The sequence below is a fragment of the Humulus lupulus genome, chromosome 4, assembly GCF_963169125.1.
Source record: "Humulus lupulus chromosome 4, drHumLupu1.1, whole genome shotgun sequence".
Lineage (NCBI taxonomy): Eukaryota > Viridiplantae > Streptophyta > Magnoliopsida > Rosales > Cannabaceae > Humulus > Humulus lupulus.
The window spans coordinates 13,050,621-13,122,709 of NC_084796.1; the positions used below are offsets into that span (position 1 = coordinate 13,050,621).

Here is a 72,089-nt window from a genome sequence, read left to right on the forward strand (position 1 = left end):
GAGCCCTTCCGACTCAATGCATCAGCTACTACATTAGCCTTCCCAAGATGGTAAAGGATATCACAATCATAATCCTTAACCAACTCCAGCCACCGCCTCTGGCGCATATTCAAGTCCTTTTGGGTAAAGAAATACTTTAGGTTCTTATGGTCGGTGTATATCTCGCACTTCTCACCTTAAAGATAATGCCTCAAAATCTTAAGTGCAAACACCACCCCTGCCAACTCCAGGTCATGCGTTGCTCATATTCTTTCAACTGTCTCGATGCATAGGCTATCACCTTGCAGCTTGCATCAACACACACCCCAAACCCTGCCTGGATGCATCACAGTACCAAAACGTCCCCGAGGGCAAAATGGTAAATTTCCCAGATATTCCCGCCTAGACATTCTATCCTCGAATATATCTCCAAATATTTATTTTCATGTCCCGATAACCCCATAACTCATCTAATACCCAAATTACCCCTCGACTCGCCCCGAGTCCGAATCTCTACCCCATTGTGACACTCTGGCTAACCGCTCCCCAGGGCTGTCTCGGATCGTGCTGTACAGACATATCATATATATACAACATTTATCTCATTTATCACACTTATGCCCCTAATTTCCAGACGTGGCCCACATGCACATTTAACTCAATTAAACATGCATCATAATCATATATTCACATAAATCCACATATAAGCATATTAAATCACTTATTGCCCTCCAGGCACACTAATCAAGGCCCTAAGCTTGATTAGTGAATTCGGGTCGTTACAGACGTGGTGGATTATGTGGCCAAGTGCTTAACTTGTCAGCATATAAAGACTGAACATCAGAGGCCATCAGGGTTATTGCAGCCTCCAGGGATTCCAGGGTGGAAGTGGGAGGATATCACCGTGGACTTCGTGGTTGGTTTGCCAAAGATCGTGGGACAGCATGACTTAGTGTCGGTGATTGTAGATAGGTATACCAAGTCCGCCCACTTTCTACCTGTCAAGACGACTTATACTGTAGAGCAGTATGTCGAGTTGTATGTGAAGGAAATTGTTCGACTTCATGGGGCTCTGAGGTCGATAGTATCTGACAGGGATCCCACCTTCACCTCCAAGTTTTGGGAGAGTCTACAGAAGGTTATAGGCACGCAGTTGCGGTCTAGTACCACTTATCATCCTCGGACAGATAGACAGTCTGAGAGGACGATTCAGATACTAGAAGATATGCTACGAGCCCGTGTGCTAGATTTTAGGGGTTCTTGGAGTAAGTATCTCCCTTAGATTGAGTTTTCGTATAATAACAGTTATCAGGCGACTATCGGAGTGGCTCTGTATGAGATGCTATATGGGAGGAAGTGCAGATCACCTATTCATTGGGATGAGACAGGTGAGAGGAGGTACTTAGGTCCTGAGATGGTTCAGAGGACCAATGAGGCGATTGAAAATATTAGAGCTCGGATGCTCGCCTCCCAGAGTCGCCAAATGAGTTACTCGTACTTGAAACGCAGGAGCGTAGAGTTTCAAGTCGGTGACCATGTGTTCCTTAAGGTTTCACCTTTGAGAGTAGTGAAACGGTTTGGTGTTCGAGGCAAGTTGAGCCCTAGGTTTGTTGGCCCCTTTGAGATTCTGGAACGGGTTGGAAAGGTAGCTTATAGGTTGGTGATGCTTCAAGCTTTATCAGGGGTTCATGACGTTTTTCACGTGTCCATGCTCCAGAAGCATGTATCAGATTCTACGCATGTACTGAATTATGAGAGCTTGGAGCTAGACCATGATTTATCGTATGAGGAGAAGCCGGTTCAGATTCTCGACCGGAAGGATAAGGTCTTGCAGAGCAAGACCATCGCCTTGGTGAAAGTGCTATGGAGGAATAACAAGGTTGATGAGGCGACGTGGGAACTTGAATCAGATATGCAGGAGCGGTATCCCAAGTTGTTCAGGTAATTTCGAGGACGAATTCTCTGTAAGGAAGGGATAGTTGTAGCGTTCCAAATTTGCTAATAAGGCTTTGGACCTTGATTAGCATGTTTGGAGGGCAATAAGTGGTTTATTATGTTAATGTGTGAATTTGATGAGTTTGTAATTAGAGATGCATGTTTAGGTAAATTAAATATGCATGTGGGCCCCATTTGGTTGTTAGGGGCATGTTTGTAATTTTATCTCATTGAGGGCATAAATGTAATATATGTGAATATTGTAATATATTTGTGTTGCACGATTCGAGATAGTCCTAGGAGCAGTTTGGCCAGAAAGTCACATTAGGGTTGAATACTCGACTCGGGGCGAGTTGAGAGGTATCTCGAGCATTAGACATTTTACTGGGTTATCGAGTTATGAAAATAAATATTTGGAGATATATTTGAAGTTAGAACGTTTAGGAGGGACTATCGGGGAAATTTACCATTTTTCCATCGGGGACGTTTTTGGTACCCTGAGCCTTGGAGGTAACCTAAGAGACTTAAGTTAAGTGAGACAAAACTAAGGAAACCCTTAGAACTTGGTAAATCGACCCAAACCCCTTTTCATCGACCCAAACCCCTTTTCTCTCTCTCTCTCTCTCTTATTCTCTTCAAACCTTACCAAGAGAAACATTGAAGATTAAGCAAGGAGTTGGGCTCTAAATTTGGGGATTAGCTCAGTTTCAACTTGTGGATTCAAGCAGAGGCTAAGGTAAGCTTTAAACTGTGATTCTAACCATTAAATTATGTAAGTTATTGGCTGGGTTTTAGTTTTATTAAAGTCTTTGAGGTGGAAGGTTGAGTTTGGGATTTGATGAAGTTTTAAGCTAGCTTCTTGTTAGGTTTTGTTGCTGAGATTATAGTAGAACTTTTGTGATGATTAAATTGGGTTGTTAGATTGATTTTGGGGTAAATTGGCTTGGTTTTGGTTGTGAAAATGGTGGATTTTTCTGGGTTCGAGGGGTCGGGCCGCGGCATTGTTCTTGTTGAGCCGCGACCCTCTAGAATAGTTAGGAGGCCAGGAAGAGGGGCGGGCTACGGTGCGCATAGGCTGAAATAGGGAGGTTGTTTTCTGGTTGAGGCGGGCCGCGACATGGGACCATGGGGCCGCGACGCTTAGTGGGTTTTTGAACCCAAAGAAGATTTTAGTCTCGGGAATCCAAAAGTTAAGGCTTGGGATGGATTTTATCACCCGGATTGATAGAATTCAAAGTCCTGAAGACTAAAATTATAACCCAAAGTTATTTAATGGATTAGAACTTGATGGATGGATGTTGTTGATATATTGTGACTAGGTTTTCAGCGAGACTCAGACTAGGGGACTGTGCTCGGGACATCAGTGCTCGGAAAGCTCAGGACACAGGTAAGGAAACTGTTGTACCTATAGAGCAGGGTATGGCCCTATAGTTTGTATTGCAAGGCACAACCCTATGTGATTATGGTGCATGCGCGTAGCCCTATGTTGTATGCTTGTATTTGTTTAAATGTTTGTTAAGTTTATGCTATGTGTTACATATCTGTAAATGTATGGTGAGGGCCAGGCACGGCGAAGGGTGAAAAACTGCAAAGACCGAGAACGGCGAGGGCCGGGAATTGTGAAGGCCGAGAACGGCAAGGCCAAGTACGGCAAGGGGCCGGGAGCAGCGTTAAGCACGCGGAGTGGGAGTTGCCAGGGTGAGACCCCTATTGGATACCTGGGATATCCTCATGGTGTAGACAACGAAACCAGGGCTTGGTAAGCGCCTCGGACGGCATGACCATTATGTGTTTAGCCTGTTGGCGGTTTTATTATATGCTGATTGATCGATATGCATATGTTGATTGCTTGTGTGGAGTTTTCTTGCTGGGCTTCGACTCACGGGTGCTCTATGGTGCAGGTAGGGGCAAGGGGAAGGTCTACCAACCATGAGTACGGAGAGCGTGAAACGACGTGTACATGTTTGACCTGCCTGGCTGCCACGACCAGGGGTATTTTTGGAAGATGTTTTGTATTAGTCTGAATTTTGTCGTTTAGTCGACTTTAATCATATATTTGAGTTGTAAATATTTCCAAACAGTATTTTGGGATCCCAAATGTTTAACGCTTTATAATTTTCAGTGAATGATTAGATTTTTAAATTATATGATTTTTATTATAGTTTAGCTACATTTTGAACCTAAAACATCGGTTAGCGAGTTAATTGCACGTTTAAAACTCACTGAATAACGACTCAAAGGCAATAGGGCGTTACAATTATTTATAAATTGGGTATGGTGTAATTATTTCTCTACTAGTAATTTTTGTAATTATTTCTTATATCATGTAGGCTTATATACTTTTTTTTTAATATATAATCAAATTATATATGAGGTAGTTTTTTTCAATCACAACTTTTTAAAAGTGAAATAATGCGATGTGTACATTTTGAATGTTAATAAAATTGTATTCTAACCATTACTCAAAATAAATATATGAATTGGAGAAAAAACAGTGTAGTTATCATGATGTTTTTTAAAGAAAAATGAAAATATAAAAATAAAAATATATATACACTAGTGGAAAGCAATATGCAACGAAAGCAAATTTAGAAAATATATTAATTTAATTTTATTATATTTTTTTAGTTGTTATATATATTTTAAATATACTAAGTGCAAACAACATACAATTTACGTTTGTTTAGTTTTATTTAAAAAATTCACTAATAATTTTGATTAAGTATTATAATTTTCATATAAATTTTCAATAAATAAAAATATTATAAGAGAATGACATAAACATATTAAAAGAAAAATTAAACAAAAACATTGTTTATGATTTTTTTTAAATAATACGATAACATTTTAGATGACAAACTACCCTATTTAAGGTCAAAATATTTATGATATTATTCAAATCACACATCAATGATTGGAGAAGAAACTTGTTTATTATTGATAGAAAATAAATAATATTCTAATTTTCTTATTTAGTTACACAGTCATGCTATTTGTACACATAAGACACATATATAATGTATTTACTATGTATTATAAATTATTGTAATAATAATATTTTTATAACATGTGCATTTCTATTAATTTAATTGTTAAATATCTAGTTTTGTATTAAATATTATTATAATAATGATATTTTATAATATTTAAATTTATATTAATATAATTATTAAATATCTAATCTTGAATTATATATTATTATAATAATAATATTGTATTTATATTAATATAATTAATAAATATCTAGTCTTGTATTACATATTATTATAATAATGATATTTTATAACATTTGAATTTATATTAATATAATTAATATATATCTAGTTATAATAATGATATTTTATAATATATGAATTTATATTAATATAATTAATAAATATTTATTTTTAATTTATTTTAAAAATATATTTTATTAAATATTTAGAATATTCTCTTAAAATTAACAAAAAAAAAGTTAAAACTAAGAATTTATTTTATCTACACATTTTTTATATATAGAGATAAACAACCTTATATATTACAAAAAAATATTATATATAATGTATGACACGAGCATGTTAAAAAAAAACATTTAAATAAAAACAATGTCTATAATTTTTTTAAAAAAATTGTACATTTATTAATCAATTTGTTAAGTTAGAACCAAAATTTTGTGAAAAAAAAATTAAAATTCTATTAAATATCTAATTTTTATTTGTTAAAATAAGTAAGATATTTTTAATTTTAAATTGTATATTTTGTCTTATATTAAAATGTCCCTAGAAATTTTAATGAAATAAATATTCAAAATATATGAAGTTATAAACTTAATATTTTGAGTAAACTTCATTTTAATTATTTATGTCAAGACATTTTAATTCTAATAAAAAATATACATAGCTATATAGTCAATAATAAAAATAATAAAATAAAGAATTTAATGTAGATATTTTATATAAATAAATTTTGTAAATTTAGTTGATTGTTGAAATGATATTAGTTTTAATAGAAAAATACAAAATTTGTTAAACCAACAAAATTTCATTTTCTATAAACAAAAACAGGTACATGTATATACATACTTATCTATCAACAATAATATGAGTCGCCCACTAAGTGACCTCTTACAGCTAATATTGTCTTGGTCCTTAATGGGTTTTGGTTGTTCGACATTTTAGGTTCATAAAAAAGTAAATTATTTGTATTTTGCAATTATTAATTAATTTCTCAAATTAAAGAACCATACTAGATGTAAATTCGCCTAAAAGTTTGAGGTTTGACCATTATAAATTAATAGGAAAATTATATAAAATACTAATTTTTATTAAAAAATGACGTCTTTTCATTCAATTTTTTTTTTAAAATTTTACAGTTTAATTTTTTTTTTTTACATTTTATGGTTTTGTCATATTTATTTATTTTTTATGTTGATTTCAAATTGTTTTTAGATTTATTTTTGTGTTTTCATGTTGTTTTTTATTTTTTCTGGATTGATGTTTAGTGAATCTAATAAATTGTTTTAAAGTTATTTTTTAGTTATTTTTAAAAAAAATTGTATTTCCGTAATTATGAAATTTTCAAAATAATATTTTTGAAAATTTGATTACATATTTAAAAAAAAAAATACTAAAAGAAATAAAAATAAATATATATTTAATTGAATAAAAAAAGAGAGTGCATTTCTTAGGCTTTAGACTCTTTCGGCCATGTTCCCTTATGAGGCCCATAACTGAACACAACCAAGTAAGCCCATTTATTATTGGGCTAGATTTAAAGCTTGATGGGCTAGATCTAATTAAATGGGCCTTGTAATAAATCTCTCTGGCGAAGTTTTGTACAGTTTGCGGGAAAAAAAAACTTCGTTTTCCTTCTGAGAAAAAAAAAAATACATTCGTCTTCGTTAGTCAGATCCAGACTGAAAATTATTGAGGCATAGTGTTCTTCTGCAAAACCAAATCTACTCGTAACTTGATGAAAAAGCTTCTGTGATCGCAAATCAATTGATCTTACATCTTACCAAATGAGGCTTTTGCAGTTGGCTTTCGTACTTTCTTTAGCTTCTGGATTTGCAGTCCTCTTCATCTACATCACTGGAGTCTCTACCCTTCGTATGTCATATAGATATATCAAGTGTTTATTTATGTGTTTTCTGGATAATGTTTCTATGTTCTAATGGAATTGATTGTAAATAGATGAGAGACTCTCGCTTTCGGATGACGATTTGGAGGCTTTGCAATCTTTGCAGAGCGGTTTCCAGAAGTGTGTGGTGAGTTTTTTTTGGTCTGCGTCATTGACAACTTATTTGTTTCTAGTTCAACCTGAGCTTACTTTGAATTTGAGGGCTGGATTTTTGTGTGATTTATTTTGAAATCTGATTGCGTTAATATAAATTTGAGCTGGTTAACTGTTCAAGGTCAAGTTTGCAGTGTAGGTATTGCTACACGAAGCAGGATTGATCTGTTTAGTGATGAGTTTCTGTGGATATTATATGTCTTGAGTCTAGGATTTTATTCTTGATATTAGTTTTAATTCTGAGTTGTATTAGCTATGTTAAGCTGCTTCTGCTTTCAGTTTTGTCCAGTAATGTTGTGTTCATGTAATTGTTTGTTTTGATAATGATGCAGAGTGCAAATGGATTGGGCTTACAGGCTGTGAGTGGCAAAGATTATTGCCAAGTCAAAATGACATTTCCCAGTGATACCATTCCAAAATGGGTAAATTTCTCTTGAATTTACTATATTTTTGTATACAAACACATTTCTGTATTGATTAACACTGGTTTATGAAGTATTTTAGGAGTGTTTACATCAAATATTACTTATTTACATGCTTGGTTATGTTATGATTCTGTACTGAGATTTAAGTTATTGTTTTTCGCCTGACATAATTTTTGTTCAAAATTGTTGCTGAGACAGAAAGATCCTAAAACTGGTGAACTTGAAGGTGTATCATATGACTTCAATATTTGTGAAGCTGTGGCTACATGGGAACAGGTGGGTTTCTTCTTTTATTTCTTGTCATGTATATAAGATACGCTGTGTCCTATTGCATGATTGGGCACTTGAATTTTCTTTAATGACATAAATGTGAAGGAGCAACAAAATGTAAAATTCTTGTTTAAGATTTTGTTTTATGATTTACAATTGATTTGTTATTCAGTGAGTTGATTCATTAGGTTCGGAATAGTACCACAATACTGACCAGGGAGTTCATTGATGCTTTACCAAATGGTTGGGAGGACTATGCATGGCGCAGGATTAACAAAGGAATAAATCTGTAGGCACTCTTACTCTCCATGACAGCGGTTGAGAATTTAATATATTGGAAGGTTATGTATGACACTACTGCAGTTTTATTCGATGCTTTTGTTTTAATGCAGTAATCACTGTGAGAATAAAAGGTTATGCGTGGAAAAACTTTCATTGGTACTCCCTGAAACACCTCCATATATTCCACGGCAGTTTGCCCGATGCGCTGTTATTGGAAACTCCGGTGATCTTTTGAAAACAAAATTTGGGAAGGAAATAGATACTTATGACGCTGTATTTAGAGAAAATGGTGCACCAATCCAGGTGAAGCTAATGTCTAACTCATGGTGGCAAGTTTTGGTGCTTTGTTTACTTTAAGCAGCTCATTTACCCTTCATTATTTTTCATTGTTCTATTTGTATATGCAGAACTATACTGATCATGTGGGTAGAAAAAGTACATTTCGTCTTCTTAACAGAGGATCTGCCAAAGCCCTTGATAAAGTTGTAGAATTAGACGGTATAGAAATTAGGCACTTGTCATAACTAAAGCCTGATGGCTTACTTTCCAAAGAAACTGATTAACTGAATTCTGCAGAAGCAAGGAAGGAGGCATTGATCGTCAAAACAACTATTCATGACATTATGAACAAGATGATTCGGGTGTGTAAAGAGTTTTTCTATTTTCTGTATAAGAAATCACAGTTATATTCTTCATTGTAGGATACAGAATATGTTTCATGTATTTTTAATTCGTTTGCTTTTTGAAATGATATTAGGAGAAGAGAACCTTTCTAGTTTGGAAGGATCACAAAATATATATATACATATATATATTGATATATTATGCACACACATTTAGGTCTACCTATAGAGGATTTCTGCTTCCTAAGTTAAAATATCTGAATTTTTGAATGGTTAAAATATAATAAGGGCAGTAACAAGATTCCAAATAATTTGTCCCATTTGGCTGTAAAACATGTAAACATTTTTTTAGCATAAATCTAGATAGTTGTTTTTCCCTGATATACTTTTGAAATATGAATTCTATGTGATGTGGAATATTTTACCCTTTTACAACTTCTTAGTTTCATATTATGCAGGAAATTCCAATAAAAAATCCGGTGTATCTTATGCTGGGTGCTTCTTTTGGCTCTGCGGCAAAAGGAACCGGGCTCAAGGCACTTGAGTTTGCTCTCTCTATATGTGACTCTGTAGATATGTATGGTTTCACCGTGGACCCAGGCTATAAAGAATGGTGATAATTTCCCCCTTTGTACCAACTATTAAAGATCAAAGTTCGTCTTACAACTTTGAGTAATACTTTCCTCTTAAGGAGCTCATTCCTATTTTTTCAGGACTAGATACTTCTCAGAATCTCGACAAGGTCATACTCCTTTGCACGGCAGGGCATACTACCAAATGATGGAATGTTTGGGTGTAAGACTTCAATAGCTGCTGCATGGTTTTTTGTAATGTTTAATGGAACCTATACATGCATATACCTTTGTAGAAGTCCCTCTATACATAAATATTTCAGAACTTATATTTCAAGATTGATATTTTCCTAATCAGTACTATATTTTTTACTTGTGTATACAGCTTATCAAAATTCATTCTCCAATGCGAGCCAATCCAAACCGTGTTGTAAAATGGGTACCGGACAAGGATACAGTTAGAGCTGCTAGAATTGCAGCAGAGAAAATTTTAGGGTAACTGAACCTTTTATTTTATTTTTCTTGTGTTTGTGAAAAATTAAATATTCTCTTCATTGCAATGGGCAGCAAACATGACAGAAATTTAATCACGCATCAGTTGTTCAATCATGCACATCTACCACTTTTAGTCCCAGAAAACAACGAGTTACATGAATTTTTGTAGAGGCAATCATATCAGGAGGAATTTATGCTGGTTTTGCTCTAAATTTATGGCACAATAATGGAACTTATTTTCTGCTGCATAAGCTTCTCATTCTTTCACCTTTCATATAATGTTTACCCTATCTGATTTTTTTTTGGTTATGTCTGTTTTGGTCTATGGCCATAACAATGCTGCTTGAAGCTTGAACTTGTGTTTTTTGGTTTTCCTTCGTGGCTATAGGAGGGCCGGAGCAGGGTCTGGAGACCCACTGGGGGCATGTTCAATCATAACGAAACAAGTTAAAAGTAATCACATAGAAAAAGTGAGAAAAGCTGCCATTGATCATCAGAAATATGTAAGAGGCACAACTATGTACCCTTTGGAGCATAACCCTGAACACGGTATGCTCTGCACTGTGCCAAAATCTTAATTTGAAAATACTGGAGCAACTTTGCAGGATTAGTGAAACTTTTTTTGGTGAAGATTTGGTACAATCTAACCAATGGATGAAACAGAAGGTATTCATACATTTTCCGAAGAGCATCACAACTAGCCTATTTTTTAAATACAAATTGTGAGTTTTTCCATACCAACAAGCCATTCTATTTGCTCTTCTCGTAGTCAAAGGGAAAATGTAGGCTGAGATTAGTATGTCTTAAAACTGCATAAAAATGTGGAAAAACAATTCTTTTTCTTCTATTCTAGATGTGGTAAGATAACAAAGTCTTTTTCATTCCTGTAACATTATTTTCCATCACAGTCACAATCTCCATCATTTTTGCTGTGTTACATGTGGTGCTGATTAAGTCCAAAACATATGTATTACTTGTGCTCTAATTTCCAGCTTTTATTTCTTGTATTTGATGCCAAGTGGCTCGAGGACCACCTATTTCCTTATCCAAACACTGCACTTTTGGTAATATTTTGATCATTTATACTGCTGAAAATTGAACTACTGAGACTTTAGAAGAACCACACCGCCACCAATTCAAATGAAGACAATGACAATTCACTAATGGGACTTGAAAGAGTCACTGTCTTATCCTCTACGGGTCCAAATTCATTATAGTTTCTTCTTTGGCAAAAATTTAGTTGGGTTTGTGCTTAAATCTATAGTTGCATATATTTTCACTTGTTGGGTAATTTAAATTACAGTCTTCACATACCTCTTTGAAGAAACTTCACAAACTCATTTCTAAATTGTAGGTAGTTTGGCCATGAAATAAAATTGCAGATTAACTTTGAGTCTTTTAGTTTAGTGCATTGGCTTCCTAATTCTATTGATAGGTAGCAAATGTTGTATAGGCATGTTATTATTATGGTTCCAATCATTTGTGGAAATAATAATAATAATAAAAAAAAAATGAGGATTTGAAATTAAAGCTTGACAGGATAAGTTTGAACTCTGACAATGAATGTTTCCACATTTGTGGGAGGGTGTTTCTCAATGAGAAGCACTTGTCCATAATGAGCTTTATCTATTAAAAGTGTGTCTAACTAAAATAGTGAAATATCTCTTGGAGATAGAAAGGAAGAAAAAAAAAATACCTTGTTCATCGACACACTCAAAAGCACCTTCATTTGGTTTTTGAATTATGCACTTGTTTTATTGTTGTCCTCAATCCAAAACAAAATAAAGACCTAATATAAATAGGCATGTCACAAAATAAAAAATATAATTGTTTTAAAAAATGAGTTTTATAAAAACTTAAGTTTTAATATATAGGTCGAATAGTATTTTTTTCCAAAACTATGACATTTGCAGAGTTTTTGATTTTTTTTCGTGACAAAAATGTTTCTGAATTATAGAAATTATTGAAATTTTGTCATTTTATTGTATTTTCTTTATATTTTGATCCGTTTGCTTATGTGATTACAGACCACATGCATAATTGTAGTACGAGGGTTAACTGAGGCTAGTCAAAATCGACGAGTTTGTTAATACTAAACATAAAAGTATTAGTTTTAAGAATAAAGTTATATACTTCTAGAATTTACTATTATTTAACAAAATAGTAGTCAAACTTAAAAGTAAATAAATTAACTAGTTCAAAAATCAATCATAAATAAACATCATTATTTTTGTCAAAATGAGATTAAAAAGATCAAAACACTATTGCCTTTACTCAGTTAAAAAAATTATGTCCTAACCATGAAGAATTATTCACTTGATAATGATAAAAAATTTTAGTTCCTTCTTGTTAAAGCTAAACGATGTCGTTTTTTAACAAAACAAGGAGACACGTGTCGAATTCCTAAAGCAAGAGAACATAACTTCTTCCTCTGGAAAAACACTTCACTTCACTTCCATCACTCCTCAAACTCCAAAACTCCCTTCTCTCTCCTCAATGCCCACGAACTAAATTTATTTTCTTTCTCTCTCTCTAGAAACTTAAATAAAAGCCCACCTAAATATTCAATTAAATTTTAAAATATAAAATAAAAGAGACCCTCCTACTTTGTTTGTTTGCATTGGGAACTAGAAATCTCTCTCACTTTCTCTTTACATGGCGGACTTAAAGCCACCGGAAGGTCAGATCAACGGCGGCGGCGGAGTCGGAGTTGGGATAAGTGGTTTAGCACCCGGGCCTGTAGGCGGCGGCGGAGGAGGAGGAGGATTACTTGTAATGGGTTCTTCCGAGACTGTTGGATCGAAGCGACAACGAAGACCTAGCGTCCGATTAGGGGATATCGGAGGGGACCCGTCGTACGATTCCCAGGTCCGGCGCACCACCAAGCACTGGAAGCTTCCTTTGGACCATCACCACCATCACCATAACCACGGCCATAACCACAATCGGACTACCAGGGACACTGTTAAGACCTCCAAGACTCGACCTTTAATCAATTTCAGCTCCGCCGGTACGGACGACGGTCTCGAGGCGGTTGACGAGAGGGACCGAGAAGCGAATCTCGAAACCATGGCTATTGGGAGTTGGAAGCTCAAGGATTCGAAGAAACGAGGCTCAGTCGCCACCAAAAGGGTCAGATCCAATTGGGTTTCTTCCAAGCTCGATGAAGGTGGTGGCGGCGTTGGAGGAGCAGAGGTCGGAGATGGGGACGAGAAGTACAGCGCCGGAGAGGATCTTGACGATGGGAATCGGGATTTCGAAGTCGAAAATTCCGAAAGCCCCTTGAAAGAACAAAGCCCAATTCACTCTCTTGATAATTTGGGGGTAGATGGGCATGGGAACGAGAGGGAAATTCTTTATCATGGTAATCGGAGACCAATTAGGGTTAGGGTTCCTGACCACCATGATGGGGTGGACTTATCAGGGCCGTCGGATACCGAAGTAAGGGAATGGAAATGTGGGGATAGGAATGGGAATGGGAATGCAAATGTAGGGGGGGGAGAAAGGTATGTGGAAGATGGGGTTAGGGTTTGGCTTAATGGATTAGGGCTAGGGCGTTATGCTCCTGTATTTGAAATACACGAGGTTGATGATGAGGTATTGCCAATGTTAACTTTGGAAGATCTCAAAGATATGGGCATAAATGCTGTTGGTTCAAGAAGGAAAATGTTTTGTGCAATTCAGAAACTTGGGAAAGGCTTTTCATGAGTTTTTGTTCAATTTTTGCTGAATCTTGTACTTTGGAAGGAAGAAAAATATATAATATTTTTTCAGCCATGGCAATGTAAGTGCATGTCTGAAGTGAAACTAGTTTGAGCCTTCTTTTCTTTTCTTTTTTCATATAAAATTTTCCCACTTCAGTAGTATTTTGAATGAGTAGTTTCTCTTCTTCTGATTACTTTTGATGGTTTACATACTTCTTTCTTAGGTAGTTGTTTCACCATGATTATATAACTTGAATGGTGGTAGTCTAGTTAAACATGAAGAAATGACTCATCCTGGTTCTTTGGAGGGTACAATAGGAAAGAGGAAAAATGCCCACGAACATAATTATTGGTTATAGAAAGGCCAATTATGGTATAATCTCCCATGCATGAAAAGATGTCTTCAGCTGAATGTGTTATAATGATTAGAGAAGTACATTTGTTTTTGTTTTGAACAGCTTTGAATATCTTCTTCTTATTATTAGTTTCTGTTATAAAATTCTCTTTTTGTTACTTAGTTACATAACTTCCTTCTGTAACTGTATTGTCTTTATCTCATTTAAAACATAACTATTCTTTTCCTTTGCTTTGCTTTTGAAAACAGACTAATTTGTCATTGTTTGTTGTGATATGTGGTGAGACCTGAGTTCACAGTTTTTGATTGAAGGGGTTGTTGACACATTACAATTAGACATGTAGTACTAAGGAATCTCTTTTTTTCTTGTACCAATTATGCTGTCAGATGTTTAGTAGTACCAATCATCATCCACTACTCACCACTTAAATGGGCATAGGAAGGAGAATATCTGAAGGTGTCTCATCTCATTCTCTTTGTGGACTTGTTTCATATCAAGCCCTTTGGTGCAAGAAGTTGAATTTGCCAGTAGGTTCAACTTGGCTTGGTAAAATTGCTAGTGGAAATGCCAAAAAAACTTGTATATTAGATGTTGTATAGGTCATCTCACATCAGATTTCTTTGGTATGGACGTGATGCCCTTGTGTTAGGCTATTAGATTTCATACTATTTGTAATCATGCCTTGTGAATTGTTTTGAACATGTATAAGAACCTTCTTTCATTATGAACATTTCAGTGATCTTTGTCACACAGATTTTGGCCTCTGTTTTTCCATGTTGATATTCAAGGATCTCCATAAGAACACAGACCTCTTGTGTTAAGTAAGCCTCTCTTAGCCAAAAGCTGAAAGCAGAAAAAAAAGGCCATACATATTGATCTAGCTTATTGTTGAATTGTTCTATTTTGATAGACTTGTTCTTGCCAGATGGCACAAATATTGTTGTATGCAGTTTGCTCTCACAAAGTCTAAAGTTCGAGTCTCATGTGAGCACTTGCATAATATTTAAATGAGGAGCCAAGTTTAAAAATAATAATAAAGCTAAATTTGAATAAATGAGGAGAATTCTAAATTAATTGTATCATGCAAATTTCAACTTGGGAGTATATAACCAAGTCAATAAATAAAACAATAAAGTTTCAAGTATAGTGTGCAACATTAATGTCTAAAATTATGGGTTTGAGATATTCCTTACAAATTAATGTATTATAGTAATGAAGCTGTGCATTGAAGTGTCATAAATACAAGGAATGGAAGAATTTTGGGACTAGTATCTAAATGACAAAAAACTTCACTGATATACTACTACCAACTACTTCATGACATGGTTATTCAATTAATCTTTTATTTTCTTTCTTTTTTTTCAAATACAACCCTACAAGGCAGTTTTTCATTGAGTCTTTATTGTATCTAATGTATACCTACCAATTCACTAACTTGGCTTGTAACCTGACAAATTAAAGTGTCACACTTTTTTTGTAATGAGCCAAAAGTCACAAGAAGGTATCATATTAACAACCAAGAGGTATCTAATCTCATGCAAAATTAAAAAAACTCAATACTTTGCTTGAGCCATTCCTTTAGAAAAAGCAACTAGAATCTGGATTTTTTTTTGGAGAATTGAATTGGTATCTCCAAGAACCTTAAAGCTCATTTTTTGCACCTCTCAATAAAAGAACATGGGACAAATTGGCCCCTATGTAAATGAACCACTAGTCTTCAAAAGAAGTACTCTCAGACAGTCAAAAAGAGGAAAAATCAATATATACACTAGGTCTGGCCTGAGTATAAAGGAGTTAAATTTTCATGACTTCCACATTATCAGGACCACTTGTTAATATAACATAACATCTATCAAATTTCTACTAGTGTCATACCTTAGTATAATATATAATTAGGTTATCAGCGACAAAAATATCTGATTTTTGATATAGTATTCCTTCATATTTTGATATGATAGTATTTAAATCCATAATTTTTTTAAGATAAAAGTCGCTTACATTAACATATTGGTGAACATGTTCCTAAGGACTTATTAATTATTTTAATTGATTTTAAAATTATAAAATTTAAATAAAATTTGTAAATTAATTTAAATAATGAATTAAAAAATATATATGAATTAATAAAATATTATTCATTAATACATATTTACATATTTACTAAAATAAATTTGTACCTATTAATTAAATCAAAATTGTGTTATTGTATTAGTTCTTATGTTCTTAAATTAAAATTATTTGATTGGTGTGAGTAAGAACTAATACAATAATATAATTTTAATTAAAAAAATAATTTAGTAAATATGTAAATATATGTTAATGATTTGTATCTTTAACTCTTAAATTCAAACTTTTTTTTTGTTCCTTTTGATTATAATATTGGATTTAGTCAAACAAGTGTGTGTTTGTCAAATGAGAAGTTTACATAAATATAAATATGGGAAAAATATATATAGTTTCTAAATTTATGAGAAAAAAAATAATTGTGTAAGTTTTGGAAAAAAAGTTTAAAATATGGTAAATAAATTACCATATCTTATTTTCTCTTCTCTCATCACGATCTCTCTCTCTTCATCTCATTTCTTTCTTTCTCCTCCCCATTTCTTCCTCATTTCTTATTTTCTTCCTCACGATCTCTCCTCAAATTTCTTCCGGCGATGCTACCTCCGCCGTTGCCTCCGACGACGACGACGAACTGATTTTCTTCTTCTTCTTCTTCTTATTCGGTCTGTCTTATTCTTCTTTTTCTTTCTTCAAATCTAGTATTATTATTTTTCTTCTTTTTCACATCTGATTTTGAACTTCATATTTGATTTTTTTTTGTTTTTTTTTCTAAATCTGTTTAAGTAACCAGGTACTTGACTTCATATTTGATTTTTTCTGGGGTTTTTTTTTTTCTGAATCTGTTTAAGTAACCAGGTACTTGACTTCATATTTGATTTTTCTGGGTTTTTTTTTCTTTCTAAATCTGTTTAAGTAACCAGGTACTTGACTTCATATTTGATTTTTCTGGGTTTTTTTTCCTTTCTAAATCTGTTTAAGTAACCAGGTACTTGACTTCATATTTGATTTTTCTGGATTTTTTTTTCTTTCTAAATCTGTTTAAGTAACCATGTACTTGACTTCATATTTGATTTGATTTAAAAAATGTACTTAAGAAAAGTTGACTGCTATTATTTAGTGTAGACTAGGGTAGTATAAGAAGCTAGGTAGTTGAATATTTTAGGGTACTTTTAACATATGAAAGCTTAGGTTAACTGATTAGTTTTTTTGGTTGAAATGGCAAAAGTTGTCAAAAAGTTCTTCTCTGTGATGTTTAGATCAATTGGAAATAGGTTTAGCAGCCAAGCGTTCATCAAATAAGGTTCTAACATAAATATTTATGTGTTTATTAATTATTTAAAGAAATAGAACTAGAACGTTTGCTCAAAAAATGTATCGATAGGTTTACAAAATTTATTTAGAATACAAGTACAAGAAATAAAAAAACAAGCAAACAAAACTTTTGATTTTTCTGGTTTTTTTTTTTCCAAATCTGATTAAGTAACCAGGTACCATGACGCCTGAATCATTTTATTCATATAAGATTTTTTTAAACCTAGGTATAACCAGTTACAATAGCGATTAATTTAGATTCTTTTGTTTAGATTTGATTTTGTTTTGACACCTGACTATGCAACCAGGTACCATAACAATTGATTATTTTTTGTAGATTTGATTTTTTTTTTCAAACCTCGCTGTAACTAGTTACGATTATCAATTTAGATTTTTTAGTAATGTGGCAGTAACTAGTTACTACTATCAATTTTAACTGTCATGGTAAGTACTCGAGTGAATTGTAACTGGTTACTGACAGATTTGGAAGAAAAAAAAACAGAGCAGAATACATCCAGTAAAAAAGAAGAAGAAGTAGAAGGTAACCGGTTACCCTAACTGATTGATAACTAATTATTTAGTCAAACCTAAATAAAAACCTCATAAAATAAAATATTAATCTAAGAAGTAATAGTAGAAAATAAAATATTAATCTAAGAAGTAATAGTAGAAGAAGAAGGTGGTAACTGGTAGTAGTAGACTTAGTCAAAAGAGAAGAGTAAAAAAAAACGTGCATAGGTTGCATTGACAGACAACATCTTTTTTTTTTTTTTTGACATTGACAGACAACATGAACACTTGTTTCTCAGTTCTCAAGACAACATGAACACTTGCTTCTCAGTTCTCAATAACGAAGTAGCTAATAGCTTTACATTCATTTCTTGATGAAGTATCCCTTAAAAATGCATCAAATTTCCACATATATCATTTCCGGCATCACATCTCAGATTTGGGTTCCATAACATTCCAATTTATATTTATATCAGTGGGTCCGAAAGAAAGAGAGAAAAATTCAAATTCTAGAGTTTTGCCAAAGGTTCCCAAATAATCCGTTGAAACCAAAGCAAACCCAGATCAAATTACAAAACTTTGTAATTCAACACAGAAACTCCAAAAATAAATATTTCGATTCAATCCTTTGAAAGAATATAAGCGCGTATGTTAGAAAAAGATAGCCAATAACTAAAGAGGAGAAAAAGAGAGAGACTTACCGTGAAATCGATGCCAGGGTGATCGGCGTTCTAGAAAATATCATGGTCGACAACAACAAAATTCCCAGAAATGGAGTCACCCTCGTAAAGAACGTATTCGTAGACACATTCAACGTTTGGTTTCAGTTTCATTTTTTTGTTCTGCTGTGCTTTCAAATAATTGTGCACAAGTATGCAATTTAGTCAAAAGAAATGATAAAAATTAACCCAAATAAATTAAAATTATAAAAAATAATCTCAAAATAATAAAACATAGATACAAAAAAAAATATAAAAGATAAAATATGATCTACAAATCAAATTTTACAAATATATAAAAAAAAATCTCCCATAAAAATATGCCATGAAAAACTTTAAAAAAAAAATTTCCATATATTTCAAAGTTTATAAAAAATTATCATGATGTAATTTCCTCTCGTCAAAACACATAATGTGCCGCTGACTAGTGATGAAGACATGGAATGGAAGCGAACTCATGATCGGGCTATGTAGACAACTACATGGGCCGTCTAGTCTGTGGCCCATAATTTAGCTCATATTGTGGGCTGGGTTACATATGTCCACTTTTTTCACTTTTTTTTTTAATATATATAATACATTAATTGATTTTTTGGACACTTTTTTAACATTGCTATTTAGTATTTATAATACAAAAGTTTTTTTTGTTGGACAAATTCTCTAACAGAAGTAAAAAGAAAAGTAAGAAAAATAGTTGACAAAATACATCGTTCTTGTAAGATTATTTTATGGAAAATTAATGAATGTAACTATGGACAACGACAGCTAATCAAAAAATTTATTTTGTCGAATTCTAAATTGAATATACAATTAAAATTTATACATCATTTTAAATAGCAAAAAATTTTTTTTTTTTTTTTAATATCACTATGAAGATCATTTTATACCATATCAAGTAGTGTTAGACATATGGTGTTCCATAGAAATACACAATGTAAGGTAATCATTTTTATTCAAAGTTTTTAGACAGAGGATGACAATGATTGGGGAAAATTTTGTACCATTTTACACTGTTAAAACAATGTGTGTTCAGTACTAAACTAAAAGTTTTGGAATGTTCTGTTTATTCCGAATATGTTATCATAAAAATAGAATGTAAGCACAAATTCAAACTATCTTTAAGTGAAATATTGCAATGTCAAATATAAATAATTCCATGTTTCACCTGCTACATAGTATTATCATCATGACATTTTAAACTAATGTTTGTCATTAAAGTTAAAAGGCATTTGAGCAAAACATGCTATAAATGACATGAGAAAGTGACATAATATTATAATATTTGAATGTAAAATGCATACAATATAATATATATTATATATATATTACCTGAAGAAATATATACTATACATATATATTGCTCTACTCATGCATTAATGATCAGCTGCAACAGGTTCCACAGAAAAAGATATTGGAAATGGAAGAGAGGAAAAGTCTAGCATGATAGACAAGAACCAGTCAGAATAGCCAAAGGAGCTTGCCCAAAAAACCAGCTCAAAAGGGTACTTAATTAGTTTGCTCAAAACTCCTGTTTGGATACTCATGTTCATTCTAACCTACCCTAGATCAGGATTTAGGCAAGTCATCCTTGGCTACCAAACATGGCTCTTCATCTTCACACAAGACTTCTACTCTTCCTTAGCTATTCTCTCTCTCTCTCTCCCTCTATATATATTTATCTATTATTCTTGGCTGTGATGCCTTTAACTCCATTTCCAAACATCTATTTATAGCCATGAAAGTTGGAAGTAGTAATTGCCTTTCATAACTTTATTTTCTTCTTTTTCGACACACACTCATGTTATAGAATATATTCTGGCAATTAGAACGGTGCAACCATATCCATTAATCTTCAATCTTCATCCATATAAACGGTGTCGTTTTCTCAGTGACAGCTTGGATTATGCAAAATGTTTCGTATATATAATATTATATACAAATATAGATATGTGAAAAAAGGGTCAAAAAGTACAAATGATATATTCACTCTTTTACTGCCACAATAGCATATTGGTCAAGCCACTTGTTATGAATTGATTCTGGTTGACCTTTCGGTCTTTCAAAGGCTTCTATAATACTACATAATATATTTGCATGAAACGAGTTTCATTAATAATATTATTTTGCTTATGCTGATCAAAACTGATCACAAGTGTATTTCTTGATTAGTTTATTATGTACTCAGTTAGACAACTTATTTAAAAAGGGTTTTATATATATATATATATATAATAAATTAACTTTCTTAATTATATATGTTTCAGATTTTTCTACGAGGATGGTGCCCCATCAGCAATCCTTGACACATAATCAGTACTCATCTGAATAATTGGCTGGCCAAAAGGGGAGATTGGAGGAAGAGGTTGGTCATAGACTACTCGATACCCGAGAACATGTCTTTGGTAACCTGCCAGCGAAGACATGTCAAGGTGGCCTCCAAGGATGTAGTCGAGAGCATATTTGCGTGTCAATTTCTCACGAGCCCGAGAAGTATCCCTAAGGGACACCCCAGAGGATTTCTTAGAAGGCATGGCCCACGAGAGATGCACCCAGCAGTCTCGTGTGCCCACCTACTGCTGACATTTTGACGCACCACGTTCCTGCGCATAGTGACAATCGAGTGGTTGTACTACCACCCCGTGGTCCTCTCCCCCTCTTTCCTTAGCACGGGGGACCACACCTTTTCTTGAGAAAGGGACATTTGTGTGGCCAATGCATTCTAGCCGACCTCTCCAAATCAAGCACAAATCCTCCCTCTCGTTGACACATGTCATGCATCCCATGCATGACTTCCACCTAATCGGATGATTATCGTTTTTCTTTACTTAATCATTTGTCTTAATCCGTTTTGGCATTGAGGGGTTATTTGTAAGGATTTGAAACTCTATTTTCAACCCCCATTGTTACCTTGGAGCAAGACTCCCCTCTATCCAAACTATAAACCCTAAGAGGCTTGTGATTCCGGCAAGCCTTCATCAATTCAAGTGATTCGTAGACTAGGTCTCATTAACAGCTGAACTACGTAAAAATCCTCCAGTTTTCTTTACAATTTTCTATGAACTTTCATTTTACTTTGTATTTGACGAGAAATTTGGGTCAACAACATGTATGTATGAAATGTTTAATTATTTGGTTTACAATATTTAACCAATTCTACCACTAATTACCAATAACAAAATCTTGTAAAATACATGCCACTCCCCCCCCCCCCCAAAAAAAAAAAAAGCAATGACTTCGAAAAAATTCGTCACTAGAAGTATTTCGGAGATGGGGTGTCATTGTTGGTTTGGTATATCACCCAAAAATTCTCTTATTCCTTGCCACTTCTTTATTTTCCCTTTTCTCTCGTTCTCTCTCTCTCTTTTTCAATCCCAACCAACCTCCGCACATAGACCACCATCTTTCCTTACCTTTGCAAGTTTGTGGTGCCACACCACACCATCGGTGAGCGACCCACTCACTGCATTTTAGAATAATAGTGCAAGCCAAAAATACGATATAGCAAAATAAGGGAATTACCCTTTGGAAAGAGTTGGAAAAATTAGGTCGTCCACTGGTCTACAAATAGAATTATATTTATAGAATTATCTTTTGTAGACCATTAATATATCTCTTCATGTAGTTTTGTCTGCCAATTTAGAGCTAGTAAAAATTACAATTTTACCCTTCTAATTGCCTCTTATTCCTTAAGTACTGTTAATTCACTAGTGAACAATTAATTTATAATTATATTATAAATTTGAGCTCAATAATTATTCAGTTCCAAAATTAACCCTTAAGGGAGCCTGTAATGCCCCGAATTTCCTAATAAGGTTTAGGACCTTGATTAGGAGGCTAGGAGGGCCATAATTGATTTATTATGGTATTTAATGATTATATGTATGTTTATGTGAATTATATTATTATATAATAGTGAATGCATGCATATGGGTTCATATTTTAATTGCAAGGGCATTTTGGTAATTTGGTCGTTGGGGGCGTGATTGTGTAATTTCATGCATATGGGTGAATTATAATTTTACCACATTATATGTGAATTGGTTCGAGCCATTCAACATGAGACGATCATGAGATGCAAGTTTTCGGTCTAGTCATAACGAGATTTAGTTCGAGGCTCGGGGTGAGTCTCGGGGTCATTTTGATGATTAGAACATTACCGGGAATTAAAGGGTAATGGGGTATGATTTATTGGCATTTGAGAATGTTGAGATTAGCAGGAATTGGAGAGCATTAATTATAATTAACGGTATAGGTTGGAAATGACGAAATTACCTTTGGGAGTGTTTAGAAGCTTTTAAATTGGCCTAGGGGCATTTTGGTCTTTTGACCTTAAGGATTTATATCAGCTTTGGGGTTTGGAAGGCTGTGGAAACAGAACCAAAACAGAGCATTATCATCCTCATCTTTCTCTCTTTGCCGTACACCATTTTCCTTCTTTTCCCCTTTGGAATTTTGAAGCCAATTTGAAGGAATAAGCTAGGAAATCAAGGGTTGAGCTTAGGAACTTGAATCAGCCATTGAAGGGGTTTGAAAACCGAGCTTGAGGTAAGGAAACTCAGCCATGAAAGTCTGATTATACTCTGTTTTCTTTTAAGTTTCAGCTTGTGATTTCTTGGTGGTTAGTTGGAATTAATGGAAGTTTAATTGATGTTTAACTTGGGTTTTGATGTGGGTGTGTTGTAGATGGTGTTTGGTGATTGTATTGGGTGTTAGGTTGAGGTTTAGGACTGGTTTGTAGGTTTGGTTTCGAGGGAAACGCAGGGGAAGAAAATCTGACTGTTGCTGGTTTGCGTAATGTGCCGCGGCCTGAGTGTGCTTCTGGGCAAGTTTTTGCCTCTGTCTGAGGGTGAGCCGCGGCATGGCTATGGTGAGCCACGGCCCATCAGGGCAGATTTTCCCAGAAATAGGTTTTTGACTTGGGGATGCTAGATTAAGGCCTCGGGGTCGATCCTACTACCCGGTTAAGTGTGGATTGATGTCCCGGAGGCTAGATATTGGTTTGGAAACCTTTGCTTCCATTTTCATTGATGGTATTCTATATTTTTGGTTATGACTAGGTGACCGTTAAAGGATCAAAGGACTGATCGTTCTCAAAGGTCGTATCTTTTATTAATTCTTGCTCGAATCCAAGGTAAGAAAACTGCACCCCATATGTGACATGCATGGCTATGATTGATGCATGTTGGATGTTTAAATGTAAACATTGATAGCATAATGAATGCTTGACAATCTTGCCCATTTGCATATGATTATTATTGAGGCATGCTGGATGATTAAGTGTGATGCATGTGATGCACGAGAAACATATGATTAGGGCATGCCATGAATGATGAATATGAGATTGGTCAGGGCTTGAGTCTCTGAGTTTGTGCATGATCATAATTATGCTAGCAACTGTTTAGTAAGCATGCTGAATGCCCTGTTCTTGGATAATTGGCATATGATACACATTGATAGCATTGCTTACCTGTGCATGGTACTGACTAATTAGTCAGGTTTGGCAAAGGTGTTAGTATCAACTGTGAAGCCGTGACTCACTAGTCAGGTTCGGCAGTGGTACTGGGCACTGGTCACGTTGTGCTAACTCACTAGTCATGACAACCCTAGTGTGTTTAGTGCAAGCTATGTCGATTGGACCTAATCGACCCTCTGCATTGAATGATTCAAAGAGCATTAATGCAGGACCGACCTCAAGTTCGATGAATATAAACAAGCATTTATCTAGCCAAGGGCTAGTCATTTAGAGCCATTGCAGGAAAGCCTAGGTAACGGTGTTGTTACACGGCTATGGGCACTGGGCCCCTAGTGACTTGGTTGTCAGACACTCAGTATGGTTTACCTGGACCTCAAAGTGATATTCACTCATCTGATCAGAGCTATGAGCTCTGTATGATCATTTTGATCATCATATGCATGGCTTTGGGCACTGAGGCCCCAGTGACTTGCTTGTTGGTTGCTCAGTATGGTTTACCAGAACCTGTTGAAGGTTAGAGGCTTACCCAACAGCCAACCTTCCATATGAATTAGTGACTTGCTTGTCAGTCACTCAGTATGGTTTACCAGAACCTGTTGAAGGTTAGAGGCTTACCCAACAACCACCCTTCCACTTGAATTAGTGACTTGCTTGTTGGTCACTCAGCATGGTTTATCGGAACCTCTAGTGTTACGACACTCATCTGATTAGGGGTGACTTGATAGTCCTCCAATCAGAAGGCCGGGATTTCTTATCCTGGATACCCCAACATCTGTTTGAATTCATTTGCATGCTGAATAGAGCTATGAATGCTAGGCATGCCAGATATGATTTGGTATCATGATATGACTGTTTATGAGCATATGATTTTTCTTGCTGGGCTTCGGCTCACTGGTGCTTTGTGGTGCAGGTAAAGGCAAAAGGAAGATGGGCCATCCTTGAGTTGGAGGGCTTAGGTGATGACGTGTACATATGCAGCTGCTCGACCAATACTTGGGCGAGGTTTGAAAGTGGAACTAGGGCTGGACCCTGTTTTGCCGCTTAGAACGGCCTGTTGTAAACACTTTCTTGTAATAAACTCTTAAATTATATTTTTGGGATCCCAATGTATACAGTAAACGTTCTAGTGAAACGTTATATCTTAACCAAAAATTTTAACCCCTAAACCACTAATCATGCTTAGTTACACGTTTATGGCCAAAAGACTCGATTAGCGAGTTTAGCACTGTTTGCAATGTGCACTGTAGCGGTCCCTGGAGTTGGGGCGTTACAGAGCCAATATTCCATTTGTTAGGAAAGCTTGAATTCCAATATTTTAAGAACATGTTCCCAGCTACCCATGTCATGGAATCTTCAAAACAAAAGTCATTAGCCTTATTATACAAATATACATTTGACGAGTGAATCAAAATATATAATAAACGTGAATATGAGTTCATGACTACTCAAGATTTAGACCGATCTATATATGATCATCATTTTGATATAAACTAAATCTTTATGGCAAATGGTAGGTTTATAAAGAAATTAATTCACATCGGTCTTGTTATATATAATCCAATTATATATAGTACATTTACTAAGATGTCTATTCGCATCAACTATCCGGATCTTGATCACGCATTAAAAAAATACTTAGCAAACCATACTAGCAACCATTGATTATATTCCACATTTTAATATATGTTGATGACTTTGTCTTAATCCTTTCGTTCTCATACAAGATCATACTCTCATAATTAAATATGGAATTTTCTTATATTTATGTTAATTATTCAAACAATAATCTAAGATATTCAATAATAAGAAAAATGTACTTTTATTAACTTCTAGTAAATAAAATGTCTTTACACATGTTTTTTGGGCATAAATCCTAATATGGGCTGCCTATATTAAAGTGAGCTCGATTGGCCCGTCTGACTTCACTTTTAGGCCTTAAGTATGTTAGAGCGTGAAGCATATTTTTACCACTACATTTGCGATATCCATCGTTCTTATGTTGCTTGTTATAATGAGTGGAAGAATGACCTCAAGATGCACTTGGACAAAATTGGATTGACTCATTCTCTAAAGGGAACTTTGATTCAACATTGTGAAAAGGCACTGGAGTATTTTGAACTCCTTGGAGTGAAGGTATTTTCATAAGAGAAATGCTAAGGGGTAACACTGGTGTCCAACACGACAAGGATGTGGCATACCGCTATTGGTGCATTCTAATATATCGGATCTCACACATTTGAATTTAATAAGTATTATGAGGTATCGCTAACCAACCATAGGGTGTCACCTCATGTAGTGTTGGGCACCTTAAGGTGCTAACACTTGATATGTCTTTCTTTTGGTTTCGTTTCTTGTGTTCTTTGGCATTTTCTTAGACAATGAGAGGGAAAGAGAGTAACTCTATTTTTGGTACTTTGATTATGTTAGTTGACCTGCAATTGTTCATTGTTTTTGTTAACTGTTTTTGTCTTGTGCTTTGGTTATTTTTGGCAGGGGGAGTCATTTTGTGACTCTTGTGAATTTAAAGCACTCACTTGTGTTTTGGAGGGATCTTTGAAAAATAGATATGCTTTGTCTATAAAATTGCCAAAGGGGGAGATTGTAAATCCTAAAATTTGCATATTTTATAGAAATATCTTTTTAATTAAAAGATCAATTTTTGTTTCCCTTTATTGTGATTTTCGGAATTCACTTTCTATTTCTTGTGATTTTTGGATTATTTAGCTTCCTTATTTAGCTTTATATTATCACAATTTGATTATAAAGGGAAGATATATCTTGCAAATATTCAGTACTTACTCAAAGTCATTTCTGGAATATTTAATTGTATATTTGTTATATTATTTCATATAATATAATATTAGATTAAATAATATGACAAAATGTGATTTGTCACACCTTGTAACATATTATTGAGAGTCACAAAATTGGACACATGTATGTACCCAAATGTGGCATATTTTGGAGTTACAAAATCAGTTACAAATTTGTATCTCCCAAATATTACCCAATAATGTGTATATTATATGTTACACATTTGAGATTAGATTTCACAAAGTCATGATGATATATGATTGTTGGAGACATGTTTTTAACACCCAATAGGTGTTTGGAGGATACAAAATCATTTGGGAAAGGATTTGGGACGTTTTGGAAAAATCACATTTTTGGCTGAAAAAGGCTGTAGCCGTGGCCACTGTCTTTCCCTGGCCGCGGCCTGGGGGACAGAGGCCAGTGGCCGCGGCCAGAGAGGCTGACAACCTATGGGAATTTTCAATTTTTTCCAAATTGAACGGTTCTAACATCCCAAATATCCGTTTTAATTCCATAAACATCTAATTAAACATTGGTAACAACCATGGGGGTTGGTGGAATTTGAAATTCAAAGGGGTATCTCCAACTCTATAAATAGGAGTCTAATGCTCATTTATATGACACACCATTTTTCATCCAAAAAGCACTTGGCTGGAAAATACACCTTGAGGCTTGATTATTCCAGAAAGCATTTCCAAAAATCTGTGAGAGATCCCTTAGTGCTTGAGTTAGGGGGAAATAAGCTTTTGGACAAATGTTTTAAACATTGTTCAAGTTGGTGATCCCCACTACTCTACACTTTGGTAGTGTGAGAGTTTGTTTGTGTTTTCATTCTTTTGTTCCTCTTGTTCTTCATTTTTACTTGTATTATTATAGTATTGAGTTTGTAATCTTCTTCTTCTACATCTTTCTATTTACTTGTATTTTGAGCAATTCAGTTGTAATATTCTTTTAATCAATCATTTTGTCCATTGTATTTTTTGCATAGAGTTGTATTTTGGTTTTCCATATTTCCATTGAGCAATAAAACATATTTTCCTAACAATATTTTCGTGCAGCTCAAAATTATAAAATTCAGGAAACTAAATCTTTGCTGTCATTAATTATTATTTCTATCTTGAACATTTTGATCTGACACAGGTATTAGCCGTCTCCACCAAAATCGTCTCTGTCGGATCAGCATCTTCTAAAAAAGGTAATTCTTCATCAATCAAGAATATCTTCAAATATTCTTGCCTTTATTAGGAGATTTATTTTTAGCCTTTATGAGAACGAAATTGACTCTATAAATAGGTTTCTAAGGCTTTGAGAAAAAGTGAACTCTAAGATGCATAATTTGTAAGTGTATTGTAATATTTGTGAGAGTTCCTTCTTTGTATTCAAGATCATAGTATTCACATGATCTTGAGTAAAAATGAGTGTTTAGTATTTGTCGTGAGTTTATACCACGTTCATGAGTGAATACACTTTGTAATTTGAACACAATTTTATAATCTCCGGGAGAGGATTTTTACAAGCCTTGCGTCAGGAGGATGCAAGCACTCGTGGGCCATTGAAGGGATCAAAATCAAATTGGTGAAGAGAAGTACAACAAAGTTGCGACAAATCTCAAGAGGGAGTCTTGTTTTGTATAAGTCAATATTTTGTACTTGTGATTCTTTATTAATTGATTTTATTCTCTGGGCGTGGCCCCAAGGAGTAGGTTATGCGAAAGGGTTTCTGAACCTTGTAAAAATTCGTTGTGTTCTTTAATTGTTTTTGCACTGTCTTTTTATTATATTCAATTTCTGTCGTGACAAGTTTGGATTATGTCCCGACAGAACGGACATCTGTTTAAATATTTAATTACCATTCTGTAGTTTAATTAATTCACATTATTTAATTAATTTGATAATTACTAAAAACATAATTACATTATTTACACAAATTATTTGCGGAGGCCTTTGATGATTAACTTTGGCAATAAAATGAAGCTAAATATGGGAGCCTACAGTATTCCCAATCTTTAGTAGGTTGACGATATAAAATGGTAATTACTTTTTTACTTTTTTTTCATTTATATTTTTGATTAAATAATTTTAATAATTATACATACATTTTTGTTTTATATTATAGTGGAACTTTTAGACTGGGCACATTCCTATAATTATAAAGACTTGATGTGGCACTCATTGTGCGTTAAATAGAGGCTAGATTCACCTAAATTCAGAGAAGGAATATGTAATTAATTAGTTTATAGGTTTTTTCTTTTTGTCTTTTTTAATTTATTTGACCAGCCTACTGTTGATGATCACTCCTACGAGCCATTGGGTTTGAGATTCTTAGCCTACGAGGAGCCTCAGAAACTGGATCTTCTCAATAGTCTATACCTTCTTTCGAGCAGGATTTTTCCGAGGCCAGATCTTAGATTTAGGTTTAATAATTTCTACTTAAATTAAGACACATAGTTTTAGTTAATTAAAAGCCAATGTAAATATTTGTTATTAATATATATTTTTGTATTTTTTAATCAGTATACATTTTTTATTTTATTTTTGAAACAATGCTGTTCCTAATAATTACAAATCTCATCGCTAGATGTCTTAAAATATGAAAAATTGGAGCACATTTAGTTTTAGGACTACATTTGTTATCCCCGGAACCTATATGGATGATTTTTTTTCTTGTGTGTTGCTAAAAATGGACTTCTAGCGACAACTTTCTAGCTTACGGTGACCATAATGACCAAAGCGTTGTTTCGTGCATAGTGTGAGAGTGAGATATTCATATTGATATTGATTTTTTTTAATAAATGTAAAGGGATCACAACAAGAAAAAAATGTTTTTAAGCTGGATTTACTTCGATTTTCGCTAAAATTCGCAACCGCAGTAGTTCGGAGTGAAGTAAAAAGTAGTTAAAAATCGAAATGAAAAATAGGCTTTCTACTTCGGTTATTATATAAAAACCGAAGTAGAATCCCGACTTTCTACTTCGGTTATTAGGTGAAAATCGAAGTAGAAAGTGGGGTTTCTACTTCGGTTTTTAAATAATAGCCGAAGTAGAAAGCCCATTTTTTTTTAATAATTATTTTTAAATGACCCAATTCTATTTTTATATATATTTTTTGCCGTAATTTTTTTAAATAGTCTAATTATATGAATTTATAGTTATATATAGGGATAATTGCGGCATAAGAACCCAATGTTTGGGTTTTGTACGCAGCATAGACCCAATGTTTATTTTTAGTGGCAATAGTACCCAAAGTCAGTAAAAGTGTAATTCCGTCAATCTCAACTGTTAGGTCTGTTAATGAGCTGATTAGGCAGACATGTGTCACGTTTTTATTGGTCCAAATCATAATTATTTTTAAAATATTACTGAGCTGGACCAATCACGGAGTGACATGTGTTGGTCCAGTCATCACGAAACGGAGACCTAACGGAGGAGGCTGACGGAATTACACTTTTATTGACTTTGGATACTATTGCCACTAAAAATAAACATTGGGTCTATGTCGCGTACAAAACTCAAACATTGGGTACTTATGCCGCAAATATCCCTTATATATATTTTTACAATTGGAATTGGTTTATTTTCATTTAATTTATAATAGAAATAAAAATCACAAAATTTATACACTTAAAATTAAAATTCTTATAAAATTAAATATTTATACATTCACATAATTGTTAAGTAGAATAACCTAATCATTCATATATACATTCACATAATTGTAATTAAGTAAAATAACCTAAACATTTATATATAGATTCACATAAAACTAAATGTATGTATAAACAAAATAGCCTTACTAATAAATTTAAGTCATCAATCGGCTTAACTATTCTTGTTGGATTGGCAAGATGTCCTCTCGACCCTTGGCGATAATTTGACTACTAGTAACTTTGTCATTTAGTTCATTCTAGGAAACAAACCAATGATAGATTAAATTAGTAACTTGTAACAACACTTAAAAAAAAATTCTATTTGCTTTAAAGCACTTACAACTATTTCTTCAAAATTTCGGCAGCATAACAACTGCATTTTAACATCTCTAAAAATTTAAAAACCTGTAAATAACACACAAAATATATCGACATAGTATGCAAATTGAAAAAGGAAAACAATTAATAAAATCTATAAAAAATTGGCAGAGTTTCATTTGTTTTTGTAACATATCCCAATTTTATAATTATATATAAATTCAACACAAATAAACACAAAATCAACATACATAATTCCATCCTTATATCACCGCCAACAACAAATTTCTCAGAACCTACTTCACTAAAGTAAAACATGCATCATTTAACTCTAATTTTATAAATAAATATTGCAATAGTAATAAATAAAATTTAAAGATTACTCACCTCCAATATTACTCTTGAAGTCACCCAAAATCAATACCGAATTGGCAACTAAATCAACAACCCTACTAAAAAGCTTAAACAAAAACAAATAAAAATCAATTACATAATTAATTAAACTAGTTATATAATCATCAAACAACATATCAAGCTAGCTAGTTATAGAAAATAAAAAACAAATGTCACTAATAATCCAAACATTTCAAGTTCTAACATTGGCAACAACATTACCTATTGAAGCTATGTTTAGAAATTTAAATAGTAAGTCACAACAATTTTAAAATTTTACTAATATATATATAATTAATAACATTATACAAAATAACAAAATAAATAAAAAAAATATAACACAAATATACTAAAAAATAAGTATTAAATTCGGAATAATATAAAAAAAAAATTAACACAAACAAAGTTTTAAGGTAACAAACCTTCTTTGATGCTCAAAATAACCTCTAAATCAATATTAGCAACTCTAAAACCTATATATAATAAACACATTATATCTATAAGAAAAGAAATCTGAAAATAATATAGAAAATAAAAAAAAAATCATACAAACAAAGATTTAGTGATTCATACATTTTTTGAAGCTCAAGAACTTATTTTAATGTAAGAAAACCAGTCAAAGTCCAATAACGATACACATTTTTGAACCTTAAAAATACCCACACCCAAAGTCTTTATTTTCTTCCTCAAAAATAAAAATGGAACTAATATTTATGTTTTTAAGTAAGAAAAATGGTTTCAAATGGTAAAAAAAACATTAAAAAATGGTATATTTTGTGAAACCCTCGTGGGGGTACGACAACAATGGAGGTTTTCTGGGTTTGGCGTTTGAGATTTTTGCTTCAGAGAGACGAATGAGCCGCGGGAGCTATATATTAAGGGTATTAAAACTCTTTTACTTCGGTCCCCTTTCTACTTCGGTTTTTGTATAAGAACCGAAGTAAAAGCTTTCAGGGTCGCGTTTGGTTTGCTCCACTTTTCACTTCGGTTTTTTCATAAAAACCGAAGTGAAAAACCCTAATATAGTGTGCAAACCAAACATGACCCTTGTCTATTTTCTATTTTAATTTCGTTTTTTTAAGAAACCGAAGTAATAGCATTTTTTTTTATGTACTACCATTCTCAAAAGCGAAGTAAAAACCCATTGAAATGCTTTTACTTCAGTTTTTTTTTTTTTTTTATATTAAATGTGTAAAAAATGAAGTAAAAGCCTATATTTCTAATAGTAGATATTGACGACATAAATACCTAAGTTTATGGATGCGTTGCACTTAAATACATAACTTATTGTTGTCCGTGTTTTCGTCAATTCGACACGTGGCACTCGTTGAGTGTTCATAGTACTTGGGAGGTTATTTAGCATGCCCCAACCCCGGAGAAGGCTTCTTTGGATCCTGCTAGGTATTCTTTAGCCGCTTAGCCGAAGAGTTATAGTATGATGGTTCTCTGCCCCCGGAGAATGATGCTTGCTGTCAAGCACAACATCTTTGGACCACCACAACTTCCTGACACGTGACACACCCCGCTTGTAGTAGTGTCGTTTCCGTACTTGAGACAATAGCATGTCCCAATTCGTCGCCTGACATGAGAAGATGTGCAGCCACTCTTTGACACTGTCAACGGCGTGTCCTCCTAAAAAGTGGTGGGCTGATACCTGGTAAATGAGCCCCATGCGATCTATATAGGCCTTCCTGTTTATTATCACAAGAATTGTAATATTTGGGACTAAGATCCCATCATTATAAGGGATAATAATTATTAAAGTCCCACTTAATTGTTCTCAGCCACTATAAATAGGGCGGGGATACCCCATTGTAAGGGGCTCAACGATTGTGTAATTTGAGCAGCATATACACTGCCAAAAATCTTCATTGAAGCTTGACCTCTCAAGCTTCAAACATCTCAATATAATAGACTCGTGGACTAGGGTTGTTTTATAACCTGAACCACGTAAAACTCGGTGTCATTTTCATTTTTCTTTCAAGTTCTCTTTATTTAAAATTGATAGCTTTTTTTTACGGCATAAATACCTACCGTTTATTTTTTTTTGCAGCCGTTATTTTCTTTCCGTTAAGGGGCAAATACCAAACTTTTTAAATAGGAATATTGACGACATAAATACTTAAGTTTATGTAAATGTTGCACTTAAATACATAGCTTTTAAGAATTGATTTTTTTGAAAGTTTGATATTTAAGTGAAACAATTACATATGCTTATGTATTTATGCCGTAAATATTTTTAACTAAAAAGTTTGGTATTTGTTACTTAATGAGAAAAAGTAACAGTTGTAACAAAAAATAAATGTTAAGTATTTATGCACTAAAACAAAATAAGTTAAATATTTAAGTACAACAAAAGTATGAACTTAAATATTTATGCCGCAGATCTCTAAATGTAAATATTATTTAAAATAATCAAAGATGGTTGCTAATCAATCGATTTATATGGAGCAAAAGTATTCATACTATAAATCCATTAGTTTATTAATTTTGACTTTACTATTAGTTTCTAATATTAAAATTATTTTAACATTTTGTATAGTGAAATTTATGGAGCGACATCGGATTCAAATGAGTGAATGACCACATAAATTAATTCTAAAATTCCTTCTATCCATGTATTTGACATCCTCCAATTTCCATTGAAAGAAGAATAAATTGACCATGATGCATGAATAGGACTTTAATTCATCAGAATCTCACATATCCTTCCTCCCCCATTGGTTTAAGGTTGACAAATGATGAATTATTACACAAGCTCAAAGTTCTTTGGGACGGTTTGGTATAAAGAGTTCACAATTTTCTTATGGTTGAAAAAATTGAAAAGGGTAATCTAATAGTCTGAAAACTTTCACCGTGTTTTGTTGTGCATAATAATCTATCAAGTTTTTCATAATTTCATAAAATTAATATAATAATATATTTTATCAAAATAATAAATAATATAATTATAAATAGAAAATGACATCTTAAAAACTTGTTAAATTTTCCTTTAGATTATAATTTATAAACAATTTTATTTATGAAATATACTTTTAACAAAATTAAAAAATACAATTATTAAATACTAGAATCTAGTATAATTTTAAAAAATACAAAATATCTTTATTTTATTTTTAATAATATTTCATTTGTTATTTTAAACTAAAGTAATGAAATAAAAGCTTTACATATCAATTATTTAAATAAACAAACATTATTTATTATTTTATAGTTTGATATATGTACATTCGTTTTTATATTATAAGTTTCAAAAACAAAATAAGTCATTAACTAAAAAATTATTGATTTAAGATTTTTTTAAAAATAAATAATAATTTTGAAGTGTTTCACATTCATAGATATCTAAAAACTACTTATCAGGTGGGTTCTACTTGAATTTAGAATCATGAAAAGTTAAAATTCTTAGAGTACAATTTCCTGAGTTAGAAAAATTCAAACACAATATCAAACATCAAAAAATATTTAGATTATCATTCATGCCTTTAGATTCCTGTGTATCATGATCACTCCTTTTTAGCCACTGCATATATGAGCTCATTATTCCCAATAATATAAGAAAAAATATATAGATGTATTTATATATAAATATAAATAGGTATGTTCTGTTTGACTTGATGAAGTGTTGCTCTCACATCATGTTCCAGAGTCACCCTACTTGATTTCAAACACATAGCACTGCCAATTCTGTTCATTATTCGAGTTAGCTTATAAGAGAAAAAAGTTAGAGCCCCACAATGCACACAACAGAACCATTTCTAAGTTTATTAAATTTCTTTGTTTATTTTTTTGGTTCTCCATTTAGACAATCATATCAAAAGCATGAAACCATTGTTCTTTTAGATATATAGATGTGAAGAGAGCCTAACCATACATATAGATTCCATACAGTTGCACTGCACCATGCAATGATATTCAGAATAATCGAATAGCTTCTACCTGTTTCTATTGTTTTCCCGCTGACTAAAGTTGGAGAGGAAAAAAGAAGAATAAATTCCATATTTTTGCCTAAGGCCTCTCTTTCCAATTTTATATATACTAGGGTGTTAATTTACTTCACGACACAACAACATGACATTAACATGAATTATTATGGGTTAGATTCACGTAAAACAAGTGCGGATCGAAATTAGGTCGAATCTGAATGACACAATAATTTTTTGGGTTGGGTTAGGATCAACATATGTGGCACAAAATTAACATGAATTGACCCGCTTAAATTCAGTATATCTTTAAAATTATTAATTAAATAAATCTTAAGTAGAAAAAAAAACTCTTAAAAAAATATAGCATAATTTATTCACACTTAAATAATTAATTAATATTAAGAATTTTATTCTTTGTATTAATATTTTGTGATAAATTATTTAATTCATCATTTTTTGTTATTTGAAACTTTATATATTTTTATATAGTATATTGTTCAAATGAGTTAAATAGATTGATATAATTAAAAAATATAAAATAAATCAAATATGTGATACTACTAATCATGTCGATCAACATATAGTGGAAGATAAATCTAGTCGACAAATGACCATGATGGGTCGGCACACGAACATGACGAATTGGATTAGAATTGAGAGGTTTTCTTGACACGAAACATAAACGAGTCAAATTAGTATTGACTATTTAAACATGCTAATTTGCTATTGCACAAACACTAACATGACACGTTAACACGAATTCACATCATTATGTATAAAGAAAAATTACAATGCTCACAGTAAACGAAAAAAATCGTTATATACGGTAAAATGAATTAATTACAAAATTACGAAAATGAAAAACAAATATAAATGTAACCAACCATCAAACACGTAATAACCAACTTCATATCAATGAAATTTATAGTGTCCAGACAATTAAAAAAAGTGTCACAAACTGACAAGTTTTGAAAACCTACTATCACTTAAAAAAAAAAAAAAAATAACTTCACATATATTTTGTGTGACTAAATGTCACTTTTAGTAACAACAAAAAAAATTTTGTGACTAAAAAGTCATACTTAATCACAAATTATCACTAATGTAGTTTTAGTCACAACTTATTATTTTTAGTGATAAAGTTTGTTGTGACTAAAAATATATTTATTGACAACAAATTGTGATTTTTGTGACTAATACTTTTAACCACGAATTTTTTAGTAATGACATAAATAAGATGATTTTTTTTTAGTCACATATTTTTTGTTTTTAGTCACAAAATTTATTGTGACTAAAACTAAGATTTGTTGTAGTGTATATTTATTCCTTAATCGAAACAATATCATTACAATTAACTACATAAACTTGAATATTACTTATCAATGTGATAACGAAATTATAACCAAAGTTGTAATATCTGTTTTCTCTTATGAGATATGTATGATTTTCAATGGCAATAAAATTCACGGTTTCTTATGTTTGAATATTTATGGAATCACGACATGTGTATAAATAACGGTGAATAAATAACGGCTCGGATTAAGTTGTTAGTTATTTAATTGAATATTATTATTATGGACATAATAGTAATAATAATATGCATGAAATTATTTATCTTATGATGTGTTATTTTTCCACATTTATTATATGGTTTGCCATAATATTATTATTTAATTGAATTAAATAATAATAATAACTAATTGAATTTGTGAAAATACTATAATGCCCTTGTTTATCCATAAATCAGTTGCTGATAATGTGGCAAGGATTTTTGACACGTGGCAGACACGTAGCAGAGATATGGCTCGCCTATCGACCAGCATTATTTCCGCACAACGAGATCAAGTTCTATGTACGACTAGCCTAGTCGTATATTCATTCATTTATGTAAAAATCTGTACATTTGTGATGATATCCGAGAATATCTCTTCATTATGACTTGCAGATCCGATCATTAAGGATATATATTATTTCCTAATTCATGTAACCCTTCCTGAGCCTATAAATACACAAGAGATAGCTCAAGGAAGGGGATGGATCTTTTTTGGCTTAGAGAATTACATTACTATTATCCATCATTGTATTGTATTCTTTTTCTAAGGACCGTGAAACTCAGGAACCCTTGTTCTTTGATCATACCTTGGGAGCTCAATATTATTAATAGTATCAAGTGGACGTAGGTCATTACCAATTACTGGGACCGAACCACTATAAATCCCCGTGTTTTTTATCTTTCCATTAGAATATTTTCAAGCTCTATATCATTTTATTGTCGTTTCTTAGACTCCGTGTCGTTGACCAAAATCAGGGTCAACAGCCCTCAAGTTTGGGATTGGTTCAAGGGGCATTTTAGAGACTTTGTTTTTTTATTTAACATGATTAAAAACTCATTGAATTTGTAAATTTTCGAAATCTAATTGATGATATCAATTAAGGAACCTTAGATTATTTTTTTTTAAAATAAAAGAATTCCTTGAATAGAGGATCTAGAAGCTTCAAACACTAAATTTACTTTATGCTATTTTTAAATCGTGTTATCATGATTATTTGAATAATTTAATTCGCGGGAATAGAGGGAAAATTAGAGAGTTGATGAGAGAGAGAGAGAGAGAGAGAGAGAGAGAGAGAGAGAGAGAGAGAGAGAGAGAGAGAGAGAGAGAGAGACTATCATTTTTTTAGAAAAGATAGAGAATTTTTGAGTTCTTGCTTTGGAAAGAATCTGGGTGGTGTTCCACAATCTAGGATCATTCTAGAACTCTTTTAACGTGGGAAAAGTAGGGGTAGCGCCTCAGATCGAGATTCACCATTTTTATCTAAGAAAATGCATGCTCTTGGATATTTTCATATTTTATGGAGTTTGCACGAATTCTGGGTTTGTGGAAGGCTTTAGTTGAGGTTGGGGGACTCCAAGGACCACATTAGACATGAAATATCGAAGCTAAAAGGTTTAGAACACAAATTGTATACTTTTACACCATTTTTTCCGGTGTACTAGACTTGGAGAAGACAACAACTTAGGGCTTCTTTCTTTGGTGTTTTGGGCTCGAGCCAAGGTGTTGGACATTGTGGGATCAATTTCCAAGCGATTATAAGTGTCTAGAACGGTCGGAGAAGCTTTTTCCACACGCCAGCAGTAGAGAAGATAGGAGCTTCAACGTGAGCTCCGGCGAAGCTCGATCTCGGGCACCTGTGGCGGTTTTCATCTCAATTTATTTTGTTTTCAAATCTATATGATTTTTTTTATGATTATTGGTAAAGTATGGGATTTTTTTTTTATATATTCTTAAATTTTTGTGATTTATTTTAGAAAATAAATATAAAAAATACCTAGACTATACAGAAAAATCTAGGAATAATTTTAAATGATTTCTAATGATATTGAACTATTCTGGAATGATTATATTGAATGTTTAATCATTTTTGTATTTTTCTTGAATTAATCGAGTAATTTCTTAAGATAATTGTGATAGATACCTAGGCTACTGTAAAATGCTAAGGATAATTTAAAATGAGTTATTTATTGATAGAAATCAATTCTGGAATTTTAGATTAAGTGTTTGAATATTTTTGATAATTTCTATAATTATTTCATGAAAATATAAGATTAAATATGGAAATTGCATAAATAATGTTTTGGTCACTGTTTTTATTTTTGGTGATGTTGTTTATATGTAACGCCCTACTACCTTAGAGCCGTTACTAAGTGAGTTTAAAACAGAAATTGTGCATTTAATTGACTCAAGTGGTTTCTAAAACCAAAAGTGTGAATAAACCAGAGTTTAAGGCTGTACTCTTTGAAAATGTTTAGTTTCATTAAAACGTTAATTATAAAACATCTGGGATCCCAAAATAAGGTTTACAAAATATTTACATCTCAAAATAGATTTACACTTGATCAGCTATCAAAAGAATGGTTAAATACAGCCATATACAAAATGCCCCCAACCAAAGCAGTCGGCCAGGCCGAACATGTACGCGCCGCCCCCACGCTCTCCATACTCATGGCCGGTTGACTGACTCCTTGCTTTTACTTGCCACACGGAGCACCCGTGAGCCGAAGCCCAGCAAGAAAACCCAAATAACACATAACATATGCAAAACAAATAGCTGGCAATAGTTCACTGACACAAAGGAAAACCATCATAATAAACAAGTACGGCCATGCCGCTCCCAAGGCCTTACCAAAGCCTGGAGTTTCGGTTCTCACCGCGAGGATAACTCATGTATCCCTTGGGTCCCACCTTGAATATAAGCATCCCATGTGCTGTGTGTTACTTTCGGCCCACGGCCGCCCCGGCCTACGCCGTACCCGGCCTCTGCCGCTCGTTTCATCATAATTACACATATAGTACATTAAAAATAAACATTCACACACATCACGGTTCATTTAAGGTTAAGCATTTGCACGTAATACAATCCGGGGCCACGCCCTACAATCACACAGTGGGGCCATGCCCTAAACTCGGGTGTTACGGTTTTCTTACCTGTAATCCGTGCTTTCCGATGCACCACGATCACGAGCACGGTCCTCTAGCACGAGCCTCTCCGAAATCCTAGTCACAACACACATAAAACACTTTTAATACTAACCAAACCCAAAACCACTTCCCGGGACCAATCCCGCACTCTCGGGACCTCTAAAACCTTAAAACAACACCCCGGAGGCATCCCACGAACCCCCGGAGCTATGACCTAAAATTGCCAAAAAGGCTATCCTGAAAATTGCCTTGTGCCGCGGCACCCATCAGACAGAAGCTCCCTTGCCGCGGCACACAAAAACCCTGCCGCGGCACACCTTCGCAGACCCAGAATTCTGGGTTTTTCCTGCAATTTTCCCCGAGCTTTAACCTCCCCAAATCATCCCAAACCAAAACCTAAACCCCAAAACTCAAATCCAAACCTCATATGAACAATCTAACACCCCATAAACACTAGAATCAAATCCAAAACATCAATACACACAAGATCCACTCCTTTGATTTCAAATTCAACAACCCAAATCAAAACCCATGAAAATCTTAACTCAAGCATTAAATTCCTCAACCAACACAGAAAACAAACTTAAATAAGCATAAGATCCTTACCTCAAGAGTAGAATCCACCCTAAAAGTTCCCTTGATCTCCTTCTAAGCTTCCCACTTCAGCCCCTTTCTACACCTCTTCTTCTTTCTTCTTCTTTGCCCTAGCCTTTCTCTCCTCTTCTTTTCCTTCTCTTCTAATTTATCAAAGCCACAAGTGACCCAAATGCCCAAACCGTACCCCCTAAATCCCAGCTGCATAATGTCTATTTTCCTTGCCAAAAGACCAAATTACCCCTCCTTACTAATCCTTCTAAGCTAAACCTTCAAGGGTACTTAAGTCTTAACACTTTCATTTCAATTCTACCACTTCCTATCTTAAAACTTGTTACTCACAGCAGTTACAAATGGTTACCAAAATACCAATAACTAATCACTCTTTCTAAACTCAACTTATAAGATTCCCGAAGTACCCCTGGGCTCCTCCCGAGCCGGGTACAACAACCCGTTGTGACTTTTAGACTAACTGGCTCTCTAGGACCGTCTCGATGCGTGCATCCTGATAAAACATCACACTCACATGGAACAATTCACATAGTACAATTATCACAGTTATGCCCTAACATGACCAAGTTACAATCATGCTCATTTTAAGACAATCAGTTCTACATGCATACTGATTCACATAGTCATGCATCTCAAATAATCAAATAGTCATATAACGTGCAATAAATCATAATGATGCATTAAACTTAATAAAGTCACAGACAAAATCCCATCATGCCCTCCAGGCACACTACTCCAGGCCCTTAAGCCTTAACACTGAATTTGGGTCGTTACATTATATATATTACATTAATTGGGAACTTGGAGTTTCTATTTGAACTTGGTTAATATTTTTAAATATATTTTTGGTAATTAATTACGTAAATGAAGTACAAAATTAATTTAATTATGTTAAGTGGTAGTTGTGTGTTTCTTATTGTTTTACTGCTGTTTATTTGATTTAGAAAAGATATTAGGATGTAATGTACATATTTAGAAGCATGCTAGGTTGTCGTGTGAACATATGATAATTTCTTGATATTTTATGCATTAAATATATGCTAGTATGGATTATATTTCAAAGTTGGTTAGAAAAGATCTTGTTGTTGGTTTTCCATCTATTCCTTTTGTTAAAGATAAACTTTGTGATGCATGCCAATTTGGAAAACAAATTAAAACATCTTTTCATTCCAAGAAAGAGATTTCAACCTCTAGACCTTTGCAATTGCTTCATATTGATTTATTCGGTCCTTCAAGAATTGCTAGTCTAGGTGGTAAATACTATGCATTTGTGATTGTTGATGATTTTTCTAGATTTACATGGGTTATATTTTTGAAACTCAAAAATGATGTTTTGGAAAATTTAGTTAAATTTTGTAAGAGTGTGCAAAATGAAAAAGGGTATTCAATCACCTCCATTAGGAGTGATCATGGTGGAGAGTTTGACAATGATGCCTTAGAATTGTTTTGTGACGAACATGGTTTTAACCATAACTTTTCGGCTCCAAGAACTCCACAACAAAATGGAGTTTTCGAAAGGAAGAATAGAACAATTCAAGAAATGGCTAGGTCAATGCTCAATGAAATCTCATTACCTAAATATTTTTGGGCCAAGGCCGTCAATACTTCTTGTTATATTTTGAACCGTGTTTTCATTAGGCCTAACATGAATAAAATCCCTTATGAGCTTTGGAAAGGGAGAAAACCCAACATTGGATATTTTAGAGTTTTTGGATGTAAATGCTATATTTTGAACACCAATGACAACCTTGGAAAATTTGATGCAAAATCCGATGTTGGAATTTTTATAGGTTATTCAACACATAGTAAAGCTTATAGAATTTATAACAAAAGAACTAATGTTGTCAAAGAATCTATTCATGTTGCATTTGATGAGTCTAACCCTCCTACAAGCAAAAGTGTAGATGATGATGTTGTAGGTTTGGGAGAAGAGGTTCAAAATCTTGACATTGGAGAATCATCTAACGCTCCATCACAAACTCCCAAAGAGGAACCACCCGTGGAAAAGGTAAATGAAAGCAAAGGTATGGATTCTAACCTTCCACATAAGTGGAAGTTCAAAAGTGCTCATCCTATAGACCAAATTCTAGGTGATCCTTCACAAAGAGTCACAACTAGAAACTCCCTTAGAAACTTGTGTAATTTCATTGCTTTTATTTCTCAAATTGAACCAAAGAATTTTAAAGAGGCCGAGTTCGATGAAACTTGGCTTCTAGCTATGCAAGAAGAAATAAATCAATTTATTAGAAATGATGTTTGGGAGTTAGTTCCAAGACCGTTACACCAATCGGTGATTGGAACAAAATGGGTCTATAGAAATAAGGTAGATGAGCATGGGGTCATTGTGCGTAACAAGGCTAGATTAGTGGCCCAAGGTTACAATCAAGAAGAAGGAATTGATTATGAGGAGACCTTTGCCCCGGTAGCAAGACTTGAGTCCATAAGAATGTTATTAGCTTTTGCATGCCACAAGAATTTTGTCTTGTATCAAATGGATGTTAAAAGCGCTTTCTTAAATGGATACATTATGGAAGAGGTTTATGTCTCTCAACCCCCCGGTTTTCAAGATCACAAATACCCTAACCATGTTTATAAATTAAAGAAAGCTTTATATGGTTTAAAGCAAGCTCCTAGAGCTTGGTATGATCGTTTAAGCACTTTTCTTATCTCAAATGGTTTTTCAATGGGAAAAGCGGATAATACACTTTTTATTAAAAGAAAATCAAAAGACATTATTATAGTACAAATCTATGTTGATGATATTATTTTTGGTGCTACTAATGATGCTCTTTGTGAAGAATTTTCAAAGTGTATGCATAGTGAATTCGAGATGAGCATGATGGGAGAGCTCAACTTTTTCCTTGGACTTCAAATAAAGCAACAAAAGGATGGAATATTCATAAGTCAATCCAAGTACATCAAGGATCTACTTCAAAAGTTTGACTTGGCCAATGCAAAGTCCATGAAAACTCCTATGAGCACCTCCATAAAGATGGACAAGGATGAAAGTGGTAAGGATGTTGACATCACCAAGTATCAAGGTATGATTGGTTCATTATTATATTTAATCGCTAGTAGACCCTATATTTTGTTTAGTGTTGGTCTATGTGCTAGGTACCAATCATGTCCCAAGGAATCCCACTTAAGTTCCGTTAAGAGAATCTTTAGATACTTGATTGGCACAATGAATCTAGGGCTTTGGTATCCCAAGAACTCAAACTTTGAAATCATTAGTTACTCGGATGCCGACTTTGCCGGTTTTAAAACGGATAGGAAAAGTACTAGTGGAACATGTCACTTTCTAGGAAACTCTTTAGTGTCATGGTTTAGCAAGAAACAAAACTCGGTAGCCCTATCCACAACCGAAGCCGAATACATTGCCGCCGGTAGTTGTTGTGCTCAAATACTTTGGATGAAACAAACTCTTAAGGATTTTGATGTTGATTTTGAATGTACACCCATAAAGTGTGACAATACTAGTGCCATTAACCTCTCTAAGAATCCAATCTTGCATTCTAGAGCCAAGCATATTGATATAAGGCACCACTTCCTTAGAGACCATATCCAAAGAGGTGACATTATGCTAGATTTTGTGAGCACCGATTTCCAACTAGCGGATATTTTCACCAAGCCTCTTAGTGATGAGAGATTTAGTTTTATTAGAAAAGAGCTAGGAATGACCAACATAAATGAAATTTAAGGTTTACTAGCTACTTGAATATCATATCTCTCCTTACTTACTTATGCATATATACTTTCACTATAATATGATTCTAATGCATAAATAAGCAAAGTCTTTTAATACTTGACCTATTAGATATATGTCTTTGAGAATAACAAATTATAGGTCATGGTATGAATTTTTGGTGAACTTTGAACTCATTTTTGATTGAGTGAATATGTGAATTTTTGTATACGTGTTTAGTATATGTGTTTATGTGTTTGAACATGTCTAAATAAGTTTATCTAGTATGCCTATAGGGTTGCTATGCTTGAATTACTCTTTGAACAATTTTTAGGTATGCTAAGTATTGAAAATTTGTTAGTTTTTGCCTAAATGAGTGTTTTTCGCCAAACTTACTCAATTTTCAACATTTTTCAGATCCGTCAGTTTGAACACCTCACATTTAACATATTGAACTATTGCAAAAAGAATTTTTCAATTTGGTTGCATAAAACTCATTTTTGGTAGATTTATACTTTTCAAGGCCTTTTAAGGCATTTTTCGAAAAATCTACCGTAAATTCTCAATTTTCAATATTTTTCGATTCCGTCACTTCAAACACCTCATATTTAATATTCTTGAACTGCTGGAAAAATAATTTTTCAATTTGGTTGAATATATTTCATTTTTGGTAAGCTTTTAGCTATCTTGAACTTTTTCGAAAAGCTTACCGTAAATCGTCGTTTTTCAATATTTTTCAGATTTTCTTGTTTGAGCATATTCATTTTGTCATATTTTAGGTGTTAGAAAAAGTTTGGGGCCAATTGGGTTAAAAACGAAGAAGTTTGGCGCGTTTTTGAAAAAGGGGCTGGGCTGCTGCACCAACCGGAATTCCGGTTGCCTGTGCACAGACCAACCGGAATTTCGGTTGGCGTAGACAGCAGCCACTTAAGGGCTTTTTGGCCTTTTCAAATGCAATTTTTTCCCCATAAAAACCCTACCTACGAGTTCCATTCTCCCATTCTGATTCTACAACCTAAAATACAAGCCACCACTCTCTTCCCTCTCAAAAATCACTCCCTCAAACCCTAACTTCATCCTCCCTTTTTCTACAAAAATCTCATTCTCTTCTTGCTTCCACTTCAATGGCTTCATCATCTTAGGCATTTGCATGTTTTCTCTTTTTGCATCCTTTCATGTTTTATTTTATCTTATGTACTTGTGTGTTTGCATGGCTTTATGCCTTATCTCCTTGTGTGTTTATCTTTCTTGTGTTTGGTTGATGAACCTAGTTTAAACCTTGTTGCTTGGATGTTATTTTGGATTCACTTATCTTTCTTATGTATGAATGTTTAAAAAGTTTAATTTATGTTTGCTTATGTTTTATTTTGTGAATTCCTTTGCCACCCTTTTTGATGAATCAAAAGGGGGAAAATTTATTGAGATTATTTTAACCTTGGCAAAAACCTCAATTTTTGGACTAACTTTTTATTTCACTATGAGTAATAAATTGAGGGGGAGTTTACAAAATCATATAAGGTAAAAATCAAAGGTAAAGTTTCAAATTTTTAAACCCTTGCACACATTAAGGGGGAGCTAATCTAATATTAATATTTAAAAATATTTCCTTTCCCTTTTAAAATAATCAAATATTTGATATCATCAAAAAAGGGGAGATTGTTGACCCAAACTCTTAAGTCTCCTTGTTTTGATGATTAAAAAATATTTGATTATTATTTGTTACTAATGATTTGTTAATTTTGTAGCAAAAACCAAAGTGAATTAGCAATTCAAAGTCAAACTTATGACCAAGGGCAAAATGGTCATTTTACCAAATTTTCCGGAAATGACCCGAAATGGATTTCAAGACTCAGGAAACTCAAGATAAAGGTTTAATTTCATTTCTTAGTCTTGTAAAGTGATTGCAAGTTTACTTTAAGTCATAAGTATAAAATTTGGCTCATTCACATGCTAAAAATGGTGATTTTTCAAAATGATAACTAGACATCCTAAATTCACTTTTAAGAAAATACATCCCGATACGGTCGTAACGCAATTGGAATTTTTGAAATCGGATAAACGAGCTAAAAGTTATAAAGAATTGAAAAACAGGAAAATAGGCATATTTTGAACTTTTGCTCACTGCCTGCCATCTGAAATTCCGGTTGGCAACCGGAATTCCGGATGCTCCCAGACCGGAATTCCAGTTCCCCATCCGGACTTCCGGTTCGCGGCAGGCAGCTTCAAAAAGTAACCCCCAACGGCTATAAACGGCTAGTTTTTTCCCAAACTCTATATAAACTCGTTTTTCACTCAAAATTAGGAGTTGGCTGAGCATTTATTACATATATCAAACCTAATCAATTGATTTCAAAGAGCTCCCAAAGTTTAAATCATCCAAACACATATTCACACACTTGGGCCAAAATTTGTATTTATTTCTTCTAAGTGTGCTTGCTAAATCACTCTAGGTTTCTCATTGTATCATCATACTTCTAGAGTGATTTTTGCTTGTAATATCAAACACATTCCCATATTTTGATTGAGGTGAGGTTGGCATCGGTTTTGTAAACAACCCGGTTAGAGTGAGATTGGCACTTCAACAATCCGAAAAAGAGGTTGATAGTCCTTGGTGGTGGAAAACTATTGTAAGAGGTTTGGAAATACCTTGGTGAAAAATTCACGGTTGTAAGGGTTAGTCAAGCCCGTTAACTTGGCTCGATAGTGGAACTCAAAGCTAGGTCCATAGCTTTGAAGACCAAGGATGTAGGTGGCTTAGTTCTACCGAACCTTGTAAAATTCGAGAGTTTGCAATTTCTTAACCTTAAACTCTTTACATTACAAGTTTGATTATTTGCTATATCTATTTGATTGCCATATTATTTGCTTTTACTTGATAAATTTGATTTATTGCATAATTTGACATATTAAGTTTTAAATTTCCGAAATTAGTTTAAATTTCCAATTCACCCCCCTTCTTGGAAACATATCTTGGGTTAACATAAATAATAATGGTAAATTGTACATGAGTTTTGGGGTGTTTATAGTGTTTTCTTATCTGTATAAATAAATAGTAAGCATGTTAGTTACTGAATTGGTGAATGTTCTGAATTAGGACTTATAGATTAGAGTTTCTATGTTAGAAACCCTAGTTATCTTGTGTATTTTCTGAGTTGTCTATGTATTGTTGAGTGTCTACGGTCTTGTCTTCAACAAAGAAACTCAACAAGGAGTTCTAGGGAGAACAAGGGGATTCACATCAATTAAGGTAAGAAAAGTGCAGATCTGCGCACAGGGTGTATGTTTAAGCATACAACATTTTTTATGGTTTGTTATTTTATGTACTTATGTTATGTAATTGATTATGTTATAATAGTGATGTTAGCATGAGAATAGTGCTAGAATGACTAGATAGTTAACATGCTAGAATGATAGAATATAGGCGTATTCCATGTAAATAATGCTTGTGCGAGCACAACACTTGCATGTATTATCATGTGTGAGTACAATTCATGCTAATGAGATGCCCTGTGGGAATGCCAAGTGTGAGTATAGCACAAGGCAGAGCAAATTACATTTCATGTTTGCTCAACATGGATGTGAGTTGATTATTGTATATGAGTACAATGTGCGATATGAGACTGTGATGTATGTGTGTGAGTACAACACGCATTTGATGTTTACTGTGGTATTGTGTTTATATTGCATGTGGTTAATTATAAAGATGTTATTATGCTTATGTTACCAGGTTTGGGGGGTTATGTCCTACATAGATCTTACTGGGCGTTAGTTCACGGGTACTCTGTGTGCAGGTAAAGGCAAGGCAAAACAATGAGTGGTGCGGGCTCAAAGCAGGGATCTTACATGTTAGCGGTGGGCGATGTTTTAGAGTTGTAAAATGTTTTCAGATTGGAATGTGTTAGTTTTGGTTTTGGATTTAAAATGATTTATTAATGTCATTATCGTTTTTAGTTAAGCTTGAAACATTTTATTTTAAATAATGAGATCTCATGCCTAGTTTTATATCAATAAATAAGTTTTTTTGTCATTAAAATGGACTTTTACAAGTAACGTCTCGGGAAATCGAGGCGTTACAAAAGTTCTAAAAAAATATGTATAGTTTATTTTCAATAATTACTTATGAGTATTATATTTCTGAATAGTTTTGAAATCGTAACAAAAATTTACAGAAAAGCAACTTTTAAAGCTTATTATTAATATAATAAGTTACCAAATTTTACAAATATATATGGTGAGAAATGAGATAAAACTAAATAAAAAAAATAAGTAAATGGAATTATGTTGTATAATTGTGTTAATGGCTAAATATGAGTTACAATATAGTAACATTAGTTATTGGGTTAATAATTATATGTTACAATATAATTATTTTTTTATTAGAATTTTTTAAGTTAGTTTTGTAAATATTTTTCTTACAAAATCATTTTAATATTAAAATTATAAATTATTTTCATAAATATTATTTACTAAAATATATCTTAATTATAAAATTAGTTTTGTATACTTTTGTCACAAAAATAAATTATTTTAGTTGGAATTTGTCTGTAATTTTAGTTTACAAAAATACATTTCTATAATTGATTTTTATAAATATTGTTTACAAGGATGTAACAATGGTTACAAATTTGTAACAAACCAAATTTGTAAACATTGTTTACAAAAAAATTGTATTTTACTATTTTTTATTTATGATTTTGCCACTTCGTATTTATACTTTTGCCTTTCCGTGTTTTTGTATAAAATATCTGTATTTTTTTAAGGCAATGTATTTTTCATATTTTTTTTAAGTTTCAATGCATTTTTGTAGATTTCCCTATATACAATGCAATACAATCAAGAGAAAGACTCATAGTATTTTTAAATGATCTCATTGATACTTTTCTTGGTAGAAAGCAAACTCGAGCATCCCATTAAGCATGAAAAGTAGATTTTGGGCCTCTCTTACACATTGGGCAAACATCTTCAAGATCCATACCATGATGTCGAAGATTACTTAAGGTAGGAATCCAATCATGGGTAGCTTTCCACATGAATATTTTGATCTTTGGAGGCAAACAAAGCGACCATAATTTTTTCCACCATCTTGGGGGGCCTGTTCAAGTCTCAGCTTGACCCAAACCCAAATTCCTCACGGCAAGCCAGTAGCCACTACGAACAAAGTAGTTCTAACGCCCTAGATAGCCAAGACCATTACATTGTGTATTTTAAATAGTGATGGACTTGCTAATCAAGTCATTTGAACATAAACGTGTAACTAGAAGTGAATAATGAGTTAACATCAAAATTTTTGGTCAAATGAATATTTACTTTCATTAAAAAGTTTAAGTTTGTACATGAGATCCCAAAATAAACATTTAAAAAGTCATTTACAACTCAAAATGGTGGTTACAACTCATGCCAGCCTAAGCGAAAAAATTAGGGTTTAACCCTAGTTCCTCTTTGAATCTCCAACCACGGTGGTCGAGCAGGCTGCATATGTACATGCCGCCACCGAGGCTCTCCAACTCATGGCTGGTCTAGCTTCCCCTTTCCCTTACCTGCACTACATAGCACTCGTGAGCTAAGGATCGAAAAGAAAACTTAGACATGCTTATAAGCAGATAATAACATATTACAGAATCATAATTATCATGCCTAGCAGTAATAACCCTACTCGTGCATGCATTCAAACCAGATAAGTGACTATAGAGTCACACTCGGGTCTGTTGCCCTAGATAAGTGGTTGTAGACTCACCCCGGGGCTCGTTGCCCTATTCTTTGTATAACCAGCCTTAGGGCTGGCCAAGTGTACTTGACGCTTTATTTTTCAAGCGACCATAGGGTCGGTTAAGCGTATAGCACGCTCATGGATAGGCCTAACCATATCAGCCTGCGCTCAGCGCGCTATTTCTGCCCTTGACTTATAAGTCAAGCCTTTTGACCTACGCTGAGCGCTATTGCCTCCCTTGACTCATAAGTCAAGTCTTTCAGTCTACACTCAGCTTGCTATTGCCACCCTTGACTTATAAGTCAAGCCTTTCAATCAGTAATATAGGCAAGTACAATTCATTTAACAATTATCCAGATACAGAGCATTCAAGCATGCTTAATCAAACAATTACAGGCATAATCATAATCATGCTCATTCACAAGGGCTCGATCCCTAATCATAACCCAGGGTGTACTTTTCTTACCTCTGGTCCAAGCATTGGATAGATAAAAATGACCCTCGAGCACGATCCTATCCTGAGCCCTACCAGTAACCTAGTCACAACCATATATAATATCCTCATTATGATTCAATCCCATAAAAAAACTCTCAAACTAATCCCGTGCCCTTAGGACCTCCAAGTTCTTCCCAAGCTCTAAAAATGAGGCTCGCTGAAATTGACATAAGGCAGGGGCGCCCAAACAAGTCAGATGGTTCCCAGGAACTCCCCTGCATAGTGGAGGGGCGCCCAGAACAAGGGCAGGGGCGCCCAAACAAGTAAGAGAGCCCCCAAAGCCGTCCCCTACTTAGTGTAGGGGCGCCCAAACCCAGGGCAGGGGCGCTACATCGCAAACCCAGAATTTCTTGGTTTCCACCTGCATTTTCTCCGAGCTCAACTCATCAAAACTCACCCAAAGTGCCAACCCAAGCCAGAAATGAGTCCCAAAGTCAACATAATACAACTTAAGCAATAGAGCAACACTAAAAACTCACCCAACTCTCACTAAAACTCAAAACCCAAATCTTGAGCTTCAAAGCTCAAGAACACAAGAAATCCATAGAAACCAGAGGAGAATTCTTACCTCAGCTGTGTAATTCGACCCCTAAGTTGTTCCTAACTCAATTCTCAGCTTCAAGCCTCCAATTTCCAAGCTAATTCTCCACAAAATTCAAAACTTCACCCAAGTCTTCCAAGAGCTCAAGGGAAAACGAGAGAGAGAAAGTAATGGTGCTGTCTTTGGTGCTTTCTACCAAATTCTGAGAGTTTCCACTTAATTAAGTCACCCCAAAACTTAAAAAAGACCAAACTACCCTTTGGTCAAACCTAAGTCCTTTAATGCCCTCAAGGGCAAAATGGTCTTTTGCCACCATTTCTCACTAATACTCAAATTACCTCATAGTTTCCAAATTAATTCCAATATTTCCAAATGATCACCTAATAATTTCCATTACCTGATAAATCCTGGTAACATACTAAATTACCCAAGAGACCCATAGGCTCACTCCGAGCCGGGTATTAATCCTTGTTGTGACTAAATCGCTAATTTGCTCACTAGGGTCATCTCGTGCCGAATAACACAAATATATCTACATAATAATGTGGTCTAAATCACAAAACACATATATTCACAAATACATCATCAATGGGTCAAAATTACGAAAATACCCTTCTAATAAGAAACGGGTCAACATGCATGCTTAATACACCTAAACATGTTACACTAGTCATATCATAATATAACTCACATAATTCATATAATCATAGAAATACACATAATATCCATTTATTCCCTCCCGACACTCTAATCAAGGCGCTAAGCCTGATTATCAAATTTGGAATGTTACAATTATCCCATCCTTATAGGAATTTAGTCCTTGAAAGTTTACCTGAACAACTCGAGATACTGATCCCACAAATTTGACTCCAATTCACAAGTCGCTTCCTCGACCTTGATGTTCCTCCATTATACCTAAACCAAAGGTATAGTTTTATTCCTTAGGACCTTGTCCTTCCTGTCTAATATCTAGATTGGCTGTTCCTCGTAGGATAAATCTGTCTGCAGCTTCAGATCTTCATAACTCAATACATAAGTCTCATCTGATATATACTTCTGAAGCATTGAAATATGGAACACATTATGCACCCCTGACAATGTTGGAGGTAAGGCCAACCTATAGGCCACCTGACCAATCCTCTCCAAGATCTCAAAAGGTCCTACAAATCTAGGGCTTAACTTGCCCTTCTTCCTAAACCTCTTCACCCCTTTCAATGGTGAAACCTTAAGGAGGACGTAGTCTCCCACTTGGAACTCCACGTTCCTGCGCTTCGGATCTCAATAAATTTTCTGTCTACTTTGCGACGCGAGCATCCAAGCTTTAATCTTTCGATAGCCTCATTGGTCCCCTGAACTACTTCAAGGCCCAAGTATTTCCTTTCACCCATCTTATCCCAGTGAATAGACGATCTACAACTTCGTACCATACAACATCTCATAAGGAGCCACTGCAATAGTCGGTTGATAGCTACTATTCTAGGAAAACTCTATCAAAGGCAAATAATTACTCCAAGACCCTTCAAAGTCTAAAACGCATGCCCAAAGCATGTCTTCTAGTATCTAAATCTTCCTCTCAGAACGACCATATATCTAAGGATGGTAAGTTGTATTGTGTTTCAACTATGTACCCATAGCTTTCTGTAAACTTCCCCAAAACTTGAAAATAAATGTGGAGTCCCAATCTAATACTATAGACTTTGGAGTCCCATGAAGACGTATTATCTCTCTCACATAAAAATCTACATATTGGTCAACTATATAAGTTTTCCTCACTGATTTGGTATATCGATCCACGATAACCAACGCTGAATCATCCAGACCCACTGTCCTGGGCAACCCTACCACAAAATCCATAGTGATGTCCTCCCATTTCCACTCTGGGATACCCAATGGTTGTAATAGCCTCGCTGGTCTCCAATGCTCAGCCTTGACCTCCTGACACGTCAGACACTTAGTCACATACTCAGTTACATCTTTCTTCATCCCAGACTACCAATAAAATATCTTTAGATTCTGATACATCTTCGTGGTGCCTGGATGCAAAGAATAAGGGGTAGTATGAGACTCATCCAGAATCTCGCGTCTGATAACAACATCCATCAGAAGACATATCCGACCCTTGTATCTCAATAAACCCATATCTGACACTGTATGCCTAGCCTCTCCAGCTAGGACATCCCCTCTAATCTTCATCAGTTGAGGGTCATTCAACTGACTTTCATGTATCCTCTAGAATAGTAGACTACAAGGAAATGTTGGCTAACTAGTCCACCACTAACTCTATCCCTGCTCTGGTCATATCCTCTACCAACTTCTTGGATATCTTTTTTTAAATAAACTACTGTCCTAGACCTTTCCGACTTAAAGCATCTTCCACCACGTTGGTTTTCCCTGGGTGATACAGGATCTCATAGCCATAATTCTTCACTAACTCCAGCCAACGCCTCTGTCTTATGTTCAGGTCTTTCGGTGTGAAGAAATACTTCAGGCTCTTGTGGTCAGTGTATATCTCACACTTCTCCCCATAAAGGCAATGCTCCGTACCTTTAGTGCAAAGACCACTGTTGCTAACTCTAGACTATACGTAGGGTACCACTGTTCATAATCCTTCAGCTGACATGATGGATAGGCAATCACCTTCCCTACTTGCATAAGAACACAACCTAACCCTTGTCTCGAGGCATCACAGTTTACCACAAACTTATCTTTATTTATTGGAAGACTTATTACTAGAGTTGTAATCAATTGTCGCTTCAACTCCTGGAAGTTGTTCTAACCGCGCAAACTTTAAGTTCTTGTGTGTCAATTCCGCCAATGGGGTAGTAATCCTTGAGAACCCTTCCACAAAGCGCCTATAATAACCTACCAATCCATGGAAACTTTTGATCTCTGAGGCATTCCTTGGCCTTGGCCAATCTCTAACTACCTAAATCTTAATCGGGTCCACCTTGATTCCGTATCTACTGACAATGTGGCCAAGGAAAGTCACATGTCGTAACCAGAACTCACACTTCTTGAATTTTGCATACAGCCTATGTTCTCTCAGTCTCTATAAAACCAACCAAAGATGCTGCTCTTGCACTTCCTCCGACTGAGAATAAACTAGAATATCATCAATGAAAACTATCACAAACCGATCTAGATATTCCTTGAACACCATGTTCATCCGATCCATAAAATATACTGTGGTATTAGTCAAACCAAATGACATGACCAAGAACTCATAATGCCCATATCTAGTGCGAAAAGTTGTCTTTGGTATATCTTCCTCCTTGATCCTTAGCTAGTGATAATCATATCAAAGATCAATCATCAAAAACATTGTCTTTCCCTGTAGCTGATCAAACAGGTCATCTATCCTTGGCAGTGGATACCTATTCTTGATAGTAAGCTTATTCAGCTCTCTGTAATTGATACACATCATTAGAGAATTGTCCTTCTTCTTCACAAATAAGACTGGCGCACCCCATGGAGAGAAACCGGGTTTGATAAAACCCAATTCTAATAATAAGTGATGGTTTGGCTATTTTTCTATTGTGATGTTATACGAAATATGCAAATTTAGACATATCAAACACCTTCAAGAAGGAGACCTTTCTATTAGAGAAGGGAAGGAATATAAATCCATGATCTCATACTTCATGTGGATAAGCATGTTAAGGTAGCTCTTTTCAAACCACTACAAGGTTCATAAAAACTTTATTCTCATATTGGTTCTTAAAATTTTAACTAAGATACTTAGTGTCTAACCAAAGGGACATTCCTTTGGTTAGAGACTTAAAAACAAATAAGACCTCATATAGAATGTATTTTAAGAAGATTATTATATGCTTGGTTTTTGTGATACAAGTATTTTGTCGGCTTTTTTAGGCAGAAGCATTTGCTATTTTGGTTGAACTAAGATGGGATCCATATATTGGTCTACCAGTCAAAGTGTTATTCTCTGATTCACACTAAGATGGGCTCCATATTTTGGATAGTACTACTGCTATGATTGGTTAAATATATGGTGAAATTGGTTAGGCAGGAAGATGTGTAAAAACCATAACGATTTCCCAAAAATCAACATGTGAGAGTTGACTTTCGGTTTAGGCATTTATAAATCATCTTTTTTTGGATCCAAAGTGTTTCTTTGGAGTATATAAGAGTACCCAAAAAGTTTGGGAGCATTTGGGGATGTTTTGAGACAATTTTTGGAGTGTCAAGTTAGAGGCATCAATGTTGTGTCACCTCTAGGAGGTGATGCGTCGCTCGTCTCTAAAAATATTACCCAAGCGACGCATCGAATGGTACCAAGCAACGTGTCGCCTGGGCTGTAATGCCCCGAAATACCTAATGCAGTGTAACGGCTGGATTAGTAGGCTGGGAGGGCCATAACTGTTTAATTATGCCATTAAATGAATATATGCATGTTTATGTGAATTATATTATAATATGATGTTATATGCATGCATGTGGGTCCACATTTGAATATTAGGGTGTTTTGATAATTTGGCCCGTTAAGGGTATATTTGTATATTTGGGTGCATATTGATTTGTGAATGAGATCCCATTATTATGAAGATATATTCGAGCTATTCGGCATGAGACGGTCTTATATTATGAGTTAGCGATTTTGTCATAACGAGGGTCTTTTATTGGGATATTGGATAATGAGAAGGTTATTTGATGATAAATTGGGAGTTATTGAGATCAGGAGGAAATTCTGGAAGTTTTGACTATAATAACCCCGGGAGTGTTTTCGGGACCCCGAGCACTAGGTTTTATTTGAGGTTAATTAAGATTGAAGTAGCTTGTCAGATAGAACGTATGTTAGAAAACCACTCGTTCTTTCCCGTTAGTTCATTTTTACTGTTCGAAGCATTTTCGAAGAAATCTCGAGTTCTAGGAGTCGGAATCAAGCGAGGATCGAGGCATAACGATCTTAGGAAAGATTAGAAGCTTCTTGACCGAAAGATTTGAAGAGAAACAACCCAATCAAAGGTAATCTAAGTTTTAAGTTTTGAGTTTTTAGAGTTTCTAACCTTTGAATTGGCTTTTGTGAATCGTTGAGTTTTTGGTTCATTTGAGCCTTGGGATTTGATGGTTTTGGATCATTGGGAAGCTTGGGAACTTTTATTTGATGATTTGGAAGTGTATAAGTATGTTTTTGGAGGGTTTTGGGATGATGAAAATCGTGTTTGGGCAGGTTCTGGGTTGAGGGTCGCGACCCTAGCTCGAAGAAGCAGGTGGGAGAATTTTCCTTGGCTGGGCGCCGCGGCCCTTGGTGTTGGACGCTGCGGCCCTTGCTCCTGGAGTGGCTGGGGACCGCGACCCAAGGTGTTAGGGCCGCAGCCCTTGAGCAGGGTTGAGCCCGTTTGAGTGTTTTGGCCCCGAGAACTTAGTTTTAGGCCTCAGGATGGTTCCTACTACTTGGATTAGTGGGGATTGATGTCCCAGAGGCTAGATCTTGGTTTGGGAACCTTTGATGTTCATTTTATTGATGGTGTCCCATATGTTGGTTATGACTAGGTGACCGCTAAAGGACTAAAAGTCAGATTGTTCTCAAGGGTCGTTCTTTTATTCATTCTCGCTCGAATCAGAGGTAAGAAAACTGCACCCTGTGTATATGACATGCATGATTGTTGTTGAGCATGTTGGTTGATAAATGTGGACATTGATTGCACATTAAATGCTAGCAGATATTGTTTACTTGTCTATGGTACTGAATAGTCAGGGATACTGACCTAAGGGTTAGAAACGACATAAGCGTCCTGAACGCATGGCTGAATGAAGATTAGATCTAATCGATATCAGCATTGAATGGCTCTAAGGCATTAATGCTGGACTGACCCTAAGGTCAATGAAACTTATAAGCGCTTGGCTAGTCTAAGACTAGTTACTGAGAGCCAGGGCCAAAGGCCTAGGTGATTGTTCATCACATGGCTAGGGAACGATGTTCTAGGGTTATGACTCTATGGTCATGAGGAAGGTTATGTTGGTGACCAGTCACCATGCACCTTTCCTGTTTAAGCTAGTGAAAGGTTCACGTATCTGTTAAGCCCCGGTGACCCTAACGTCACAAGGCTTAAGGGAGCTATACCCAACTTACTGACTTTTGTGACTGTCACTTACCTGTTTTGGACTGAAGGTTCTGAATGATTATTATGATCATTGTTGATATTATATCATGCTATATTGTGTTTTCTTGCTGGGCCTTGGCTCATGGGTGCTATGTGGTGCAGGTAAAGGGAAAGAAAAGCTCACCCAGCCTTGAGTGGAGAGATTAGGTGGTGATGTGTGCATATGCGGCCGCTTGACCACCACGGCCAAGGAGTTCTCAGAAGAACTAGGGGTTTTACCCTATTTTTGCCACTTAGGTCGGCGGGGTTGTAAATTTGAAACAGTAGTGACCATTTTGTGTTATAAATAACTTGTAAATGTTTTGATGAGCTCATGAACAATTTATATACTTAATAAAATATATCCTTTCCTTTTTATTGGTTTTCCACCTTAGCCTGTTAATAACACTTAGAAGTACCTTTTTAACCAAAGGACTCGGGTAGCGAGTCAAATTTCTGGTTCACTGTAACTGTTCTGGAGTAGCCAGGGCGTTGCATGGGCCGTCTGTACAGATCCGTACAGTGACGTGTTTTGGCTCCAAAATTCAAATTAAATTCTCTAATCCCATTGGTTGAGTCTAATGAGGATTCATATACTATTTGAATGGGTCATTTGAGTTAATTGGTGAATTGATCACTCACTTCTCTCTTTCTCTCTCTAAAAACCTTTTCTCTCTCTCTCTCTTTCTCTCTCTCTCTCTCTCTCTCTCTCTCTCTCTCTCTCTCTCTATAGCTTTCAAGATTACTAGTTTTCTCCAAGATCTTCATCAAGAAAGTTTGAGTTCTATGAAGGTTCAAGGCTTGTGAATCTCAATCTCATTCCATTGTAGTAGCTTCAAGCATTTTCAAGGAGGAGGCTAGGAATAGAGATTTTTGGACAACAAATCTTCATTTGTGTCAAGCCTTGATTACTTTTGTGGTTCACATAAAATCATAGATTTGTGATTTTATGTGTCAAGGTTCTGCATCAACAAAGGTAAATTCTAGCACTTGTTTATTTGTGTTATGTACTTTGTAATCTTCTTCCATTAGAGTTTAGATTAACGTTGTTTATTGATTTGAGTTGTAACATATAGAAATAAGGTTGTAGCCTCAAATCCCTAAAATAAAAATCTCTATCTCTAAACCTTTGTTTTGTATCAAGTTTATCTATCTATAAGGTTTATCTACTAACCAAAGCTATGGAAGAAAACTCATCAATCTTAGTCCTCAAGTTCATGTCTCAAGATCTAGTGAGATTAGATAGATTCAATGGCTCAAACTTCGTTCATTAGCAAGACAAGATCGTGTTTCTTCTGACAACTTTGAAGGTGAACTACATTCTTGACAAAGATTTGAAGACTTTGGAAGCTCCAAAGGATGATGATACTCAAGAAGTGATCAAGGAAATGAATAAATGGGAAAAATATGAACTCATATGTAGATGCCACATGTAATGCCCCGAATTTTCTAATAAGGTTTATGACCTTGATTAGGAGGTCGGGAGGGCCATAATTGATTTATTATGTTATTAAATGATTATCTGCATGTTTATGTGAATTATACTATAATATGATGATAAATGCATGCATATGGGTTTATTTTTAATTATAAGGGCATTTTGGTAATTTTGCCCGTTGAGGGCATAATTGTATATTTTCGTGCATGTGGGTGAGTTATGAATGGTACCACATTATATGTGGATTTTTTCGAGCCCTTCGGCAAGAGACGATCACGAAATGCAAGTGTTCGGTCTGGTCATAACGGGGTTAAGTTCGGGGCTCGGGGTGAGTCTCGGGGTGATTTTAATAATTAGATCATTACCGAGAATTATAGGGTAATGGGATATGATTTATTGGTATTTGAGAATATTGAGAATAGCGGGAATTGGAGGGTGTTAATTATGATTAACGAAATAGGTGCGAAAGGACGATTTTGCCCTTGGTGGTTGTTAAGGTTTTATTTTAGACTTGAGGGCATTTAGGTCTTTTCACCTTAAATGATTTATATTAACCATTAAGTCTATTGAAGCTTACCAAAAAACAGAGTCTTCTTCCTCCTTCTCTCCCGATGGTTTCTCTTCCCCATTTCCCTTTGGATTTTCAACTATTTTTTAGGACTTAAGCCAAGGAACCAAGCTGTGATAAGCTAGGGTTATGATCTACCATTGAAGAGGGTGTGTTGGTGAGATTGAGGTGGGTTTTTAGCCATTAGAACTCTTGTTTTTGCTCTGTTTTACTAGTTGAGTTTCAGCTAGTTTTTGAGTTGGAAAGTTGGGAATTGATTGGAGTTTTGGCTAGGGTTCTTGGGGTTGTAGTGCTTAGGACATGTGGGGATGGTTTTTGGGTTCATTTGGGATTTAATTTGATGTTTGGAAGCTTTTGGTTTAGGTTAGAAATGGTGGAATCGAAGGAAGAGGTTTTTGGGCAAATTCTGGCTGAAGGTAGCGCTACATCGCCCAGTAGGGGGCGCTACAGGACTACCTGAAGGGGGTGCTGGGCGGTTTTGGTTCTGTGAAGAGCACTGTGGTGTTAGGGGGGTAGCACTACAGCGCTACCCTGTTTCTTCAGAACCCCGTTTTGAGTGTTTTTAAGGGTTTTTGGCTCGGGGTTTCAATCCTTAAGGCCCGGGATTGAATCTACTCACCGTGTGGGTATATTTCGAGGTTCTGAGAGTGGGGTTTAGGTGAAGACCTTATCTTTGTTGATTTTCATTAATCGGAGATTGTATTTGGTTATGACTAGGTGATCGCTAAGGGATTAAAGGATCGATCGTTCTCAAGGGTCGTTCTTGTTCTAATTCTCGATCGAATCAGAGGTAAGAAAATTGCACCCCATATGTGACATGCATGGTTATTCTTGATAGCATATTGAATGCTTAGCAATCTTGCTCATTTGTATATGGTTATTATTGATGTATGCTGGATGGTTAAGTGTAATGCATATGATGCACGAGAAACATGTGACTAGGGCATGCCATGAATATTGACTATGAGACTGATCAGAGCTTGAGTCTCTGTGTTTGTGCATGATCATAATTGTGCTAGAAACTGTTAAGTAAGTATGATGAATGCCCTACTTTTGGATATTTGACATATGATATATACTGGTAGCATTGCTTACTTGTGCATGGTACTGACTGAATAGTCAAAATTGGCAAAGGTGTCAGTATCAACTGTGAAGCTGTGACTCATTAGTCAAGTTCGGCAGGGGTACTGGGCACTGGTCACATAGTGCTGACTCATAAGTCAGGAACGGCCTTAGCGTGTTCAACGCAATCCAATAAAGATTAGATCTAATCGACATCTGCATTAGATGACTCAACAAGAGCATTAATGCCGGACCGACCTCAAGTTCGATGAAAACTAAAAAGCGCTTGTGTGACTTACACATCAGTCACTCATCTGTTTAAGCTAGTGACTACCCAACAGTCACTCATCTGTTTAAGCTAGTGTCTACCCATCAGTCACTCATCTGTTTAAGCTAGTGACTACCCATCAGTCACTCATCTGATTAGAGCCATTGCAGGAAAGCCCAGGTAACGGTCTAGTTACACGGCTATGGGCACCGGGTCCCATAGTGACCTGCTTGTCAGTCACTCATTATGGTTTAACAGAACCTCAAAGTGATATTCACTCATCTATTCAGGGCTATAAGCTCTGTATGATCATTCTGATCATCATTTGCATGGCTTTGGGTGCTGAGCCCCATAGTGACTTGTTTGTCGGTCACTCGATATGGTTTACCAGAACCTCTAGTATTAAATCACTCATCTGATTAGGATTGACTTGATAGTCATCCAATCAGGAGGGTAGGATTTCTTATCCTCGATTCCCCAGCAATGTTTGAATTTATTTGCATGCTTGAATAAAGATATGTTTGTTAGGCATGCCAGATATGATTTGATATCATGATATGATTGTTCATGAGCATATTGAGTTTTCTTGCTGGGCTTCGGCTCACGGGTGCTATGTGGTGCAGGTAAAGGCAAAAGAAAAATGGACCATCCTTGAGTTGGAGAGCTTAGGTGACGATGTGTAACGACCCAAATTCCCTAATAAGGTTTAGGACCTTGATTAGGAGGCCGGGAGGGCCATAATTGATTTACTGTGCTATTATATGATTATATGCATGGTTATGTGGGTCATATTATTATATGATGATAAAGGTATGCATGGGGCTATATACTCTGCTGTGAGGGTATTTTGGTAATCTGGCTCATTGAGAGCGTAATTGTGTAGTTGTGTGTATATTGGTAGGCTAATGTTGAGACCACATTATTATGTGGATATATCTGCGATCTGTGACTCGAGATGATCCTAGTGAGCAGATTAGCGAAAAAGTCATGGCGGGGATTTATACTGGGCTCGGGGTGAGCCTAGGGGTATAAATGGGAATTTAGTGAGTATATTGGAGTCTATTTTTAGCATTGAGGAATATAGTTGGAGATTAGCTAGGTATCGGGAGTTAAGCGGGAAATATTAGAGACACTTGAGGAGTTAGCGGGAATTGGGGTGAAATGACTAAAATGTCCCTAAGTGGACTAAAGGGTTTAGAATTAATAGGGAGGGCATTTTGGTCAATTGACTTTTTAAAGATAGATACTATTGAGGCTTTATGTTAGTGGAGGTGGTAGAATGTAACAGAATTCTGAAGAGGAAGAGAAGGAAAAAGAAAGAAAAGAGAAAAGGAAGGGAAAACAGAGTTGTATTCTCTTGGGTCGGTTTGTGGTTCTCTCACCACTTCTTTGGAGTTTTCTTGGAGCAAAGCTCAGAGGAGAGCTGGTGTAATGCCCCAAATTTCCTAATAAGGTTTAAGACCTTGATTAGGAGGCCGGGAGGGCCATAAATGATTTATTATGATATTTAATGATTATATGCATGTTTACGTGAATTATATTATTATATGATGGTGAATGCATGCATATGGGCTCATATTTATAATGCAAGGGCATTTTGGTAATTTGGCCACTGTGGGCGTACTTGTATATTTTGGGTGCGTGATTGTGATTAATTAATATAGCCACATTATAAGGTGGATTGGCTCGAGCTATCGACACGAGACGATCATGAGGTGTAAGTATTCGGTCTAGTCATAACTGGTTTAGGTTCGGGGCTCGGGGTGAGTCTCGGGGTGAATTTAATGATTAGAACATTACCGGGAATTAAAGGGTAATGACATGTGAATTATTGGTGTTTGAGGGTATTGAGAATATCGGGAATTGGAGAGCGTTAATTATAATTAACGAGTTAGGCGAGAAAGGACGGTTTTACCCTCGGAAGACTTTAGAGGGGTTTATTTGGCTCAAGGGTATTTTGGTCTTTTGGCCCTAGGGATATATATGACATAAAGGGCTGTAGAAAACAGAGTAAAAACAGAGCCATCCTCATCCTCTCTTCCTCTCTCTCCCGTACAAGATTTTCCCTTCTCTTTTCTTTGAATTTTGAGAGCCCAAATCAAGAAGTTAAGCTTGGAAATCAAAGGTGGCAGCTAGGAGACTTAATTCAACCATTAAAGGGGATTCAAAACAGGTTTCAAGGTGAGTTTTAGACTTTGGTTTCAGGTGTTGCTCTGTTTTTAAGTTTTGGTTTTCAGTTTTTGATTCTTGTTAGAGGTTTGGATTCAAAGGGGTTTTGATGGATTATAGGATTGGGTTTTGATGAGGGGAGGTTATGGGTGTTATCTAGGGGTTTAATTGTATGTTAGGAAGAGGTTTTATGAAGGTTTGAAGGACTGGTTTGAGAAGATATCGCACAGGGGAAAATTCTGGTGCGTGTGGCCGACTTGGCTGGTTTGGGCTGGGCGCCGCGGCGCAGCAGGGGAGCGCCGCGGCCCTTGGCGTCTGGCATGGGGGAGCCTTTCTGTTTGGAGGCGCGCTGCGGTGCAGCAGGGGAGGGCCGCGGCCCTTAAGGCTAATTTTGCTAAAGTGTGGTTTTTAGCTCGGGGATTCAAACCATAGGCCTCAGGGTTGAACCTAGTACCCGGTTGGGTAGTGTTTGAGGTCTCGAGGGCTGGGATTTGGTTTGGGAACCCTCAGTTATCGTTTTTATTAATGATACCTTATATTTGGTTATGACTAGGTGACCGCTAAAGGACTAAAAGTTGATCGTTCTCAAGGGTCGTTCTTTTAATCGTTCTAGCTCGGCTTTGAGGTAAGAAAACTACACCCTGTGTATATGTATGACATGCATGGTTATTATGATGCATGTTGGATGATTATTATGTATGACATGCATGGCTATTCTTGATGCATGTTGGTTGACTATTAAATGTGACGTGCATGGCTGTTATTAGCGCATGTTGGATTGTTGGATATGTTGCGTATGATGCATGAGAAACATGTGTTTGGGACGTGCTTTATATACTGAGTATGATACTGTTCAGAGCTTGAGCCTCTGTGTTTATGCATGGCCTAATAACACTAATACTTGTTTAGTAAGCATGCTAAATGCCTCGTTTATGGATATGGAACATGAAATATGTGATTGGTGGCATGTCTTACTTGTGATTGACACTGACTAGTCAGGGACCGACTCTAAAGTCGAGAATTTCGCATTGAATGGATCTATGGCATTAATGCTAGACCGACCCTAAGGTCGATGATTATGCATTGAATGGCTCTATAGCATTAATGCCAGACCGACCCTAAGGTCGAGGAACTTATAAGCGCTTGCCTGGCTTACAACCAGATGAATATAGCCAAGGTACATGACCCCGGTGACTGTTTGTCACGTGGCTAAGGGACGTTGTCCATAGTTTCGACTCCAGAGTCGTGAGGAAGGTTATGTTGGTGACTAATCACCTTGCACCTATCCTAATCAAGCTTAAGTCAAGAATCATGCATTGAATGGCTCTATGGCATTAATGCCAGGCCGACCCTAAGGTCGAAGAACTATTAAGCGCTTGCCTGGTCTACGACCAGATGTTTATGGCCAAGGTATATGACCCCGGTGACTGTTTGTCACGTGGCTAAGGGACGTTGTCCATAGTTTCGACTCCAGAGTCGTGAAGAAGGTAATGTTGGTGACTAATCACCATGCACCTGTCCTAATCAAACTTATGAAAGGATCACTTATCAGTTAAGCCCTGGTGACCCTATCGTCATATGGCTAGAAGGAGCGATGCTCATTATTGTGACTTTTGGCTATTGTCACCTATTTTCTTGGACTGATAGTCCTGAATGGTTGTTATGATCGTTGTTGACATTATATCATGCTTTATTGGGTTTTCTTGCTGGGCTTCGGCTCACGGGTGCTACGTGGTGCAGGTAAAGGCAAGAGGAAGCTGGACCATTCTTGAGTTGGAGAGCTTAGGTGATGACGTGTACATATGCAGCTGCTCGTCCACCATGGCCGAGGTTTAAAGTGGAACTAGGGTTGAACCCTGTTTTGCCGCTTAGAACGGCCTGTTGTAAATATTTTCTGTAATAGACTTGATAACTCTACAAAATAGAGTTATTTTACCACTTTTTATGCGCTAATTGTTGCTTAATTCTTGAGTTGTTAATTGATTTATTAAGTTTTTAAGTAATTTTGAATTTATTAGTCTTATCATGATTTTATATACTTTTGTGTGTTTTTATAGTTATTTTGTTGTAAAATGTTGTAGTTAATTATTTGAATTATTGTTGTTTAGTTAGTGGTAAAAAAATGTTGTATTATTGAACTTAAATATAAAATATAAATTAAGTTATAATTAATATTTTCAAAGAATTAAATTGATTTATTTTATAGTTGAAAATATTGTATTATGATTTATTTTGTAGGGAATTTATGCTATTGAGAAGTAAAGAAATGAAGGGAAAATGTGGCAAATCTGAAAAGAAAAGAGTTAAAAGTGTCATTTTTCCAGGCCCAAACCACTTCAGCAATTGCACCCAAAGCCCAGGCCCAATGCTTGGCCTCCTAAAGCCTCCCTCCAGCCAGCCGTGCACCTCACCATTCTCTCCAACCATCTTCAGCACTCCACATGACTGCCCAAGTCACACCAGCCCCAGCACTTCACGCCAGCACACTCCAGCCGTACGGGCCCAAGCGTGCTCCACCTGAAGCAATTTCCAGCACCTGCCACAGCCCACAACCATTTTCTTCTTTATTTTTATTGAGCCCAACATTGTCCCTTTTGTCTAAAAATACCAATTTTTTACCCCACTTTCTACACATTTTACCCCAAAACATAATTATTATACCCTATAATTTACCCCTATTTACCATATTATAATTAATTAAATTAATTTAATCAATTTAATTAATTTGAATTGATTATTTTAATACCTCATTTGTGGCTATAAATAGGGAGTTTTGAAGACCATTTAGGGTGTCATATTTTTTTGGAGGGGAGGTTACTCTACACAAAGTTTCTACACATTCAAAACCTCTCAACTCTCTTCATCTTCTTCTTCTTTTTATTTTTTTCTATGTATTTTTAGAGGAAAAATTTGGGGGTTCATCCTCCAAATTTTCCTATTTATGTTTGTAATTTTTAGTTTGTATTTGCTATTTTAGTTATGTGTTTCTAATCTTTTTAAGATTATTAAGGTGATGATGAAACATTATGTAACTAGATAGTATTTATTTTGTATGTTGATTTCTCATTTTGTGCAACAAAGTTTATGGAATTTTCTTCTTCAAATATATTCTTTCATCTTAAATATCATGTATTTTGGATTGTTAGCACATATTTAAACTTTGTTCTTCATTAGTGCAAATACATAATATTCTTTGTGTAAGATGTGTCATTAAATTGTACACATCCATGCTTAGAACAAAAATATTATGTTTTGCCTTATAAATAATGTTCATTGATTTATTTGTTATCTCATTAGATTGATTTACACTAAATGCTTTGAAATTATAACTTTGAAAAGTGAAGAAAAATCTTATCTTTTTAGAAATAATTTGTGCTTAAAATTATAAATCTATTTAGAAAATGATAGTTTGATTTATTTTAACTATAAATAAAACTTGGGAATCAATGTACTTATAAATATTATTGAACTTGTATTTTGTGGATTCTATTATCTTAATAATCTTATTTTACCACCTTATTTACAATTATTAATTTAGTAATATATATTATCTTTAATTTCTATATTATTGTCTTTTATTTTATCTTTATTATACAAAAATTCTCATCAATCTTTGGAACTAGGTTAGAATTTATTAATTTTGGTTTAAAATAGTTTCTCTTTTCGATTTTAGACAACTCCTTTGGGTTCGACCTCGTGCTTACACGAACACTATTCTATAAATACGATTCGTGCGCTTGCGAGTATAAATATTTAAAACATACCCGATTTGGGTCCATCAAGACTCTGAAATTATATTTTCGGGATCCCAATGTATATGTTAAACGTTCTAGTGAAACGTTACATCTTAACCAAAATGTTTAATCCCTAAACCGCTAATCAAACTTAGTTCACGATTTTGGCCAAATGACTCGATTAGCGAGTTTAGCACTGTTTACAAGGCACACCGTAACGGTCCCTGGAGTTGGGGCGTTACAGCTGGGTTAGGCTAAATATCAAGAATCCTAAGCTAGGATTGGAGAATTGGCAGAGATTTAGCAGGAATACCTTAACACTTGAGGTAAGGTTCTATAGTTTCTTCAGTTTCTGGTTTTGGTTTTTGAACTATGGTGCATAAGCTGAGTTGATGGGAAATTCTAGGGAAGTTGGAGCCAAGAGTTGAGGAGGAGCAGGCTAAGGAAGTCTAGAGGCAACTTGAGGTCGAATTTCCATCAGAGGTATAAGTTCTAAGCTTTTAACTTTGATGTTTTGACTGGTTTCTACTAAGTTTTGAAGTCTAGAAGTGGCTATGGTGAATTTTGAGATTAGGGATGCATGTGCTTGGGTTTTGAGTATTTGGGATGCTTGGGATGAGTGGAGTATGTTTATAAGGTTGTTTTTGAGGTTGGCAATGGTTTGGAGAAGTTTTGGTTGGGTTTGGTTCGAGGAAATCGCAGGAAGAGAAATTTGGAGTTGGCCTGTCTGTTACTAGCGCTACAGCGCTAGCCTTTGGGCACTGTAGCACTAGGCCAAGATTTCTGGGGGAATTTAAGTCTGCTTGTAGCGCTGTAGCGCCCTCCTGAGAGCGCTGTAGCGCTGCCCTGTTTCCAGAAATGGATTTTAGGGTTATTTGCAAGGGTTTTTGACCAAGGGTTTGGAGTTTGGTTCCACCACCTTGTTTGTTGGAACTAGGACTTCCCAGGGGCTCGGGATTGGTCCCGAGGCTAGGTTTTGGACTTGAGGTTTGGTGATGACTTTGACCTATGGTTTTGTTTAGGTGTGCGCTAAGGCTCGAGAGGGATCGTGCTCAAGGAGTCAAGTGATCAAAGCTAGCGAATCGAAAGGTAAGAAAGCTGCACCTGATTATGTGGTTAGGTTGGGACTAAGTGTTCCCTATGTTTGTGTGCTTTGTTTTATGAATGTGATTAACTATGTGAACATGATGGGACTAAGGGCTCCCTATATTTGTACATCATGTCATGAGGTGGTGTTATTATGCCATAGGACATGCGATAACCGGCCTAAGGGTGTCGGAATCAATATTTGCGTACAGGGCGCGGCTCAGCCACTGGTAGCTGAGGCAGCTTATTTATCACTGAGCTCAGTTAAGCTGGCCGGAGTCCGTGAGTATTACACTGGGGGCGGCCCAAGTGAGCCAAAGACAGTGTGTTAAATAGAGGGTGCGACTAGGGGCCCTGACCCTGAATATTATTTGATGGATGTGATAAACTGTTGATTATGATCGTGAATATTGTGTTATGAACATGATTTGTTGGCTGTCTGGATGACGAACTGTTAATCTATTGTGTGTTATCACTGATTGGATAAATGTTATGATATGCTGAATTCCTGGTTGTGCATTGTGGGATAATTGATAAATGATGTTGATCTTGCTATGTTATCATGCTTTCTTGCTGGGCCTCGACTCACGGGTGCTATGTGGTGCAGATAAAGGCAAGGGTAGGCTGAATCAACCATGAGTTGGAGAGCTCTGGGGGCGAGGTGTACATTGTCAGCTGCTCGGCCACCACGGTCGAGGAATTGTACAGGGACGGAAACCTAAAATGTATATTTTTCTATTAGAGTGGCTTGAATTATTTGTAACTCTTGGAGTTTGTTGTAACTAAGACGTCTAAACCCTGTTTTGAGTTTCCATGTATTAAACTGTCATTTTTAATGAAAACAGCCTATTTGTGACCAAAATCTTTTATTCCTAATCTGTTGATGACATTGAATTCACACTTTGTTTAAATGACTTAATTAGAAAGTCTTGCACTATTTTAAACACACAGTGTAACGGCATTGGTTATCCAGGGTGTTACACGATGTGTACATATGCAGCTGCTCGACCGCCATGGCCGAGGTTTGAAGGAGAGGAACTAGGGTTAAACCCTGTTTTGCCGCTTAGAACGGCTGGTTGTAAATATTTTCTTGTAATAGACCTTTAAATTATATTTTTGGGATCCCAATGTATACAGTAAATGTTCTAATGAGACGTTATATCTTAACCAAAAATTTTAATCCCTAAACCACTAATCATACCTAGTTACACGTTTATGGCCAAATGACTCGATTAGCGAGTTTAGCACTGTTTGCAATGTGCACCGTAACGGTCACTGGAGTTTAGGGCGTTACACCACATACTCAATGCTCTATCGGGCTGCCTCTATGATCTCTACACAAACCCTACATTGGCATAGGAGATTTGGGAAGCCCTTGAGAAGAAGTACAAAACTGAAGAAGAAGGTACCAAGAAATTTCCCATAACTCAATAAAGGGAATTTAAATTCTTTGATGGTAAACCCATACTCCCCCAATTACATGAGCTTCAAGTGATTGTGAATAAGTTATATACTCTTAAGATAACATTCCCGGAACCATTCACTGTGGGAAGGATTATAGCTAAGTTACCTCCATCTTGGAAAAGCTATAGAAAGAAGATCCTTCATAAGAATGAAGAGATGTGTTTGGAAGAAATCTTGAAGCACCTAAGGATTGAAGATGACTCTCGTTCTAGAGACAAGTGTATGGAAGAGTCCAATGTTGGGACATACAAGGCTAATGTCATAGAGAAACCCTCTCAATCCAAAGGGAAGGCTCACAAGAAGCCCCAATCAAAGAAGGGTACTTACCTAGCCCCTAAGAAAAATGAAGGGAAATTCAAGGGTATGAGAGGCCCTTGTTTTGTTTGTGGCAAGAGTGGCCACATGGTTAGAGAGTGCAAGTATCGAAATCCCACAACCATGGATCCAAGATCAACACAACTGAAGAGGAGTTGGTTGCTACCGTGATTGAGGTGAATGTCATCCAAGGGAAAGTGCAAGGATGGTGGTATGATAATTTTGCCACCATTCATGTAACTTATGATAGAGAGGTATTCAAAACCTTTTAATAGTCAAGAAATGGCCATGAGATCCAAATGGGCAATGAGCATAGATCCAAGGTGTTGGGCAAGGGGAATGTTGATCTTTACTTCACATCCGAAAATAAGGTTATATTGACCAATGTGTTGTATGTTATGGATATGAGTAGGAATCTTGTGAGTGGGCACTTGTTGAGCAAACCAAGCATCAAAGCGGTGTTTGAGTATGGTGTGCTAATTTTATCCAAGGGCAATTAATTTGTGGGGAAAGGGTATGTTTGTGATGGAATGATCAAATTGTGTAACAAAGACTCTTGTTTTGATAGTAATGCATGCTCTTCTTCCTCTTATATGCATGTCTTTGATTCTATTACTTTGTGACATAATAGACTTGCTCATATAGGATGTAGTACAATTAAAAGAGTTATCAAATGTGGTTTTATTGTACGCAATGATGTTAAGCATGACAAATGTGAATTATGTATTAAATCTAAGATGGTAAAGAAACATTATCAAAGTGTTAAAAGAGATAATGTAGGATATATGTATATATATTTAGAATATTCTAGAACTTTATTTTGTTATATTTTGCCTTTTTGTTATTTATTTTTTTTCATTTTATTAGCTTTATTGTAATGGCTATATAAGCCTAGTGGGAAAAAAGGTAATGGAACTTTTGGAGGATTGATATTTGAAATAGAGTTTTGAGAGTCTCTCACATTTGGGGTTTTCTCTTTATTTCCATGGATTTGGCATGAGCTTTACTCAACCATCCAACCAGCAACATCAGTTCTATTGACCAATGTGTTGTATGCTTCGAATATGAGTGGGAATCTTGTGAGTGGGCACTTGTTGAGCAAATCGGTCATCGAAGCAGTGTTTGAGTCCGTCAAGCTAATTTTATCCAAGGGAAATTACTTTGTGGGAAAATGGTATGTTTGTGATGGAATGATCAAATTGTGTACCAAAGACTCTTGTTTTGATAGTAATGCATGCTCTTCTTCCTCTTATATTCTTGACTTTGATTCTATTACTGTGTGGCATAATAGACTTGCCCATGTAGGATATAGCACAATTAAAAGAGTTATCAAATGTGGTTTAATTGTATGCAATGCTGTTGAGCATGATAAATATGAATTATGTATTAAATCTAAGATGGTAAAGAAACTTTTTCCAGGTGTTGAAAGATGAACTAACTTGTTAGATTTGATACATAGTGATTTATGTGAATTGAATGGAATAATTAGTAGAGGTGGACATAATTATTTTATTACATTTATTGATGATTGTTCTAGATTCACATATGTGTATTTTCTTAAGAATAAGACTGAGATGTTTAGCATGTTTAAAATCTATAAAGCTGAAGTTGAAAATCAATTGGAAAAAAAATTAAAGTGATTAGAAGTGATAGAGGCGGTGAATACTTTTCCAATGAATTCAATGTGTTTTGTGAGATGCATGTTATAATACATGAATGTACAGCCCCTTATACACCTCAACAAAATGGTATGACGTAAAGAAAGAATAGAAAATATGTTGAAATGATAAATGTTATAATATTACATGAAAATTTGAGTTTTGCGTTATGGGGAGAAGCTTTGCTTACCACTTGTCATATTCTAAACCATATTCCTCTACAGAAGAATCAGATTACACCATATGAGATATGGAAAGGAAATAGGCCCAACCTAGGGTATCTCAAAGTGTGGGGGTGTCTTGCTTATTGCAAGAGCACGAAGCCTAAAATGACCAAGTTGGGTCCAATGGCCATCAAATGTGTGTTTGTAGGCTATGCCTCAAATAGCAAGGCCTATAGGCTATTAGACATGGAGTCTAATATAATAATTGAATCAAGAGAAGTTGAGTTCTTTGAGAATTTTTTGTATAATGACAATAAGCCTCAAGAATCGATCTCATTAGAACGAACTCAAGAGGAGTTACCTTCAAGGGTTGTAGAGCAATCGATATTTCCTAGAAGAAGCCAAAGGCTTAAAGAGGGTGGATCACAAAATAAAACATCTCAAGTGAAGACTCTTTACCTAGTAGAGGGAAACCATAATGGAGACACTTGGAAGCATCATATGGTGCTTCAAGTGGAGGATGATCCTAAAACTTTCCAAGAATTTATGTCCTCGAGGGACTCTAACTTTTGGAAAGAGATAATAAATGATGATATTGATTCAATTATGTCTAGTCACACTTGAGAGATTGTTGATCTACCACAAGGATTAGAGCTAATAGGTTGCAAGTGGGTATTTCGAAGAAAATACAACACTAATGTGACCATTCAAGCCTATAAGGCAAGATGGTGGCCAAAGGGTTTAGACAAAAGGAAGGCATAGATTATTTTGATACCTATGCACCAGTAGCAAGGACAACATCTATAAGATTGTTGTTTGCCTTATCATCAATACACAACCTATATGTTCATCAAATGGATGTCAAAATAACATTCCTAAATGGTAATCTTGATGAGAAGGTGTACATGGAAAAACCGGAAGGGTTTATTCTAAGGAGAAATGAACATAAGATGTTTAAGCTTATTAAATCATTATATGGACCTTGGAGAGGTTGATATCATACTAGGTATCAAAGTTATAAGAAATGTGAATGGATATGCCTTAGGTCAAGCTCATTATGTTGAGAAAATTCTTGACAAGTTTTGTTATCTTAATATCAAAGAGGCAAACACACCTTTCGATTCAAGTCTAAAGCTGGAAAAGAATAAAGGGGGAGTGGTGTCTCAACTAGAGTATGCAAGTGCAATTGAGAGTTTGATGTATGTCGCTCATTGTACTAGAGCAGACATTGCATTTGCGGTTAGTAAATTAAGTAGGTTTACGAGCAACCCAAGTATCTTACATTGGAAGGTTGTGGAAAGAGTATTTGGATACCTTAAAAGGACCAAAGAGTTATGCCTCCAATATTCTAAGTTTCCTAAGATATTTTAGAAATATTCCGACGCAAGTTGGATATCAGGTGTAGGAGATATTCTCTCCACAACCGGTTAGGTGTTCACCCTTGGTGGGGGTGTCGTTTCTTGG

The 72,089-nt window shown here is 35.1% G+C and overlaps 2 protein-coding genes across 2 annotated transcripts; both read left to right on the forward strand.

Annotated features, from left to right (window-relative positions):
• The first annotated feature begins 6,741 nt into the window (after positions 1-6,741).
• LOC133829986 (sialyltransferase-like protein 2) lies at positions 6,742-10,861 on the forward strand. The gene is made up of 12 exons (XM_062259859.1): positions 6,742-7,001; positions 7,086-7,159; positions 7,518-7,607; positions 7,809-7,886; positions 8,069-8,169; positions 8,273-8,465; positions 8,570-8,660; positions 8,739-8,803; positions 9,244-9,398; positions 9,499-9,580; positions 9,743-9,852; positions 10,241-10,861. The coding sequence occupies exons 1-12, from the start codon at positions 6,914-6,916 to the stop codon at positions 10,428-10,430; spliced, it is 1,317 nt and encodes a 438-aa protein (XP_062115843.1). The 5' UTR covers positions 6,742-6,913; the 3' UTR covers positions 10,431-10,861.
• A 1,432-nt stretch (positions 10,862-12,293) lies between these two features.
• On the forward strand, positions 12,294-14,664 carry LOC133829987 (uncharacterized). Its single transcript, XM_062259860.1, has 2 exons — positions 12,294-13,636; positions 14,299-14,664. The coding sequence occupies exon 1, from the start codon at positions 12,508-12,510 to the stop codon at positions 13,558-13,560; it is 1,053 nt and encodes a 350-aa protein (XP_062115844.1). The 5' UTR covers positions 12,294-12,507; the 3' UTR covers positions 13,561-13,636; positions 14,299-14,664.
• The last annotated feature ends 57,425 nt before the right edge of the window (positions 14,665-72,089 follow it).

Excerpts from the sequence above, each read along its gene's own strand:
- LOC133829987 (XM_062259860.1), top strand. The coding sequence starts at position 12,508 with ATGGCGGACTTAAAGCCACCGGAAGGTCAGATCAACGGCGGCGGCGGA.
- LOC133829986 (XM_062259859.1), top strand. The coding sequence starts at position 6,914 with ATGAGGCTTTTGCAGTTGGCTTTCGTACTTTCTTTAGCTTCTGGATTT. Across the intron at positions 8,661-8,738 it reads TAAAGTTGTAGAATTAGACG|AAGCAAGGAAGGAGGCATTG; the intron begins GTATAGAAATTA and ends TGAATTCTGCAG. Across the intron at positions 8,804-9,243 it reads TTATGAACAAGATGATTCGG|GAAATTCCAATAAAAAATCC; the intron begins GTGTGTAAAGAG and ends CATATTATGCAG.